Source organism: Triticum urartu, chromosome 4A (assembly GCF_056163025.1).
Source record: "Triticum urartu cultivar PI428250 chromosome 4A, HENAU_Tu73, whole genome shotgun sequence".
NCBI classification, from domain to species: Eukaryota; Viridiplantae; Streptophyta; class Magnoliopsida; order Poales; family Poaceae; genus Triticum; species Triticum urartu.
Genome location: NC_141876.1, coordinates 577,632,365 through 577,684,518, shown reverse-complemented (window position 1 = coordinate 577,684,518; position 52,154 = coordinate 577,632,365). Strand labels below are relative to the sequence as shown.

Below are 52,154 nucleotides of genomic sequence, written 5' to 3'. Positions count from 1 at the left end.
CCGGCTGGTGGGACTAGTGGATGCGTGAGGATGAAAAGTCATCTCGATGGTCGCGATGGCGTCGAGGTTTCTGCAGCGACGATGACAACGGTGAGCGATGTCGGGGACGAGTCAACGGTTGTGTTAGTCAGCTCTTCTTTGGTGTGTCTGCGGGATTGCTTCAGTTTGTTGGTTGTTGCAAAGTCGGAGCTATGGTCGTGGGTCTCGGAGGTGACGATGATGAGCAACAGGTGGTATGTTCGGTGGTCTTTCGTGGCACCAACCTTGCATAGTCATTCTTTGTAACTCTCCGTTGGAGTCGGAGCTGTCTTGTCCTTGTCACTGGTGGCTGAGTTCTGGTGCGGATCTTCATGACGCTGCACGGCCTCTACGTTGTGGGTTACTTGGGTCAATGATCTCCGCGGGAAAGTTGGAGTCGCTTGCTCGATATTAGGGATGGTGAAGACACATGCACGGGGAGAAGTGGTGATGATGACACAGTGTACTATCTTGACATGGCCCTCTTGGAAGAGGTGTGTGTGGGCTAACTTATGTGTGCCACTCAACATATTGTGACAGTTTCTCTAATTAAGTGAAGAATTCTCTTCTGCGTAACTAATACTCCCTCCATCTCAAAATAAGTGTCGCTGATTTACTTCGCTGTAAGGAAAAAAGAAACACAAACAACATTTCGTACTAAATCTGCGAAACAAAAAAGAAACAGAAAAAAGGAAAAAAGAAAAAGAAACACAAAAACAGAAAAGAAAACCAAAAAAGGTAAAGGAAACAACAAAAAGAAAGAAAACCAATTTAGGAACCTTCTAGAAGGTTTATAAAACATGCGAGGATCCTTTTAGAGGGTTTGCAAAACTGGGTACTATAGTCACATGCGAGGACCTTTTTAACGAGGCCAGCTTGTGTTACTCTTTTCTTTCCTTGTGTGTTTCGCCAACAGTTTGCCGCAATGAGTGTCAAATAGGATTCACTGTGAAGTCATTCGTTTTTTTGTCTAACAGTCCACCTCCTGGTCCTCTTCCTTGATTGTGTGTTTCTATTTTTTTGGTAAACATGAGCCCCCCCAAAAGAGGGCCCCCCTTAATATTTACTATCTACTATATCTATTATTTATAACTTATTAGCCTATTTTATATCCATGGTGCTAAAAGCGCAAGACCTAACCCTCATGAATGAGGATAGGACAGATCCATCCCTCTGTCGTGTTGGAGATGAGGTGGATGAGGAAAAGGAAGAGTTTTTGACCCATCACACCGCTGTTGACGTGGGTTGAGGAAGTCATCCCAATCCGTTCCAACGGTCGGTGCGCACAGACCCCTACCCTCACGCGTCAACGATATGTGTTTTGCGACCGATAGTGCCATCGAAGACGGCATATTTTTCCGAGGGACGTGCAAGAGATGTTAAGGCATGAGAAAACGAGTCTGCCCACATCCGGTCCCTTTTGGGGGAGGTACGACCATACTCATACATTTGATTATGTATTGCTCGCCACTTGATTATTTAGCAAATCAACATCTAATAAAATTTACCCAAAAAAAACATCTGACAAAATTATAATTGCTAGAATGTAGTAACTTTTTGTGAGTTTGATGTAAGAGAAGTCGGTAATAAACTCCCAATAGCCATCATTTGGATTCCAGTACCTTGATAAGTGCCATAAGTGACACAAACACATGACAATTCTGAAATTTTTTTATGGCAAGTTTAGTGACGCGAAGATCACAACTTTAGTTGTCAAGCATAGCAACTTTCCTTTCAAATGACAATTTTCAGTTTTTCTGGTTTATTTTCTTTTTTCAGATGATGACTTTAATACTCCCTCCGTCCTTAGATATAAGTCTTTGTAGAGATTTCACTAGGTGAACTACATACGGAGCAAAATGGATAAATCTACACTTAAAATGTATCTATATATATCCGTATGTGGTTCATAATAAAATCTCTACAAAGACTTATATTTAGGAACGGATGGAGTAATTATAGAAAACGTCAGGCCGAATCGCTTCGCGCCACATGTGGTTTAGCATTTGGGTACTATTCAGCATCCGTGGCATCAAACCAAATCAATCATAATTAGCAGAGCATAATGAGAGGAGCACATGTACGGCATTTACCTGATTTTTTTATTCAAGTTCAGTCACTTTCCCCTGTGTCCTCCTGCTTCCGTGGCCTTCGTCCTCCTCCTCTCTACGGCGTCACCTCCGACGCTGGCCCAACCGCCGTTCCCCGCCACCCGTGACCGGTGTCGCCGCCGCTCATCCCTCTAAACCACCAGCCCCCTTTCCGGCGAGCGGCTGCTCTGTCTTCCATTAATCGACTGAACAATTTTTTTTTCAATCGACTAAGGCGTTGCTCAGTACAGTACTCCGTTTACTGGGAATCAGTCTGCTAGAGACGGTGCTGGCCATGGTCGCGCCGCAGGCCGAGCTCCTCGCCCCCAATCGCCGCCGAATTCCCGTCGGTAAGAAGCCATTGAGCGACCCCGACGGGCTGGGCGTGCGTGCTCCCGGAGGCGTCACCTGGTAGCGCGGCCTTTGGGGGTTCCGGATCCATGGCGGGCGGCGACAGCTTTGGCTGCTGCGGCGGCCTTGTCGAGGTTTTCTGCGGCCTTGCTCAGGTTTTCCTGGCTCCTCGGGGGCGTCCGTCTGCTGGAATCCTCGCCAGGAGGCCCGGCGATCCGTTCTTGAGTTCTTCTCAGGCTGGGTGGGCGGTGTCGCCGCGGGATGTGGAGGTCCGCTGCGACATGGAACGCTCTTCCGGAGCGGCGAGGATGCTGCGTTTTGATTATCGGGAGGAGAACCTGCCCCCCGCGGCCAGGAACTCGCCGGCGGCGGCGGGCGATCTGTGCTCGAGTTCTTCTATGGTTGGGTTGACATCGTGGGATATGGAGATCATGGCCGAGACGGAGTACTCTCTCCCAGTGGCACGGCAGCTGCGTTCTGCTGGTCAGGATGAGGGCTTGTTGTCCCCAATGGTCAGGAATTCGCCGGCGGAGGCGCCACCGCAGCCGAAGGGCATGGCCGGTGGCGTTGAAGACGACGACGACGACGATGACTGCGTGATTCTGGACAGTGATCCTTTCAGCGCGGTCGCCGTGAATGATGAGAAGGACGGCGGCTCGGATGAGGAGCTGCAGATAGTCGCGGAGAAAGGCAAGGTATTGGCTTCCTTGCATTTTGATCTCTGGAATTGCAATTTGACTTTGTGGATTTACAGTAGAAGCAGTACCTCCTTGTTATATTTCAGGGCATTTTTTTTGTAGAGATGTGAGACAGTCGACTTGCAAAGTGATTTGGAGAGCACACCGTAATCTGAATTTGGTGATAAGCATAACTGATTTTATTGCAAGTTGTTAAAGATACATTATTCAATTTGTAACACAATTCTTCCATGCTTGTCTGCTCGTATTGTCTGTGAATATATGTGGTTTTTTAGTTGAAATTAAATTTGAGAAGGACATTTCAGAGTTTAGGAGCTTCTATGTGGAACCTATGCCACTTCTGTTTACCTGCAGAATCATATTTTCATTATTGGTTATATATGCTTCTGCAGGTAGCATGCAGGGACTTCCCACACTCGCGCCATTTATGTTCTAATATGCCCTTCGGCGCTACCTCTCACGAGAAACATTGTGCCATGGTAAGTTATGAACATTTCCACTCCCTGGTGCTGCTGACAATGTGATACATAATGGTTATATTAAGCAGAGCAGACAGTAGATTTGTTTTAAAAGGCATTTTATCTCCATTTTCCAAATGCAGTGCTACTGTTTTGTGTGTGACGCCCCAGCTCCATGCAGTCATTGGGGTAAGGGTCTCTCGGTTGGCGATCATTGTCACGCCACGGATAAGGAAACCAAGTGGAAAATGCTGAGGGAGGCATTCAGGTGCAGAAATCTACCAGCGTCTCATCCAGAAACAGAAACTGCTGTGCACCCAGCAATGGTGTCGCTCGGCCGCCTTTTTCTTAGCAATCAGATTTCTCTTCAGGATGTTGTGACCCAAAACCGAAACACACATACTTCAGTTAGAGCCTCACTGAGTGTAGCACCGATTGTCAATGCGCCAAGAGAGGGAAGTGGTACAGGCAGTGCTCGCACTGCTCAAGTTACCCGCCTAGGAGAGCCAACTGTCAGTGCACCAAGGGCACACCCTGTGGCAGGAGCTGGAAGAGGTACAAGCAGCACTCACACTGCTCAAATTTCTGCCCCAAGAGCATTCTCTGCAACAGGAGTTGGAAGAAGTGGTACAAGCAGTGCCCACAGTGCTCAAGTTACCCGCCTAGTAGAGCCAACTGTCAATGCACCAAGGCCACACCCTGAAGTGGGAGCTGGAAGAGGTACAAGCAGCACTCACACTGCTCAAATTACTCACCCAGTAGAGCCAACTGTCGGTGCAGCAAGAGCATACTCTGCAGCAAGAACTGGAAGAGGTACTAGCAATGCTCAGTCTGCTCAAATTACTCGCACCGTGGAGCAAACTGTCAGTGCACCAAGAGTATACCCTGCGGCAGGAGCTTCAAGCAATGCTCACTCTGCTCAAATTACGTACCCTGCCACTGCAGGTGGCTACCTCCCGGAGCCCGATGCGCCGGAGGGGGCCACGGTGTACGTCGGGAACCTACCCTACCACATTGACAATGAGAGACTCAAGCTAAGCTTCCAAGGTGCTGGGGTCGTCCTGTTCTCAAAGGTGAGCTTTTTAGCTCTTCATTGTCTGTCCACACAACTATACGTGAAAAAATGCCTCAAATTACTGTTGGGATGCAGCTTGTAGGTTATGTTTTTCTTTCTTTCTGTTCTAAAATGCATGAAATGTGCAGGTCATTTATGACAGAGAAACAGGCCAGAGCCGTGGATTTGGGTTTGTCACCATGAGTACTGTTCAGGAGGCTGAGAAGGCTGTGAGGATCTATCATGGCTCTGTGAGTATATTGTGCAACTTGATGGGGCTAGTCTTTTAATTCAAGCCAGCTTAATCATCCTTTTCTCATTCTGTTAGTCTCGTATACTAGCTCATTCATTCGTAGGTGCTATGCAGCATGTACATGAGAGTGTTCTTTAATCTAAGTTATTTTTTTGAGCCTGTAGGAATGTGTCATGCGTTGTTTAGTTCATATTGCTAAAGACTAGAAACATTTTGCATTGGGCTTCGCTGATTAACCTTTCGTGTGGACATTACAGGGGATGTATGGCAGGCCTCTGACTGTAAAAATCACAGCTCCTAGAGGAGGCGCCCGGGTGGATGCCCCTCGCCGTCAATCCGGTTCCCCACTCAGAATATTCGTATGCAATCTGCCGAGTCAAGTGGACAACTCTCGGCTGGAGGAGCTGTTCAGCAAGCATGGCAAAGTGGTTGATGCAAGAGTTGTCTATGAGCGCCGAGAAGGGGCCTCGTGTTCGAGGGGATTTGGCTTCGTCACAATGGCGACCGACGAGGAATCGTACAAGGCGATACGCGCCCTCAACAAGCAGGTCAGTGTGACGGTTGGTTGGTTTGAGTGTCAACTTGAGTTTTGGTTCGGGAATCTGGTTCTCACTTTGCATTTCTGCAGATTCTGGAGGGAAATGCCCTGGGAGTGAAGGTTGCAAGGGAGCGGGCAGACCCAGTCTGCCTCCCTCTTAGCAACCGGATTCCTCCTCAGAATGCTGTCAGTCCAAACCAACACGCACATACTTCGGTTGGAGCCTCGCTGAATGTAGCGCCAACTGTCAGTGCCCCAAGAGCATACCGTATAACAGGAGCTAGAAGTAGTACAAGCAATGCTTCCACTGCGCAAGTTACTCACCGACTAGACCCAACTGTAAATGCACCAAGGCCGGGAGAATATGGGATGCTCCCTCCCCCTAGTAGCTAGTTGATTGGCCTTTGCTCTTTTACCTAATTGTTCCTCTATGGGCCCCAATGCCTATGCACTATACTCCTCAGAAGCCAGTATATAGAATATTTGTCCTCAGTTTCTTGTTGCTCTCACAGAAATGTGAATGGAGTACAAGGATATACATGGACCTCGAGCCTGCCTAGATTATTGAGTTTGAGAACATGAACCCTACATTGTTCTCAAGTTTGAGCCTTGTTGAAGAAATGCGCTACTTGCGATGGAACATATTTGAGACATATTGTTGATTGTTGGCAGTGGGAACATTATAAAGAAGCATCCACACCAGTATGCTTGGTTAACTCATGCTTCACACTTTCACAGGATCAATGGCAATCTAAATAGCAGCAGTACTACCAATGGCCCTGCAAGGAAATGCCCTGGTAAGCTGTTTCATAATTCTGTTCATGTTCACATTGAGAATTTAGGAGTGTTGGTCAGGAAGCTTGGTATCTGAATCTCAAATCTGCGCCGATACAACAGTAGTCCTGTGCCCAACCAGTTCCATACCGATGCACATTCACCTTGAACCTTGAACTATCTATATCTATATCTCTTTGTGCAAAATAGGGCTGAATGTAGTCTAGGAAAGGAACATGTGCTGCACCATTTTCTAGTTTTACCATAATGAATGTTGCAATGTCAGAGATTCCCTCTAGTGAGATCCTGGTACACTCTAAGGCGCATAAGCCAAAATTTGAAAGCTTGATTTGTGGTAAAGTAAGGTTCTTAACTAATCTTGATTCGATATGTGCTCCTTGTGAGCTATTCTGAGAACAGTACGTGGTTATTTTACTGAGCAGTTTTAACATGGTCCCTCTTACCCTCTCTTTTCACATGAGAGGTAAGAGTATAAAATAGATCTTAGCCGTTGATCTCATCAATGAATGGCTTGATTGACTCTTACCTTCTTACCTCACATGTAAAAAAAGGAGGTAAGAGGGACCATGTTAAAATTTGCCTATTTTACTACAGAAGGTCAAACTGAACCTGCAGAAGGTCATGAAACTTAGATACTCTTACCTCGGCCTGGAACTTGCTTGGATGCAGAATAACTTAGGTGTATATGTTGAAGTGAATCAAGTGATAGGGGTAATTAACCTATCTAGTGTCACAATTTCATCTTAAGAAATGTCCATTACTTCATGCCCTGTTTAAGGCTTATCTAAAGAACAGCCTACGAACATAGCCAGTTTGAAACCTGCATGACATAGATGAAATAAAGTACCAAAACTAGTGTAAATTTGAAACTATCGTATGAATTAAGACTAGGATCATAAGAAGGCATTACGGCAAAGTTTCAGTGTAATGTTGCAACAGTGACTATATATTATTGAATTGATGAAGCATTTGTCCTTGCACACAAATACAAACATCACCTCCTGCAGTAGGTCAGTAATCATGCATAATACGTAGTTTCCTAGCTGGTGATCGCATCTTGGTATCCGATGCTTTTGTATTGCATGATATTTTCAGAAATAGAGCCTCGAGTCTTGTTCTAACTAGATAATTTTATATTGAAGCTGTCATGATGGCTGGATGTATGCCGAGGAAGATTTTGTTTAATGAGGTAAAAAGCTGGAACCATTTTAAAGAAAAGCATGATGGCTGTTGTGTATGAGCACTACTTGTTGGAAAGAAGAATATACTGCTCACCCTATACACCAAGTCGTTTGTAGATACTATATGTTTCATCGTATTATCACCCTAATAACAAGTACATGTTCTCTATTCTGTTAATCTAGAAAGTCCGATCAGGTGTTGCCTTATACTGCAAACAACTCTATTTGTATCAAAATTCTACGAATATTTCATACCATTTGAATAAAAGAATAGCGAACCAACCTGTGGTTGGATGGTTAGAAGGACAGTGGTATCCTCAGCCCACCAGGGCTCATGTCCTGGTGCTCACATTATTCTTGAATTTATTTAAGGATTTCCGGCGATGTGTTTTCAGTGGGTGGAGACGTCCCGTGGTGACTTCGTAAATCTCAAGATGATATGCTGGCTCATAGGGGTAGGGTGTGCATGTGCGTTTATAGGGATGAGTGTATGCGCGTATGTATGAGTGCTTGTGTTTGTGCTATGTTAAAAAAAAAGAATAGACGGGCGCAACATCGCGCATCATTGATGATCTAGTTTATTAAAATAACAAACTCTAGTCTTGAATTTACAAACAAACCCTCATATCCACTTGTGATAAAATTCTATAATAGAAACCCTAGAAGCTCCTCTCTTTTCTTGCGAGAAATCCTAGATGCTCCTCTATGCATATATAAACTACGTATGTGCAAAAATGCCATGTCCAGTACAATATTTTCCAATCAAAGTAAGTTCCATTTACTGTCTATTTGAGAAATAAATTCTTAAATATATCCTGTCACCTTCTAATAAAATCACGATCATTTATGGAGATGCTTCAAATACCATCTTTGCTTTATGTATTATGAATATGGGGTCAGGCGTGACCACGAGCGCAGTCAGCCACCAAGGAGGGATTGTTTGTTAGGAATCTTGAAGTGTATTACCTTGAACTTAAAGTTAAAATGGCATTGCATAGGTAAATTTTTTCGAAAGGTTCCAAATTTCCTCCATCTCCCATCGGGGTTCAAACTGGCTTCCATGTGATGTTGGGTTAGATACTGCCATCCTTGCCACGTTTTCCCTCTCTTGTTATTTTTTGCAAGAAAATGCAAAAGCCCTGCGTCTAGAACTCTAGATACATTGATAGAAAGAAATGTTTGTACAAGCTCTAAGAAGGGAAACACCCCGTAACTACAAATTACAATTTGATGCCTCCCGATGCTAGAAATTGCCACCAGCGGAAGCAACACCACCATACCCCTCACGCCCATCATCATCCATTCCCTGGCATGTGGCATGCAACTTAAATGTGTCAAGTAGGAGCGCTAAGATAGTTGTGCATTGTGAAAGATGATCGTGTTTCGATGCTTCCAAGCTCTTGATTCTTTCATCATAGACCACCTTCATCTCCCTGACCTCCGCCCTCCTCTCCTCGCCTCCCTCCTCTCCTTCATTTCTTTGATCTCCAATGTGGCCCTTTCAACGGCCATGTCCTTTCTTATTGCTATATGATGTTGCCCAATGATTCCTTGTAGTCATTATATCCTCCCTTCTTCAACTTCTTCTTGCCTTTCTTCCTCCATTGAGCCTATTGGTAGTATCCAAGTTGGAAGTGGGGTTCTTTTTCACTCCTTGATACTTGATGCATCATCGTCGGTGGTCAACTTGTAAAGCATTTCCAACCGAGCTATGCAGTTTCTTCGTATTTGGGATTTTGTTGATGAGGCAGTTCTTCCATTTCTCCACATTGCGAAGGTCCACCCAACAATGGTGTAAACCGAATACATTGCCTTTCTTTGCTTTACCCTTGTACAATTCTTGAGCAAAGTTGAGCTACATACCACAACTGTGAAAATAAGTTAGCCACCAATGCATATAAGAGATGAAGAAAAAATTGATCAATGCAAATAAAGAATCACCTTATTATAGGCATTTGTACCACTTGGATTGAGACTCTCAACAAATATCAAGCATGCCGACCACTTTTAACACGCCACGAGACTTGTGATCGATGGATGACACCCTTATTGTTGGCCTTGAAGTACTCATAGATACACTCTAAATAAATTGAAATTTGTTGCTCAACATCGATGACCAGATCAAGACCAATTTTCTTCCATGCGTCACACACAACAACCTGTTTTCTTTTTGTAGTGTAATTTGCTCCCCTCCCCGCCGTCCGTGGATTTGGTTCAACCAAAGCCCTCATCTTCCATGTCAAGAAACATGCTCTTCTTTTGATGCATTTTCTTGAGTTGGAAAATCTTGTGATGAAAATTACAATTTCAAACAAATGAAATAACACATGGAATCAATGAAAAATAGAAAACTATTTTTTACCTCTCGGTCATTTTACCAAACAAGTTGGGGGGGGGTGGTGGTGGTAATGGGATATGTTTGCCGTTGAATGCCAAAGGAGCACATCTAGTGTGGTGGTAAGTTGCACATACGCACCATCCACCAAACCTCGATGTAGTCTAGAGGGCTCAACCCCCACCCCCCCAAATGTCCAATATCAAAGTATAGTCCATCTAAGACCTCCCAGATGATTCATCGCTTCATGTTGCGCCCTGAGAATAGAAGCGGTAACTCAAGTGCAACCTTTGTAAGGCACTATCGTCAAGCTAACGATCCTCCTAGAACAAGCGGATGATCTGTTTCTAGCCACCATCTTGGATGCGGCAAACACCAATTGAAGGTCTAGAACTCTCCCAATTGTGAAGAGGTCCGTGCACATCTTCTACAGCCATCGGGCCCCATGGCTAATCATCGCATTCCTAGGATTCAGAAAAAACAAGTCCCCAAGGGTAGGAGCCTACACACCCTAGTTGGCATGCCAGTGGTAGTCCTGTGCAGCTACTCTACCCACTCACAGGAAACCTCTTAGGATTTTGGCTCTGCTTTCTCCAACCATTTTTCTAGAATACGCACAAGCATGCGTATCATATATGCTTTCGTCAACCATAATCAAGGCTATATATCACCTTCTCCTGCTTCCGGTAGGAGTCGTTCTGGTGAAAGAACGCCACCATTGTATATTGCAGCTGTTCCATGCCCAATTTTGTTTTGAGCGAAGTAAACAAAAATATGTATTGCAGGTAAAAATTTTGTTTTGAGAAATTGTATTGCAGCTGTTGGTACTGGACCCAATGATAAGCGGGCTGGGCAATAATTTCCCACCGACCCGGCCCACGCCTCTTTTACGAAACGGCCAGGGTTGCAAGTCAAATTTCAAAAACAAAAAAAAGCGAACCGCCCATACGCACAGCAGAGCATCATAGGGATAGGGGGTGCCCTCAATCGACGCCGAATTCACCGGCGGTAGAAGCGAGCGCGACCGATCGAGCCAAGATCTGCTGCATTTCTACGCGCGGTCCCATAAAGTCCGTTTCTTGGCAGCGGCAGCCTCTGGGGTCCGGGATTGGTACGTCCATGGCGGGATACTGTGGCCTCCTTCAGGGCTTCCTGGTTTCTCGGAGGCCTCCGTCTGGTCCAGCCAAGGGTGCTGGGGGCGGAAGGGACGGGCCTGCGGCGCCGGACGTTGTGGACATCAGCTCCGACGAGGAGGAGGAGGACGACGGATCTTCCCCCGTGGCCAGGAAGCTGCGTTTTGACGATGCTGCTGATGACGGGGTCTGCGATCTCGTGGCGAGGAAGGGCGAGTCCGGCGGTGCCGACGGTGTCGGCGAGGACGACGGTGACTGCGTGGTTCTGGACAGCGACCCTGATGGGGCCGTCGCCGTTGCGGATGAGGACGGTGCTGCGGGAAACGATGGCAGCTCGGATGAGTTGCAGATAGTTGCAGAGAAAGGCCAGGTAATTTGATCCATAACGCTGCATTCATTCTGTGTGTGCCATAGAATAGAACAGAAGCACTTTGCGAAAATTGGAGACTACGGGCCTGTTCGGCAGCCCTCTGCTCCTCGCTTCTCAACTCCCTACTCCACGTAGATGCGAAGCGCGCGGAGCGTCACTTGGGCCGCTCCGAGAAAATGGCCTGCTGGCCGCTCCGCTCCACCTCGAGGAAAGCAGGACGCTAACGCGTTCGGTGCCACACTCGCCGCTCCAGGAGCTGTGCTGCGGAGCCGAGGGCTGCCGAACAGGCTCCACGTACGGAGATGATATGTTTTTGCACTGTGCCACAGACTACGTAACGTATCGGGCCTAACTGTGGATTGGACATCTACGCGCGTGCATGACTTAACTTCAGAATCGAGTTGCAAACGTCGTATAGACTTTAGAGATGATATATTAATTTTAATATTCCGTGTTCATTTAATGACCCTCAAAAAAATATGCGGGGAACTAAATCAGGGATCAAAATAAAAGCCATCAGGCCTTGCAGATTTCCGGATATATAGACCCAAAAAGAATGACAGGTAAACAAGGGATTAGTCACATAAGGGGTTTTCTCTAATCAAGAAGCTTTTGGGTAAAAGCTGTACTAGGCCTAATACTATTTTTCTTCTTGAGAAAATTGGCTATTTGCCACTTTACTAAAAAAGGCTTTCGCCCCGCTTTATAAATAAAGCAAACCGTCCAAAGCACACATACAATGTCTAGTACAGAACACACACCCAAAAAAGACACATAGATCCAAAGGTACTGCTGAGGGCACAGCTCAACAAGCCCAGATAAAACACATAAAAAAGGCCGAAGCCAAGGCGAGCGCTCGCCAAGCATCTAATCAGGCTCTGGAGGGGGTGGAGGAGGCGGCGGCGACAGGCGGACGGCCATCGATCGAATGTCGACGATGAAGGCGGAGATGGCGTCCCGGTCCCGAGGGCGGCTACGCGGCCGCCAGAGCTGCAAGAAACCAGACAGTTTGAAGAGAGCGTCAGAAGCCCGTCGAAGCGGAGTGTGCTGAATCACGAGCTTATTGCGAATCGTCCAGATGGTCCACGCGAGAGCTCCAATCTCCATCCACCTAATGTGGCGAGTGGGCAGGAGGGAGTTTTGAAGTTCGTCGAAGAGGTCTGGGAAGTTGGTGTGGCACTAGTTACCACTTGGAGCTTCGCAAAATTGACACTCTCAACATTGGATTTGTAGAAAATAGAAAAGAAAAAGGAAAGCAATGGAAAATAGAAAGCTGACATGTTAATCAAAGTGCACACGAGCTGGATGACATTTTTACGAAGCTATTGTTAAGAGTGGCAATTTTGCGAAGCCCCGTATTGAAAGTGGCAAATAGCCAATTTTCACCACTTCTCATCTAAGCCCTCTAAAAAAAAACTCCTTCACACATTTTCCCAAGACTAGGGGGTGACAGCCCCCCGCCCCCAAAAGCACGCATATAGCTCCGACACTGCTAGTACAGTTTACCTGCAGTGTCATTCATTTGTTGTTTCCATTGACATGTAGTTACTGAGGAAGGCAAGCTATTTTGTTTCTCTAAATTTTGATCCTGCAAATACCGTACGAGCAGTGGTGTGCATATCCAAGGTTTTGGTTACCGGTCGAAATTGCAAGATTTTCCATGGTTACCGCGTATTTCTGTAACCCTTGGTAAATACCCATACCGAACAACAAATACTAATTTTTTAATTTTTTGAATTTAAACGCTCAATTTATAGTAAAGTACGTGAGACCTAATTAATGCCATGAGAGTTGGTTCTGACGTGTTGGTAGCATCCTAATTCCTGTTTAGGGAGGTATCTGGTTTGATTGTTCGTTTATTCACTTATTTGAATTCAGAATTCAATAATAAAATTCGTTCAAAATATTCTCGGTATTTCTCGGTAACCGTGGTAACCATGTTTACCAGTCCCCCTAGGTAAAATTACCTCATTTGGTAACCAAAACCTTGTGCATACCTATTCCTGATTTATTGGACATGTATGTGTGTTTGTCTTCAAAATCGAGTTGCAAAGGTGATTCGGAGAGCACGTGGATTTCTTTACAGAAAACAGGAGACAAAAATTTAAGAGTCTATCGTGTGTTCAGTCACTCCTGCAGAACACAACTTATGATTGCAAATAATGTGAAAGATGCATTATTCAACTTGTAACATGGTTTCTGCCCTTCCATACTTGGCCCACCTGAGCTGAGTACCTGACTATTGTGCAATTATCTACTTTAGCCTATTATTTCTTATTTCTTTGTATTTGTCTTAGAGCAGGCCACTAAGTTTTTCACTGCAAAATATAACTTGGTTGGGCATTCGTGGTCACTACCGATACCATTATATTTTTTCGATATTTGGGCTTGTTTCTTCTAATACAAAATAACGCCCATTTAGATGCGCATTTCAGAAAAGGAAAAAAATTGTTACATAGACGCCCATTATATATTTCTTTTATGCAGAACCTGTAGTACTACTGTTTAACTGCGCTATCATTCCTTCATTATCGGCTATGTTTTTGCTCTGCAGTTTGCATGCCGCGACTTCCCTCACTCGCGCCATTTATGTTCTACTATGCCCTTCGGCGCTACCTCTCACGAGAAGCACCGTGCCATGGTGAGTTACAAGCATTTTCACTCCCTGATCCTGTTGGCAATGCTGTACAATGCGAATTCATTGTTGTTTTCGAAATGCAGTGCTACTGTTTTGTATGCGACGCCCCAGCTCCGTGTGCTTATTGGGGCACAGGTCTCTTGGCTGATGATCATTGTCATGCTACGGATAAGGAAACAAAATGGAGAGCGATGAGGCTTGCATTCAAGTGCAAAGGGCTTCCGGCATCTCATCCAGAAAAGGAAAACCTTGTATACCCTACAGTGGTGCACCCAACAGTGACGTCAGTTTTCAGCCGCCTTTCACTTGCCAACCGGAGTCCTCTCCGGAATGTTGTGAACCAAAACCAAGAAAATCATACTTCGGTTAGAGCCCGACTGATTGTAGAGCCAACTGCCTGTGCACCAAGGCCACACCCTGCAACAAGACCTGCAAGTGGTACAAGCAATGTTGACACCGCTCAAGTAACTAGCCCTTTAGAACCAATGGTCAGTGCACCAATGCCACACCCTGCGATAAGAGCTGTAAGAGTTACAAGCAATGCTCGCACTGCTCAAATCACTCAACCTGTACATCCAACTGTCCGTGAACCAAGAGCAAACCTTGCGACGAGAGCTGCAAGACATACAAGCAATGGCTACACTTCTCAAATTACTCACCCTGTAGAGCAAACTGACAGTGCACCAAGAGAAAACACTGCAACAAGAGCTGCAAGAGATGTTCGCAATGCTCACGCTGCGGAAATAAGATACCAACCAGAGCCAGACTGGCATGAAGAGGATGGGGAGTACATGACAGAGGAGGAATACGCGCGAGATGGCACAAAGGTGTATGTTGGGAACCTACCTTACAACATTAGCAACAGGGCCCTCGCGTTGAGCTTCGAGCATGCTGGCGCCGTTCTGTCCTCGAAAGTGAGCCTTATAGCTTTTAATTTTCCCTATCCGCTCATCGATATGTGAAGGCCTCAAATCCCTAAACAGCATGAATGGATTTATGCACAGTAGAAGCTGCTGAGTCAGTTGGCTAGTTTGTAATGATCTTGTACAATATGTTTAGGTTGCAGTCGTATTTAGGTCTTGCCACTCAGATTGATCACTACTCATTATATTGTTAGCTGATCTGTTTGATTGGTACTTCTTTTTTTTAGAGAACTTCATAAGCATTCGATACACTCAGACGTTTTATAGGTGTTAGGATATGTATGTTTTCTCTATCGTTCTCTGTTGTAAAATGCAGCTAATATATCTACTGTTGGGATTTGCAGGTCATTTATAACAGAGAAACAGGCCAGAGCCGTGGATTTGGGTTTGTCACCATGAGTACTGTTCAAGAGGCTGACAGGGCTGTGAGGATCTACCATGGCTATGTGAGTATATGTTCTAATTTGGTGGGCCTGGTTTCCTTATATTTTCCGAATTTTAGTTCAAGCGAATATGTTGATAGTGGATTTTTGGAGCTCGTGCACCACTACGTCCATTTAAAATTTAAAAAGGAACTCTTAGAATTATTTAGAAGTTAGTCAAAAATAAAAATGTCTAGTGTCAAAAAACGTCTTATATTTTGATATGGAGGGAGTAGTACCTATTACGTAGTATGTATAACTAACATGCAAAAATAGCGGAGAAATGGTTGTGTGGACTGCACAAATGGAGTGAGGAACAGGGGCCAAAATGACAAACGAATATGCATCTAATTTGTTTCACAAAAATTCAACACCTTACACGAAATATTGCAACCCCACATAAAAATAGTAACACATATTTATGTACTACAGTACTAACAAAAAAACATCTTATATTTTGAGACATAGGGAGTATTTCCTAATCTACTGAAACATTTTAACTTTTGGTGCCAGGGCTCACTTGACCAAAAGGAGTTATGGGGAACCTATTCTCCTATCTTAGCTATAGCTTATGTGCTCACAGTTGAGCTAGTAATTTACATGCTTGCAATACCCATTGAATGTGCTGGTATTGGTTTATCATTCTCACACCTTAATCTGACACCAGCTTAGTCACTAGCCTCTTCATTCTATAATAACTTTGTTTCATTCATTACTATGAAATGCACATGAGATTGTTCTTAAATCTAGTTCATTTCGTGCAGTTGTCATGGTTAATTCATATGAGATGTAAGCTTGTGGTAAAGAATGTAGAATTCTCATGCTTTTCTGATTGCCCTTCGATGTGGACAGGAAGTGTACGGCAGACGTCTGATTGTGCGCAAGGCAGCTCCTAGAGGCGCCACCCCCCAGCGACAAGAGCCATACCAGCACGAAGTGGATGAGGAGTATATGTATGAGGACAACGACGAGCTGCTCGCGGAAGCCAAGGTGTATGTCGGGAACCTACACTACGACATTGACAGCCTGTATCTTGCCGAACTCTTCGAGTATGCGGGTACCGTTGAAGACTCCAAGGTGAGCTTTTTAGCTCTCATTATCCAATATCCATGTTTGACTCGTTAATAATCTACACACATCTCAAAAATTACAAATTTTTCAGTGGATGCTTGTTCTGTGTGGAGGGGAAAGCTCAATCGGATACATATCTTATTATTTGGATATATGCCATGTTACTTATTAATCTGTTATGGGAGTAAAGTTGTTTCTTTGCACTATTTGTTCGTCAGTTTTTGAGAGTGTTGAGAGGCAGTTAGAAGATCACACGCAAGAACTTCTCATCGGTGCTAAACCATAGGCTGCACTGTTTATTTTATAAAATCACACAATCATATACATAATCTGACCTCCCCCTATAGGATCGGTATAACTGGGCTCCTCTCTGACAACGAAAATTATATACATGACACTCTGACCGACAAAGTGATGCGAGCACAGCCAGCAACCGTGGTTTACAAAACGAAGATGCTCACTGGTCAGACCAGGTGATGCCTTCCATGCCGACGTTCTGGTCGAGCCCCAATGCGTTCCACACCGCCGGGGACGCGTCGACGATGTTGTTGGCACAGGGTGGCTCATAGTTGTGGTCCTCGTCGCAGCCATACACGGAATCGCATTCGTCCACCACCTTGGCATACACGGAGTTGCCATTGGCAGTGATCTTGATACGGTGCCCGCAACGGGCCATGTTCTTGAACCAGCCGGTGGAGAGCGCGACGACCATCTCCTCATCGCTATGGTAGGCGTTGTCACACTCCGATGGGCCGCCACCGTCCTTGCCCTTCTCGAAGCTGTTGAGCGTCAAGACGGCCTTGGTGGTTGCAGTGACCGGGGACGAGCAGTGGTACTGCGGGTATCTCTTGCCGTCTTCACAACAGTCCGGGTCGTTGCTCTTCTCACAGTTCCCCGACTTTCCTGGAAGATAGCCACTTGCACGGCAGACACCGAGACTCGGGCGGAGTGAGGACGCGACGTGGGAGGTGGAGAGCGCCACCAGCAGGAAGATTGCCATGGTGGCTAGAGCTCTTGCTGTAGCCATCTTAGCTACTGAACACACTTGAACTGTAGCCCTCTTTTTCTTGGTTGCTGCTACACTGGTTTGTTTTTGCGTGGTTAGAGAGCTGCAGGGTCGACTTTATATAGTGATCTACTCCTACTTCAGTTGTGAACACCAATTAGTTGCATGCTCTTCACGGCAAATCGTTCATAAGTTCAGACATGGAAGTCCGTAACGTACCAAATGGTTCGATAAATTGGACGGACATATTCTGTCTCTCAGCGTGATCCATCGGAAAGACCGATGATAAAATACTGCAGAATAGGTTCAAGGAACTGAATGAATTGATAGCAACACTTTGGCACCCTTTTCCCACTCTAGCATCTTAAAATTTAGCGCCTACAGTTTTTCTTTTCCTTTTTTCTCCCATCTTTTGCTTCTGCATGCAAACTCCTTTTGAACTACGTATGCACCACACATTAATTGAGAACTTGACATGTCTAATGCATATGATAAAACAATACTTCAAATTCAAGTTTTTGAATTAAATATTTAAACCCGAAACACACCATTATAGTCCAAATGAAGTAATAATCCAAATAAACGTGGTAAAAGTGCATGAATCAACTGCCGTCAAGTGCCCACAAGTGCTCAACAAGATCATCTTAGAGTTGGTGATGATGTTAGTTTCAACTTTGTGTGTGTGCAGGTCATTTGCAACAGGAACACAGGCCAGAGTCGTGGGTTTGGGTTTGTCACCATGAGTTCTGTTGCGGAGGCTGAGAGGGCTCTAGAGATGTTCCATCGCTATGTAAGTATACTCTATATTTTGATGGGTCTAGTTTCTTAATATTTTCTGAATTTAATTAAGAATTAAATAGGACCTGCTAGTAACCAATCTGCTTGCAGCATGCATGCAAATAAACTACTCCCAGCTTGCATTTGCACACACACCTTTCAACTTTTCCAGCAATACATTCCAACAATAATGTGGTACTGGTTTTCTCATTTTAAGTTCTTGTGGGTGATTATGACCGTGCTCTCAGTTGCTGATCTAAGGAAACCTCAATCTGAAGCAAACTTAATCATCGGCCATTTTATTCTCCGAAGTTAATTTTCCACCTTATTCATCGGCATGCCATGAGATGAGAGTGTTCTTGATCCTTTCTATTAAACATGCAACATGTCACGATAGGTGACCGGCGCATCTCATGGGATATAGTTGAGATAGTTAGGTTGTTGGAGTCTTATGATTATCTCATGTAACCTCTTATCTCTATCTCCTTTCTTGATCTCTAAGGATGTAATCCAAACCGCATGTATGCGCTGTTATGGGAGGTGCGCCCCATCTATATAACACGAAGCCGTCGGCCTGAGAGGGCAAGACGTTCCGCTAGTTCGCACATGGTATCAGAGCCCCATCTCTTCCCATCTACCGAGATCCCATCTACCGAGCCTAGCCATGTCTTCCTCCTCCTCCTCCTCCGGTGCTTCCCAGACCACCCTCAATGGGCAGGTCACCGAGAAGCTAACGTGCACGAATTACGTGCTCTGGCGCACGCAGGTCACTCCTCATCTGCGCGGCGCCGGCGTCTTCGGCTACGTCGACGGCAGCACACCGGAGCCGGCCAGGCTTCATGTCACCAAGGACAAGGATGGCAAAGAAAGCATTGAGCCCAACCCTCTCCACCCAATCTGGATCCGGGAGGATCAACAGGTGTTGGGCTACCTGCTCAGCACCCTCTCCAAGGAGGTACTGATCGCGGGGACCACGGTCACCACGGCGCACGCGCTCTGGACAGCGGTGGCAGCTCTAGCGGACACGGTGGTGGCGGCAACAGCGGCAGCGGCAACAGCCGCTCTGGTGCATCTCGCGGTCGTCGTGGCGGCGGTCCACCTCGGGCCCGACCGGAGCTGCCTCGCTGCCAAATTTGCGGTAAGCCAGGGCACACCGCGAAGGATTGCTGGTACCGTTATGATGAAGACGATGAAGACTCCCAAGATGAAGAAAAAGTGGCTGCCGCGGCTGATGGATCCTACGGCATTGACACAAATTAGTACGTCGACAGCGGCGCCACCAATCACATCACCAACGAGCTTGAGAAGGTCACAATGAAAGACAAGTACCGTGGCAAAGATCACATCCACACGGCAAGTGGAGAAGGTATGCAGATTTGTCACATTGGTCATTCTACGTTTCGTACCCCTCACCGTCCAATTCATCTCAAGAAAATTTTGCATGTCCCTAGTGCTGCCAAAAGTCTCCTCTCTGTTCATAGAATTGCCCTTGATAATCATGTTTTCCTCGAATTTCATCCTTATTTCTTTTTGATCAAGGACCAGGCCACGAAGAAGGTTCTCTATCGAGGTAGATGTGTTCGAGGGCTCTACCCGTTGATTCCGGAGTTTAGGAGACTCAATAAACAAGCCAATAGTGTTGTCAAAGTTTCGTCAACACGATGGCACGATCGATTAGGGCATGTTGCTTTTTCTTTAGTTGAAAAATTGCTTAGGAAAAATAAACTCCCATTTGTTGGTGAGCGAAATGTGGAAACCATTTGTGGTTCTTGTCAATATGCTAAAAGTCATCAATTACCGTATCCAGTATCTACTAGTGTTTCTACCAAACCACTTCAATTGATCTTTTTCGATGTGTGGGGTCCTGCTCCCACTTCTGTTGGTAGACATGAGTATTATGTAAGCTTTATAGATGACTATAGCAAGTTTGTGTGGATTTATCTTCTCAAAAAGAGATCTGATGTCTTTCAAGTTTTTCAAAATTTTCAAGCCTTGGTTGAACGAAAATTTGATAGAAAAATTATTGCAGTCCAATCGGACTGGGGGGGGGGGGGGAGTATGAAAAACTCAACTCCTTCTTCCAAACACTTAGCATATCACACCACGTCTCATGTCCTCATGCCCATCAACAGAATGGCTCCGCTGAACGGAAGCACAGACACATAGTTGAGGTCGGGCTAGCTCTCCTGGCAGGAGCCTCCATGCCCCTCAAATTTTGGGATGAGGCATTTCTTACTGCTGTTCACATCATTGATATGCTTCCAAGTCGAGTCATCAATAATCAAACTCCAGTCGAAAGACTTCTTCACATCAAACCAGACTATAAATCTCTTCGCGTGTTTGGGTGCGCTTGTTGGCCCAATCTTCGTCCATACAACAAAAGAAAACTCATGCTTCGCTCAAACCAATGTGCTTTTCTAGGATATAGCCCTCAACACAAAGGCGTCAAGTGTTTAGATATTTCCACTGGCCGTGTCTATATATCCCGTGACGTCGTTTTTGACGAAACACAATTTCCTTTCGCCACCCTTCACCCAAATGCCGGTGCTCGCCTCCGAGAAGAAATTCTCCTCTTAGCTACTCATCTTACCATCTTTGATAAGGGGGTCCGAATTCTGATGATCAAATGTTGACTAATCCTGCTACTAATGGTGTGCATGAGTTTTCTGATGATGTTCCAGGAGATAACAGCGAAAATAATGAAGAAATCAGTGAAAAAAACGCGCCGGCAGGTCCATATCGCATGTGTCCGCATCTAGGAGGCAAATCTTCCTCGGGATCGGCTCCATAGCAGCAGTTCAGTCGATCTCCCTCGGTATCGGCGCTGGCAGACGCGCCAGACACGCAGGCGACAGCGTCAGCCGACCGTGCGGCTGTCTCCAGTCCAACGCACGCCGTGCGTCACGCTTCAACTGGCGGCGGCCCCAATGCCTCTCCGCGCCAACCCCCATCCGACACGTGGCAGCACACGGTTCGCCAGGACGGCGCGCGCTTCCGTGACCAACCGGTCACGTACAAGCGGCGCGACCAGGTTCGCCGGCCTGACACTGGGTCTGGATCTGCTGCGGGCCCAGGCGCGGACTCCTGTGCACCCACGCGCGCGCCGAAGATTGGCGTCCGCCCCGAGGCTGATCCGCCATCATCCACTAATGATGAGGCCTCGGGATCTTCTGCGCCTACAGAACATGCTGCACCTGATCAAACTGCCACAGAAGATCCGGCGGGAGCAGATTCTGCTACAGGAGCTCCTGTTTCAGGATTTTCTATGGCCGAGAATCCTGATGTTGCACCGTCACAACGTACACGACTACAACATGGGGTAATACATCCTGTTAATTATAAACACATAACCAAATACGGTATGGTTTGTTCTACAGGTGAACCAGGTGAACCCCAGACGCTCCAGGAAGCACTTGGTGATGAAAGATGGAAAAATGCTATGAATGAAGAATACATGGCACTCAAGAGAAATAAAACTTGGCATTTGGTTCCCCCACAGCAAGGTAAAAATTTAATTGACTGCAAGTGGGTATTCAGAATAAAGAGGAAATCTGATGGAACTATTGATCGCTACAAAGCTAGGCTAGTTGCAAAGGGTTTTAAACAACGGTATGGCATAGATTACGAGGACACATTTAGTCCAGTCGTTAAAGCTGTCACTATCCATCTCGTTTTGTCTATTGCTGTTTCCAGGGGATGGAATCTCAGGCAACTTGATGTTCAGAACGCGTTTCTTCATGGTGTTCTGGAAGAGGAGGTATATATGAAACAACCTCCTGGGTTTATAAGTAAAAGTGCACCCTCTCATGTCTGCAAGTTGGACAAAGCACTTTATGGTTTGAAACAGGCACCAAGAGCATGGTACTCCCGTCTCTGTCACAAAATGCAAACACTTGGTTTTGTCCCTTCAAAGTCTGACACCTCTCTGTTCATCTACAACAAGTTCAATACATGCATGTTTGTCTTGATATATGTTGATGATATTATTGTGACAAGCTCATCTGATGAAGCTATCACAGGGTTGTTAAAAGATTTGAGTGCAGACTTTGCCTTGAAGGATCTTGGAGACTTGCATTATTTTCTTGGGATTGAAGTAAAGAGGCACAAGGATGGACTTCATCTCTCTCAAGAAAAGTATGCGGTTGACTTGGTAAGAAAAGCTGGTCTACAGGGTTGTAAACCTACACCTACTCCACTGTCCAGTTCAGAAAAGTTATCTCTCACAAGGAACTCTCTTGAATCAAGAGGATAGCACAAAATACAGAAGCTTGGTAGGAGCTCTTCAATATCTTACTCTTACTAGGCCTGATATTTCTTTTGCTGTCAACAAAGTATGTCAGTTCCTTCATGCACCCACAACTGTTCATTTGACTGCTGCCAAACGGATAGTTAGATATGTCAAAAACACCTTAAGCATGGGTCTTAATTTTAGCAAGTCATCCTCTACACTTGTCAGTGCATTCTCTGATTCTGATTGGGCAGGCTGTCTTGATGATAGACACTCTACTGGTGGCTTTGCTATTTTCCTTGGACCCAACTTAATTTCATGGTGTGCTCGCAAGCAAGCTACAGTCTCCAGATCTAGTACAGAGGCAGAATATAAAGCATTGGCAAATGCCACAGCTGAAATCATATGGGTTCAGTCCATGCTCAAGGAACTTGGTATAAAAATTAAACAAGCTCCATGTTTGTGGTGTGATAACCTTGGTGCCACCTATCTCTCAGCTAATCCAGTGTTTCATGCCAGGACTAAACACATTGAGATAAATTTTCACTTTGTTAGAGAGAGGGTGGCCCATAAGCAACTTGACATTCGTTTTGTGCACTCCAGTGATCAAATTGCAGATGGATTCACAAAGGCACTGCCGGTCAAGAGTTTTGAAAACTTCAAGTATAATCTCAACTTAATGGAGTTGTGATTAAGGGAGGGTGTTAAACATGCAACATGTCACGATAGGTGACCGGCGCATCTCATAGGATATAGTTGAGATAGTTAGGTTGTTGGAGTCTTATGATTATCTCATGTAACCTCTTATCTCTATCCTCTTTCTTGATCTCCAAGGATGTAATCCAAACCGCATCTATGCGCTGTTATGGGAGGTGCGCCCTGTCTATATAACACGAAGCCGTCAACCTGAGAGGGCAAGACGTTCCGCTAGTTCGCACACTTTCAAGTAGTCGTTGACTTGTTTTATTGACCTTTCTAGTTTCTAGTTTGTTTATATTTTCTGAATGAATTTAGTTGAAAGTTAAATAGGACCTGATAGTAACCAATCTACTTGCAGTATGCATGAAAATGAGCTTCTTCCGGTTTGCATTTGCACACACACCTTGCAAATTTTCAAGTAATACATTCCTTAAGTAATGTGGTACTGGTTTTCTCATTCTAAGTTCGTGTGGGTGTACGTGACCGTGCTCGCAGTTCCTGAGCTGAGGAAAACCTTAACCTGAAGCAAACTTAATCGTCGGCCATTTCATACTCCTAACTTAATTTACAGCCTTATTCAATCATCGGAATGCTATGAGAAGAGAGTGTTCTTGATTCTTTGAAGTAATTGTTGTTGACCTTTAAATGCCAGTGTCATGTGTAATCCACATGCTCGATGATCTAATTAAGCTGGTGCTAAAGAACATGGAAATTGCATCTTGTCTGACTAACCTTTCATGTGGACAGGAAGTGTATGGCAGGCGTCTGACCGTGCATAAGGCCGCTCATAGAACTAGAGGTGCAAGGGTGGAAACTCCACGTCGATCTGTGAACGACAATGCAACTCCTGGATCAAGAGGCTTACGAATGGACACCCCTCGCCGTCGATCAGTGAACAATGCAACTCCTAGATCAAGAGGCTTCCGAATGGACACCCCTCGCCGTCATTCCGCAAACAAGGCGGAGACACCAAGATCATCAAGGGTGGAAACTCCTCGGCGCCGATCTTGTCATCGGTTCGGAATCTTCGTGTGCAATCTGCCGTGGCAGGTGGACGACTCTTGGTTGGAGGAGCTGTTCAGTGAGCACGGCGATGTGTTCGATGCAAGAGTCGTGTACGAGCGCAGAGGAGGGACCTGGCGTTCGCGGGGTTTTGGTTTTGTCACGATGGCGACAGAGGAGGAAACTTATGACGCTGTTTATGCTCTGAACAAACAGGTTAGTGTTCAAGTGTCGACTGCCAGTTTGAGTCGCCATTCAGTTCAGAGATCTGGTTTTCATTTTGAATTTTGTGCAGATTCTTGAGGGACGTACCCTGCTAGTGGAGGTTATCCTATAGGGCATGCATTGTGCAATCCTAGAGGAACAACATAATGTTTCTTTGGAAACTTCATGGATTTTGCAAGAAATATAGGGAGAAGTTCCTGAAATTTCCGTGATGTTGGACCTAATGTTGGTACAGAACGATATTTTCTTTCACGAGTTTGGACCTAGTTTTTCATGAGGCTGGAATTTCCGGAAGTGAGAAGAAAATTTTTCCTCGCATTAAGAATCTTGCAAGAGAAACAGAAATTTTTCCATGACGTTGGACTTAATGTTTATTGAAAATTCCTTTACAACGGCCGTTCCACAAAAAAAGGGAGAATGAGCCTTCCCACAAGAAATTTATAGGAATTTTAATTCCGCATGTTCAGTTTACTGTATATTTTTTCTCCATTTTTCCTGTGATGCTGGTTCTCTTATCTTTTTTTTCGGGATTAGTTCTCTTATCTTTGCCATGATTTTCCCTCTTTGCACCTTTTTTAAAGATAAATTTGCCTATTTTGCTATTCCCTCTGTCTGAAAATATAGTGCATGTTAGATAATTTTTGTTGAAATTAATTTTTGCAGGTTTTTACCGGGTAAACTTGGTCCCTCGTAGTAGTATTTCTCGGCCCGGGTTTTAGCCCGTCTATGCCTAGGTCTGTAAGGGTTTGTTCATGCATGTTACATGTTGCTAGGCATATATTAGAGCAACTCAAACGCGCCGACCCATTTCGTTCGCGCGTGTCTGTTTAGATAGAAAAGTGTATCTTTGGATAGAAACGTACATAAAAGTTGACCCAACGCGTCGATCCAAACGGACGTTCGTCCGCTTTTTGTCTGCCTGCCGACACATTCCCGACCCAAATTTGTGTCTCATTTGCGTTGGTGTGGACACAAAACGGACGCGCTCGACGCCCGCCTATTCCTCCCCCTGGCCCGCCAGTCGACGGCACAACCACCCCCATTTTCCCGTCTTTCCCAAAAGAAACTCCCTACCGCTCGCTATGGACGACGTGCGGATCCTCGACGCCGCCGCCGGCCTCACATCTGTCGCCTCTGCCAAAGGCAAGCCTCGCGCCACCCACAAGATGGCAGCGCTGCCCAAGTAGAAGTCGTTGATGGCCGAGCAGCGGGCCGTGCAATCGGCCAAGAGGAAGGATCGAAGGCACACGAAGGACTGCAAGCCTGAAGCCGCGTCCGCCACCGCCATGGTCGCCGCTGCACAACAAGAGGAAAACAATGTTAGAGTCACCACGGCAACGAGTCAGGCCCTGCTCTTCCTAGGGTTAAACCTGTTGGGGAACGTAGTAATTTCAAAAAAATTCCTACGCACACGCAAGATCATGGTGATGCATAGCAACGGGAGGGAAGAGTGTTGTCCATGTACCCTCGTAGACCGAAAGCGGAAGCGTTAGCACAATGCGGTTAATATAGTCGTACGTCTTCACGATCCGACCGATCCAAGTACCGAACGCACGACACCTCCGAGTTTAGCACACGTTCAGCTCGATGACGTCCCGCGAGCTTCACGGGAGAGTTCCGTCAGCACGACGGCGTGGTGATGGTGATGATGTTGCTACCGACGCAGGGCTTCGCCTAAGCACCGCTACGATATGACCGAGGTGAAATATGGTGGAGGGGGGCACCGCACACGGCTGGAGAGATCAACTGATCAACTTGTGTGTCTATAGGGTGCCCCCCTGCCCCCGTATATAAAGGAGCAAGGGAGGGAGGCGGCCGGCCTAGGAGGAGGGCGCGCCAAGGGGGGGAGTCCTACTCCCACCGGGAGTAGGACTCCTCCTTTCCTTATTGGAGTAGGAGAGAAGGAAAGAGGGGGAGAGGAACAAGAAAAAGTGGGCTGCACCCCTTGTCCAATTCGGATCAGAGGGGGGGGGGCGCCTCCTTCCTTTTGGCCTCTCTCATCTATTCCCGTATGGCCCAATAAGGCCCATATACTCCCCCCCGAATTCCCGTGACTCTCCGGTACTCCGAAAAATACCCGAATCACTCGGAACCTTTCTGATGTCCGAATATAATCGTCCAATATATCGATTTTTACGTCTCGACCATTTCGAGACTCCTCGTCATGTCCCCGATCTTATCCGGGACTCCGAACTCCTTCGGTACATCAAAACTCATAAACTCATAATATAACTGCCATCGAAACCTTAAGCGTGCGGACCCTACGGGTTCGAGAACAATGTAGACATGACCAAGACACGTCTCTGGTCAATAACCAATAGCGGAACCTGGATGCTCATATTGGCTCCCACATATTCTACGAAGATCTTTATCGGTCAGACCGCATAACAACATATGTTGTTCCCTTTGTCATCGGTATATGTTACTTGCCCGAGATTCGATCGTCGGTATCTCAATACCTAGTTCAATCTCGTTACCGGCAAGTCTCTTTACTCGTTCTGTAATACATCATCCCGCAACTAACTCATTAGTTGCAATGCTTGCAAGGCTTAAGTGATGTGCATTACCGAGAGGGCCCAGAGATACCTCTCCGACAATCGGAGTGACAAATCCTAATCTCGAAATACGCCAACCCAACAAGTACCTTCGGAGACACCTGCAGAGCACCTTTATAATCACCCAGTTACGTTGTGACGTTTGGTAGCACACAAAGTGTTCCTCGGTAAACGGGAGTTGCATAATCTCATAGTCATAGGAACATGTATAAGTCATGAAGAAAGCAATAGCAACAAACTAAACGATCAAGTGCTATGCTAATGGAATGGGTCAAGTCAATCACATCATTCTCCTAATGATGTGATCATGGTGGCCATGTGATCATGATGTGATCATTCCCCTAATGATGTGATCCCGTTAATCAAATGACAACTCATGTCTATGGTTAGGAAACATAACCATCTTTGATCAACGAGCTAGTCAAGTAGAGGCATACTAGTGACACTCTGTTTGTCTATGTATTCACACATGTATTATGTTTCCAGTTAATACAATTCTAGTATGAATAATAAACATTTATCATGATATAAGGAAATAAATAATAACTTTATTATTGCCTCTAGGGCATATTTCCTTCAAAACCCAGGCCAGCACGGGCTCGTCGGTACCGCTATGGCCGCGGCCAGCAAGGGCTCATCGGCCTTTCCTTGTGTGGCACTTCCAGAGTCGCCGCGCACGTCCGCCATGCCTCTGATTCCCGGATTTCATCCCTATCCGCAAGCCTCCCGTTTTCTTCGGGGAATGCTCACCGTAGGTAAGCATGGTGGCGTCGTCCACGCTCGCGCCCATGGCCATCGACCTCAATGCCACACTTGTGACGGGTGGATCATCCTTCGGGGGCCAGAGGAAATGCCCGCTGGCATGACCACGACCGAGATGGTGTGATTGAACTCCCCCCCCCTTTTGGAGTGCTGGGATGTGTGTTGGCCGCTGGCAAGTGTGCCAACGTGAACTGTGTGGTGGTTTTTTGGACGCTGGCATGTATGGCTGTCATGACGTCAGCATGAACTCTGAGTGATGGCATGGTCATTAGCATGGTCTATGATCGCGGACCTTTTTAAAATTATGTACGGGCATGACATGGGTGTATGTGTTGGGCGCACGGCAGACGCAAACAGGGGCGGACAACAAGCGGGGTGGCGAATGCCGACCCAAATAGACAAAAAACAAACAAATGGCGCGTTCATTTAGTGGGCGCGTTGGAGTTGTTCTTAGTGATTTTACTTACTACGGACAATATGGAAAGAGCTACCGTGCATCGAAGCCTGCCATATATATGCGGGATTATTACTCAGTTCCATGTGTCAATAGATCATGATTTGGATGGCTGATGATTGTTACAAAAAGAGTAGTACCGGTTATAAGGATTCAAATGTGGACACGAAAATAACAACGACGTACGGATCGAAAGCAAATCTTATTAGGCGCCCGTACGTGCAGCAGTACGCGTCCGTTAATGGGCTGGGCAAGTGAACTCGGACGGGCACGTCTTGCCGCAGTGGTTGAGGAGGAGGCTGATGTCCACGGGCACGTCGAGGTGGATGCCGAGGACGTTGGCCCTGACGGCGGTGCAGAGGCAGACGGCGGCGTCAAGGTCGACCAACCCGTGGAGCAGCGGGCAGCACTCGTCGCGCGCCGGCACGCCGACCTTGAGGCCGAGCAGGCCGCCGAGAACGTTGGCGCACACCCTCAGCTTTAGCGCGTCGATGGAGCACTGCCCGCCGTGGCCGTGCGCTCCTCCTCCATGGTATGGCGGCGGAACGACAACGGGCGGCGTCGGCACGACGACTGGCGGCTGGCAGTAGGGTCCGCAGCCGTGCGTGGCGACGGCGGAGAGGAGGAGGCTCAGGGTGACGAAGATGGCAGCTCTGGATGCCATCGTGAGCGTGTGCTTGAGGATAGACAGTGCTTTGGGTTTGGGTTTGTGATGCATGAGAGCTTGAGAGAGTGTTGTATTTATAGCCGGGGGATCTGGATGCGTGCATGCATGGGATGGAACTGTTTGGCGTAGTCGCTTAGGCATGTGTGCATGATCATACGTGGCCATGTGCGATTTGATCGGCTTGGAGACTGCTAGGTTGTCCTCTGGGTGTATCATTTGTTTGATACGGCGGGATTTTAGCATGATCAGGGACTGATGGTTTTGGAATATTATTCCTGAAGATACGCCAACAAGTTGAGCAATACCCTTGCATGTTCATCCATGTTAACCATAGTTTTAAGGTAACTAAAAGAACGCCCGTATGTTACAACGGGGCCATATTAACTTTAAAAGTTTAATATCAGTTATGTTAATATTACATTTAATATTCTCATACATATCAAGTGATATTGGTGACATTTTTTACTATCAAATTCTTACACACACTCTCTCTCCCTTCCTCTTCCTCACTTTCTCTCCTCCCCTCTCTCTCTAACACACACACACATATCCATCTTATTGGGTACGGGATCATAATTCATCTATTTCACACGCACACGCGCTAGTGCATAACAATATGGATAGTGTGTATTATATTTGCCACCACAACTTATATTTCCCCGAGCTGCGTCGCTACAGAGCCGAGCTCCCGCCCGACCACCTCGCCGGCATTGAGGGGAATGGATAAGGGTGACGCCCTGCCTCCCCTGCCCCCCATGGCCTCACTCCTCGACGCCCCCTCCCAGATCCACTTCTCCTCCTCGCTCGCTCGATCCCGTCGATCTGGACGAAGTCAGACACCACGACCACCATGACCGACCCCGTCCACACAGCCACTGCTCTCCCTGCAGGCTAGGAGCTTGTCAAGGAGCTCCGAACTCCTCCGCTACTTCGTCTGTGCCAACGAGATCAAGTCCAGCACCCCCGCATCGACGTCGCTGCCGTCTTCCTCAACCTTCGGCCACCGTAACATTGCCGTTCGATCCGCGCCGCCCTGAGCTCCCCTGTCTTCCCCTAGGACGCCATTGACACCGCCGTGATCTCCTCTTGCCTTTCCCCTGTTTTCCCTCTCGCTTGCTCTCGTTAGGTATTTTGCCGTGGTCGAGAACCGCCGTCCGCCTTGGCCATTGTAGGGGTAGCCACCGAGCTCCTCGGATTGACCCCGTGGCACATGCCCGCTCCTATGCGCGCCCATGCCCGAGCCTGCTGCTCTTCTTTCGCGCCCGCGGGGCCACTCCCTCTTCATGCCCACGCCCGTGCCACACCGCGTCGATCGCACCCGCCACTGCCGTCGCGCTCGCCGCAGCCACCGCACCACTGTGACCCGCGGGATGCACACCCTGGCCACGCGCCACACTCTCGCTAGCTGCGCTCGCCCCGTCTGCTGCTGCCTATTCCTTTGCTCGCCCCGCAGCCGCGCCCCTGCCTCGCGCCCCCTCCTGTCACGGCCATCTTCTGCCGGCCGCCCCCTCAGCCACGCCGGCCGCTCGCCTCGCTTGCTGCGTGCTGCTTCCTGCTACTATGCGCTGCTATACCGCTGGTATGCTGCCGCACCATGTCCTCGACACCGTCGTGGACAAACATGGCGGAGGGATTGTCAATGGAGTACGAGGAGGAGGTGGCGGAGAAGGTGTGGAGAGGCAGGAGGTCTGGGGTGGCGTCAGCTGGCTGTGGTGGAGGTGTTTATGCGAGAAGGAGCCGGAGCGGAGGAGAGGTCACAGTTGGAAAGAATCGCAAAAAAATTCATAACCTGGAGATCTCATTCCAAAAAAACGCTAATATCGATGGAGGGGTGATTTCCTTCTATAGGTGGAAAACATAGGAAATATGATGGGGATCGTAACAGAAATTTAAAATTTTCTACGCATCACCAAGATCAATCTATGGAGTAATCTAGCAACGAGGGGAAGGAGAGTGCATCTACATACCCTTGTAGATCGCTAAGCGGAAGCGTTGCAAGAACGTGGATGAAGGAGTCGTACTCGCAGCGATTCAGATCGCGGTTGATTCTGATCTAGTGCCGAACGGACGGCGCCTCCGCGTTCAACACACATACAGCCCGGGGACGTCCCCTCCTTCTTGATCCAGCAAGGGGAGAGGAAAAGTTGAGGGAGAACTCCAGCAGCACGATGGCATGGTGGCAATGGAGCTTGTGGTTCTCCAGCAGGGCTTCGCCAAGCACTATGAAGGAGGAGGAGGTGTAGGAGGAGGGAGGGCTGCGCCAGGGAAGAGGTCACGGCTGCCCTCCCACCCCTTCACTATATATAGGGGCAAGGGGAGAGGGGGAGGCGCCCTAGGGTTTCCCCTAGGGGGCGGCAGCTAGGCAGATTGGATCTTCCTAGGGAAAATCCTAGGGAGACTTGCCCCCCAAGCCAAGCAGGTGGAGGCTTGCCTCCCAAGCCAGTTGGAGGCGCCCCAACCCCCCAAGTAACGTGGTAAAGGGTGTGGGAGGCGCACCACCCCTTAGTGGGCTGGTTTGCCCCTTCCCCTTTGGCCCATGAGGCCCTCCCACGCTTGTCGGGGCTCCCGAAACACCTTTCGGTCACGCTGGCCATAGCCTGATACCCCCGGAACACTTCCGGACTCCAATACCCTTCGTCCAATATACCGATCTCCACCTCCGGACCATTCCAGAGCTCCTCGTCATGTCCCGGATCTCATCCGGGACTCCGAACAACCTTCGGTAACCACATACTATTTCCCATAACAACTCTAGCGTCACCGAACCTTAAGTGTGTAGATCCTACGGGTTCGGGAACCATGCAGACATGACCGAGACAACTCTCCGGCCAATAACCAACAGCGGGATCTGGATACCCATGTTGGCTCCCACATGTTCCACGATGATCTCATCGGATGAACCACGATGTCGAGGATTCAATCAATCCCGTATACAATTCCCTTTGTCCAGCGATATTGTACTTGCCCGAGATTCGATCGTCGGTATCCCGATACCTTGTTCAATCTCGTTACCGGCAAGTCTCTTTACTCGTTCCGTAACACATCATCCCATGATCAACTCCTTGGTCACATTGTGCACATTATGATGATGTCCTACCGAGTGGGCCCAGAGATACCTCTCCGTTTACACGGAGTGACAAATCCCAGTCTCGATTCGTGCCAACCCAACAGACACTTTCGAAGATACCTGTAGTGAACCTTTATAGCCACCCAGTTACGTTGTGATGTTTGGCACACCCAAAGCACTCCTACGGTATCCGAGAGTTGCACAATTTCATGGTCTAAGGAAATGATACTTGACATTAGAAAAGTTTTAGCATACGAACTACACGATCTTTGTGCTAGGCTTAGGATTGGGTCTTGTCCATCACATCATTCTCCTAATGATGTGATCCCGTTATCAACGACATCCAATGGCCATGGTCAGGAAACCGTAACCATCTATTGATCAACGAGCTAGTCAACTAGAGGCTTACTAGGGACATGGTGTTGTCTATGTATCCACACATGTATCTGAGTTTCCTATCAATACAATCCTAGCATGGATAATAAACGATTATCATGAACAAGGAAATATAATAATAATCAATTTATTATTGCCTCTAGGCCATATTTCCAACAGTCTATTTACCAACTGTTCCATTAGGAGTAGAGATCAACCCACAATACATATCTCGCAATACCAAAATACCGAGGGTTTCCTGCAAGAGCGATAGTTTTAATTTAATCAACCTGCAGTACATATCAAATGCTTTTCAAAAATATTCATATCTTTTAAACTCTAACTTCAAATTTAACATGTTATATATGAAATTTGATTAAAAAATATGCAGAATTTGAATATGATGTTATTATCTGTTAACTATTTAAAAAATCTGAATATAATGACAACAAAGGACGTGGATCTATTGAGGTCTTGAGTCATGGTTATTGGGTCAGGGGAGTGTATTATTTTTTCTCTCCCATTGCAACGTACACTCTGTTGCTAGATGAAAGTTTGTTTCAAGAAACCAAAGTATAGTCGTGGTTTGTGAAAGTTTGATTCGGACAGTGTAGATCGGTAGTTCAAGTTGTCCGAGAATATTTCAGATGTGAACAAACAACTTTGTGTGTGTACCACTGTACTTGCATATATGACCTTATGACCCATTGGGTGTTCACGAGAAACAAGAGATCATATTAGACAGACGTGATTAAGTCGATGGAATCATGCATGTCCATGGTCGGGAAGACAATTATTCAGAATATTCATATCTTTTAAACTCTAACTTCAAATTTAACATGTTATATATGAAATTTGATTAAAAAATATGCAGAATTTGAATATGATGTTATTATCTGTTAACTATTTAAAAAATCTGAATATAATGACAACAAAGGACGTGGATCTATTGAGGTCTTGAGTCATGGTTATTGGGTCAGGGGAGTGTAATTATTTTTTCTCTCCCGTTGCAACGTACACTCTGTTGCTAGATGAAAGTTTGTTTCAAGAAACCAAAGTACAGTCGTGGTTTGTGAAAGTTTGATTCGGACAGCGTAGATCGGTAGTTCAAGTTGTCCGAGAATATTTCAGATGTGAACAAACAACTTTGTGTGTGTACCACTGTACTTGCATATATGACCTTATGACCCATTGGGTGTTCACGAGAAACAAGAGATCATATTAGACAGACGTGATTAAGTCGATGGAATCATGCATGTCCATGGTCGGGAAGACAATTATTCAGAATATTCATATCTTTTAAACTCTAACTTCAAATTTAACATGTTATATATGAAATTTGATTAAAAAATATGCAGAATTTGAATATGATGTTATTATCTGTTAACTATTTAAAAAATCTGAATATAATGACAACAAAGGACGTGGATCTATTGAGGTCTTGAGTCATGGTTATTGGGTCAGGGGAGTGTATTATTTTTTCTCTCCCGTTGCAACGTACACTCTGTTGCTAGATGAAAGTTTGTTTCAAGAAACCAAAGTACAGTCGTGGTTTGTGAAAGTTTGATTCGGACAGCGTAGATCGGTAGTTCAAGTTGTCCGAGAATATTTCAGATGTGAACAAACAACTTTGTGTGTTACCACTGTACTTGCATATATGACCTTATGACCCATTGGGTGTTCACGAGAAACAAGAGATCATATTAGACAGACGTAATTAAGTCGATGGAATCATGCATGTCCATGGTCGGGAAGACAATTATTCAGCTCCCCCCCCCCCCCCCCCCCCCCCCCCAGCAAAAAAGGTAGGGCCTATATAGGTAAAACCGGCTGAAACCCCCACTTTTGCCAATATAGTTTTCTTGATAATTCGCTTTGACATGTTAATTAGTACTCCCTCCATCTTAAAATAAGTATCTCAACCTAGACTACATCTATATAGGTAGCCAGCATGCTGGGATTCCGAAACCTGTTAAGGTTGGGTTTTAGAGGAAAAAATAGACCGACACACTGAGCACTTGAGACCTAGCTAGGACACACACAAATTAAGCCGTCTAGCTTATTCTATGAAAAAGTTTCCCTAGAAAGAAAAACTCAGCCAAAGTTCTCACTATCATATCAAAATGACAGTCATTAGCACCTGATTAATTTCTACCATTTGATAATTAACCAGATGACTATCAAAGAATGTACCTGCAGAGTCCCCATCATATTGATGGTGCTATCAAAGATAACATCGTTCTAGCCGGTTCAGTATTGGTCTCACATGGAGGTAGCATAAACTTCGATGTCGGCTTACATTCCGGTATGGTGGCTATGTGTGTCCATATTATTATGGCCTCCACTATAAATCTGATGTCAGATTTTTTTATCATGATAAATCAAACATTTTTCATCATAAATTATGTTCTCTGGCAAGTTTAGTTGGCGAGCATGGCAAATCCGCTTCAGTTCGTTTTTTTCAAAAATTACTGCGCTTGCAAGTTAAATTTGCCATCATCACGCAATATAAGTTGCCATGAAAAATGTCAGATTTATCATGTCTAACGTCTGATTTTTAGGTGTTTCTGATTATTATTTCCTTGTCCACTGCGCCCCGCGCGCATCGCTAACGAAGTCCAAGCGCTCACACCTTATTCCTCAACTTGCTTACATAATCTTGTCCTTTTTAATCTAAAATATGCTGTGTAGCATCACAAAGGTTGGCTTAACATGGATGAACATGCAAGAGCATTGCTCAACTTGTTGCCGTATCTTCAGGAATAATATTCCAAAGCCATCAGTCCGTGATCATGCTAAAATCCCGCCGTATCAAACAAATGATACACCCAAAAGACAACCTAGCAGTCTCGAAGCCGATCGAATCGCACATGCCCACGTATGACGATCGATCATGCATACATACCTGGATCCGGCTTGCCTGCTCCCTCTCCATGCTCCTATCCGTGCACCCACTTCATCCTACGGCTGTCTTTTTTTTTTCTAATCTAATTATTTTCCTCCCCCCTCTGATTTTAAGGGAATGGGGCCGGACCTTATTTTATTCCAATCAAATCATGCCACGTATGCGGGAGTACGGATGGGCGCACGCCGAGGAGCAGGCAAGTCTCGTCCTACATACCTAAGCTATTACGCCGAACAGCTTGATCCCATGCACCACGCATCCATGCATATCACCCGGCTATAAATACAACACTCTCTCCAAGCTCTCATGCATCCCAAACCCAAAGCACTAGCTACATATCCTACTCAAGCACACGCTCACGATGGCATCCAGAGCTGCCATCTTCGTCACCCTGAGCCTCCTCCTCTCCGCCGTCGCCACGCACGGCTGCGGACCCTACTGCCAGCCGCCAGTCGTCGTGCCGACGCCGCCCGTTGTCGTTCCGCCGCCATACCATGGAGGAGGAGCGCACGGCCACGGCGGGCAGTGCTCCATCGACGCGCTAAAGCTGAGGGTGTGCGCCAACGTTCTCGGCGGCCTGCTCGGCCTCAAGGTCGGCGTGCCGGCGCGCGACGAGTGCTGCCCGCTGCTCCACGGGTTGGTCGACCTTGACGCCGCCGTCTGCCTCTGCACCGCCGTCAGGGCCAACGTCCTCGGCATCCACCTCGACGTGCCCGTGGACATCAGCCTCCTCCTCAACCACTGCGGCAAGACGTGCCCGTCCGAGTTCACTTGCCCAGCCCATTAACGGACGCGTACTGTTGCAACTGCACGGGCGCCGCTCAATAAGATTTGCTTTTGGTCCGTACGTCGTTGTTATTTTCGTGTCCGCATTTGAATCGTTGTAACCAGCACTACTCTTTTTGTTTTTTGGCGAACAACCATGTGCTCTTCGTATTGATATATATCATCAGTGAGCAATAAATATTGCTCTAGTTAATTGCCCTTTTGTTTTCTTTCTGAAACACAAGTACTGATCTAGACGCGCTCGCGCACATACACATTGTAGCTTCTTCATTTTTGAAAACTAGATGACGCCTTACCCCGCAAAAAAAGAACTAGATGACGCCTCACAAATGCGGGAGCCATGCCAAAACAAATGTGTAAATAGGTGTTTAAATATATGTAAAATGATGAAAAACAATTGTACTAATAGTTATCTGTTTACATCAATTTGCCGCAAACACAGTGAGGCCACGCGCAGGCGTGGCTGGCTGAGGAAATCTCCTATACCACTAATCTCCAGTTATCCCTTTGGAAGTTGGAATTTGGGGGGGGGGGGGGGGGGGGGGGTGGGTTGATATTTTCACAAGTTAGAAATTTTGCAAGCGGAGACAAAATATTTTCCATGAGATCGGGCCTGATGTTCTTTTTTCTCCGAAATTCCTCCGGCCGATGCAGGCCTTCTGTCTCGCCCATCTCTGGTTGTGACAACCCATCTCCTCCCATGCCCATAGTGGACCTCATGCCATATTCTTCTCCCCCTTCACTGGATCCATGCTAACTTGTTCCTTTTCCTTTCACAGATTTATCTTTTGTAATCAACTAACCATAGATTTATCGTTTGCATGTCGGATGTTATTGTTAAATGGTAATGAGATGGTGGAAAAAAATTGTGAACTTCATATGGTGCTTTTTTGCGGGGTAACTTCATAAGGTATTTTAGGTTGTAGTCTTGAATTATAGTCACACATTGCTATATAATCATTCAATCATAGTCACATATTATACATATTTTAATTTGATGCATATAAAACAAAGCACTATCCAATTTCATAATTTGCCATCCAACATGCTTTGGTCTTGAAATTTAACTGAGATTTCATGAGCCAATTCAATTAGTTAGCATCCAAACAAGCGAATTCATATTCATGTCCATTACAGTTTCCTTGCTGAATTGGAAATGAGACCAATTCCATATGAAGGCCTTCCATTCAATCATCCAAACGCAGCATTAGAATGACCGTTCCAATAAAAAACCTAAATGATAAGTACCACATGCCAGGTGCGTGGCACCGGCCCTGGCGTTTTTTATGGCAGTTCTAGCCACGCAAGGATGGCAAATTGCAGTGACACACGACAAGTTTCTGTTAAGAAATAACTTGAATCACGAAGTTCTCATGCTTGCTAACTAGGCAAATTTGAGAATTTTGACCTGTGAACAAAAACATTTCACAAAATAAACTGCGTTGCAAAAAAATTCACCCAGCTGACCGTTTTGAGTGGCGCCCGACACGAAGGCGCCACACCCTACGGTGCAGCGCCTAGCTCGCAGGCGTTGCAAGTCTGTCCAGCATGGCACCCCGGGCCCCACTCCTGGTTGTGCAGCGCCTAGCTGAAAGGAGCTGCACAGTGTAGTGCAGCGCCTAGCTGAAAGGAGCTGCACAGTGTAGTGCAGCGCCTAGCTGAAAGGAGCTGCACTATCTTATATTAAAACCGTTATAACTTTTAATCTGTGTATCCGATGAAAACGTGCCTTATATCAATGTTGTGCATTTTTCTGTGTTCTACGCAATGGTGGCATTTTTATCTATGTTACGATCAATTTGCTTGATGAAAACTCTGTGGAAAAAGTGCACCATAATATAACTGTCAGAATCTGTTAAAACTTACAAACTTGGCATGATGATATCCATTGACCTATAGCTCTTATGCATTTGCATCCTACATGAGTTTTGCACTGCATAATGTGTACATTCACGCCATGCCTATCCTTGCCATGTTAATCATCTTTAACATGTTCATTTCTTGCATGTAAGTGACTGACATGATATAAATGAACTTCTGTTACAGAAAGTTGCATTTTGTAAGATCCATAGTAATTAATCCTGGCATCATATGAATATGATCTAACTATGAAAGTTGGAAAATCTTATGTCTACTTTATCTCCATGTAATTTTCATACCCACTAAATATTTGCATCACTATGTTTTTGAGACACTAAAGTACCTAAGGCAATATTCTACCAGATTAACACTTATGAATTTCACCAAGTCCCTCGATGTCAAGGGAACTTCGCATTTTGTAAAATGCATAGTAAATCAACCGTGCTTCATATGGAATAACTTTATATATGAATTTGAGCATCTCCATGTCTACTTTCAGTATACCACACGTGTTTCCACAAAACATGATCATATCTTGAGTTTTACCAAACCCCTTGGCATGAACTTGATATGTTTTCCATTTAGAATTTTGTGCAGATCGGTTTAGTTTTCCTGCTAGCTAAACTTTGTTTTTCATTATTCTAGTAAGATAAACCTTCTGACTTCCAGCTAGTAGCACCAACAACTAGTTTTCCTGCCAACTCTGTTTTGTCATCCTGGTTAGCACTAGGGTGTCCTAAGCTATCAAGTTCAAACCGACTCACTCTGTACCGACCTTATACCCTATATATATAGCAGTACGCAATACAAGCAACTACAACTTTTTTCAGTAGCCTAAAAGCTGAGGTCAAATCAAAGAACATGTGCTCTTGCTACTGACAACAAACATTATAAGTGTTAAATTTTAAGAGTATATAAGTATATATCTTTACAAAATGCAAAGTTCTATTGACATCCAGTGACTTGGTGAAATTAACGTGTTAATCTAGTAGAATATTGCCTTAGGTACTTTAGTGTCCCAACAACATAGTGATGCAAATATTTAGTGGGTACGAAAATGACATGGACATTGATGAGGCACGGACTAGCGAGACGCTAATTTGTGCGTGTAGATGGCCCGATCTTTCACGGCGATGCTTGATCAACAGTCCGTCTCCTTGTTGAAGGAAATATGCCCTAGAGGCAATAATAATGTTATTATTTTATTTCCTTATATCATGATAAATGTTTATTATTTATGCTAAGATTGTATTATCCGGAAACATAATACTTGTGTGAATACATAGACAAACTAAACGTCACTAGTATGCCTCTACTTGACTAGCTCGTTAATCAAAGATGGTTATGTTTCCTAACCATAGACATGTGTTGTCATTTGATTAACGGGATCACATTATTAGGAGAATGATGTGATTGACATGACCCATTCCATTAGCTTAGCACCCGATCGTTTAGTATGTTGTTATTGCTTTCTTCATGACTTATACATGTTCCTATAACTATGAGATTATGCAACTCCCATTTGCCGGAGGAACACTTTGTGTGCTACCAAACGTCACAACGTAACTGGGTGATTATAAAGGAGCTCTACAGGTGTCTCCAAAGGAAAATGTTGAGTTGGCGTATTTCGAGATTAGGATTTGTCACTCTGATTGTCGGAGAGGTATCTCTGAGCCCTCTCGGTAATGCACATCACATAAGCCTTGCAAGCATTGCAACTAATGAGTTAGTTGCGAGATGATGTATTACGAAATGAGTAAAGAGACTTGCCAGTAACGAGATTGAACTAGGTATTGAGATACCGACGATCGAATCTCGGGCAAGTAACATACCGATGACAAAGGGAACAACGTATGTTGTTATGCGGTCTGACCGATAAAGATCTTTGTAGAATATGTGGGAGCCAATATGAGCATCCAGGTTCCGCTATTGGTTATTGACCGGAGACATGTCTTGATCATGTCTACATTGTTCTCGAACCCGTAGGGTCCGCACGCTTAAGCTTTCGATGACAGTTATATTATGAGTTTATGAGTTTTGATGTACCGAAGTTAGTTTGGAGTCCCGGATGTGATCACGGACATGACGAGGAGTCTCGAAATGGTCGAGACATAAAGATTGATATATTGGACGGCTATATTCGGACACCGGAAGTGTTCCGGCTGATTTCGGAGAAAACCGGAGTGCCGGAGGGTTACCGGAACCCCCCCGGGAGAAGTAATGGGCCTCATGGGCCCTAGTGGAGAGAGAGAGAGGCGGCCAGGGTGGGCCGCGCGCCCCCTCCCCCTCTGGTCCGAATTGGACTAGGAGAGGGGGGCGGCGCCCCCTTTCCTTCTCCCTCTCCCCCTTCCTTTCCCCCTCCTAGTAGGAGTAGGAAAGAGGGGAGTCCTACTCCTACTAGGAGGAGGACTCCTCCTCCTTGGCGCGCCCTAGGGCCGGCCGGCCTCCTCCCCTTGCTCCTTTATATACGGGGGCAGGGGGCACCCCTAGACACACAAGTTGATCCACGTGATCGTTTTCTTAGCCGTGTGCGGTGCCCCCTTCCACCATACTCCTCGATAATATTGTAGCGGTGCTTAGGCGAAGCCCTGCGACGGTAGAACATCAAGATCGTCACCACGCCGTCGTGCTGACGGAACTCTTCCCCGACACTCTACTGGATCGGAGTTCGGGGATCGTCATCGAGCTGAACGTGTGCTAAAACTCGGAGGTGCCGTAGTTTCGGTACTTGATCGGTCGGGCCGTGAAGACGTACGACTACATCAACCGCGTTGTCATAACGCTTCCGCTGTCGGTCTACAAGGGTACATGGATCACACTCTCCCCTCTCGTTGCTATGCATCACCATGATCTTGCGTGTGCGTAGGAAAATTTTGAAATTACTACGTTCCCAACAGTGGCATCCGAGCCTAGGTTTTATGCGTTGATGTTATATGCACGAGAAGAACACAAGTGAGTTGTGGGCGATATAAGTCATACTGCTTACCAGCATGTCATACTTTGGTTCGGCGGTATTGTTGGACGAAGCGGCCCGGACCGACATTACGCGTACGCTTACGCGAGACCGGTTCTCCCGACGTGCTTTGCACAAAGGTGGCTAGCGGGTGTCTGTTTCTCCAACTTTAGTTGAACCAAGTGTGGCTACGCCCGGTCCTTGCGAAGGTTAAAACAGCACCAACTTGACAAACTATCATTGTGGTTTTGATGCGTAGGTAAGAACGGTTCTTGCTAAGACCGTAGCAGCCACGTAAAATTTGCAACAACAAAGTAGAGGACGTCTAACTTGTTTTTGTAGGGCATGTTGTGATGTGATATCGTCAAGACATGATGCTAAATTTTATTGTATGAGATGATCATGTTTTGTAACTAAGTTATCGGCAACTGGCAGGAGCCATATGGTTGTCCCTTTATTGTATGCAATGCAATTGCGCTGTAATGCTTTACTTTATCACTAAGCGGTAGCAATAGTCGTGAAAGCATAAGATTGGCGAGACGACAACGATGCTACGATGATGATCAAGGTGTCGCGCCGGTGACAATGGTGATCATGACGGTGCTTCCAAGATGGAGATCACAAGCACAAGATGATGATGGCCATATCATATCACTTATATTGATTGCACGTGATGTTTATCTTTTATACATCTTATCTTGCTTTGTTTGACGGTAGCATTTTAAGATGATCTCTCACTAATTATCAAGTAGTGTTCTCCCTGAGTATGCACCGTTGCGAAAGTTCTTCGTGCTGAGACACCACGTGATGATCGGGTGTGATAGGCTCTACATTCAAATACAACGGGTGCAAAACAGTTGCACACGCAGAATCCTCAGGTTATACTTGACAAGCCAAGCATATACAAATATGGCCTCAGAACACGGAGACCGAAAGGTCAAGCGTGAACCATATAGTAGATATGATCAACATAGTGATGTTCACCAATGAAACTACTCCATCTCACGTGATGATCGGACATGGTTTAGTTGATTTGGATCACGTAATCACTTAGAGGATTAGAGGGATGTCTATCTAAGTGGGAGTTCTTTAGTAATATGATTAATTGAACTTAAATTTATCATGAACTTAGTACCTGATAGTATCTTGCTTGTTTATGTTTGATTGTAGATAGATGGCCCGTGCTGTTGTTCCGTTGAATTTTAATGCGTTCCTTGAGAAAGCAAAGTTGAAAGATGATGGTAGCAATTACACGGACTGGGTCCGTAACTTGAGGATTATCCTCATTGCTGCACAGAAGAATTATGTCCTGGAAGCACCGCTGGGTGCCAGGCCTGCTGCTGGAGCAACACCGGATGTTATGAACGTCTGGCAGAGCAAAGCTGATGACTACTCGATAGTTCAGTGTGCCATGCTTTACGGCTTAGAATCGGGACTTCAACGACGTTTTGAATGTCATGGAGCATATGAGATGTTCCGGGAGTTGAAGTTAATATTTCAAGCAAATGCCCGGATTGAGAGATATGAAGTCTCCAATAAGTTCTATAGCTGCAAGATGGAGGAGAACAGTTCTGTCAGTGAGCATATACTCAAAATGTCTGGGTATAATAATCACTTGATTCAATTGGGAGTTAATCTTCCAGATGATTGCGTTATTGACAGAATTCTCCAATCACTGCCACCTAGCTACAAGAGCTTCGTGATGAACTATAATATGCAAGGGATGAATAAGACTATTCCCGAGCTCTTCGCAATGCTGAAAGCTGCGGAGGTAGAAATCAAGAAGGAGCATCAAGTGTTGATGGTCAACAAGACCACTAGTTTCAAAAAAAGGGCAAAGGGAAGAAGAAGGGGAACTTCAAAAAGAACAGCAAGCAAGTTGCTGCTCAAGAGAAGAAACCCAAATCTGGACCTAAGCCTGAAACTGAGTGCTTCTACTGCAAGCAGACTGGTCACTGGAAGCGGAACTGCCCAAGTATTTGGTGGATAAGAAGGATGGCAAGGTGAACAAAGGTATATGCGATATACATGTTATTGATGTGTACCTTACTAATGCTCGCAGTAGCACCTGGGTATTTGATACTGGTTCTGTTGCTAATATTTGCAACTCGAAACAGGGACTACGGATTAAGCGAAGATTGGCTAAGGACGAGGTGACGATGCGCGTGGGAAATGGTTCCAAAGTCGATGTGATCGCGGTCGGCACGCTACCTCTACATCTACCTTCGGGATTAGTATTAGACCTAAATAATTGTTATTTGGTGCCAGCGTTGAGCATGAACATTATATCTGGATCTTGTTTGATGCGAGACGTTTATTCATTTAAATCAGAGAATAATGGTTGTTCTATTTATATGAGTAATATCTTTTATGGTCATGCACCCATGAAGAATGGTCTATTCTTATTAAATCTCGATAGTAGTGACACACATATTCATAATGTTGAAGCCAAAAGATGCAGAGTTGATAATGATAGTGCAACTTATTTGTGGCACTGCCGTTTAGGTCATATCGGTATAAAGCGCATGAAGAAACTCCATATTGATGGACTTTTGGAACCACTTGATTATGAATCACATGGTACTTGCGAACCGTGCCTTATGGGTAAGATGACAAAAACACCATTCTTCGGTACTATGGAGAGAGCAACAGATTTGTTGGAAATCATACATACAGATGTATGTGGTCCGATGAATGTCAAAGCTCGTGGCGGATATCGTTATTTTCGCACTTACACAGATGACTTAAGCAGATATGGGTATATCTACTTAATGAAACATAAGTCTAAAACATTTGAAAAGTTCAAAGAATTTCAAAGTGAAGTTGAAAATCATCGTAACAAGAAAATAAAATTCCTACGATCTGATCGTGGAGGAGAATATTTGAGTTACGAGTTTGGTGTACATCTGAAACAATGCGGAATAGTTTCGCAACTCACGCCACCCGGAACACCACAGCGTAATGGTGTGTCCGAACGTCGTAATCGTACTTTACTTGATATGGTGCGATCTATGATGTCTCTTACTGATTTACCGCTATCATTTTGGGGTTATGCTCTAGAGACAGCCGCATTCACGTTAAATAGGGCACCATCAAAATCCGTTGAGACGACGCCTTATGAACTATGGTTTGGCAAGAAACCAAAGTTGTCATTTCTGAAAGTTTGGGGCTGCGATGCTTATGTGAAAAAGCTTTAACCTGATAAGCTCGAATCCAAATCGGAGAAATGTGTCTTCATAGGATATCCAAAGGAAACTATTGGATACACCTTCTATCATAGATCCGAAGACAAGACTTTTGTTGCTAAATTCGGAAACTTTCTAGAGAAGGAGTTTCTCTCGAAAGAAGTGAGTGGGAGGAAAGTAGAACTTGATGAGGTAACTGTACATGCTCCTGTTGGAAATATGCCCTAGAGGCAATAATAAATTAGTTATTATTATATTTCCTTGTTCATGATAATCGTTTATTATCCATGCTATAATTGTATTGATAGGAAACTCAGATACATGTGTGGATACATAGACAACACCATGTCCCTAGTAAGCCTCTAGTTGACTAGCTCGTTGATCAATGGATGGTTACGGTTTCCTGACCATGGACATTAGATGTCGTTGATAACGGGATCACATCATTAGGAGAATGATGTGATGGACAAGACCCAATCCTAAGCATAGCACTAGATCGTGTAGTTCGTATGCTAAAGCTTTTCTAATGTCAAGTATCATTTCCTTAGACCATGAGATTGTGCAACTCCCGGATACCGTAGGAGTGCTTTGGGTGTGCCAAACGTCACAACATAACTGGGTGGCTATAAAGGTACACTACGGGTATCTCCGAAAGTGTCTGTTGGGTTGGCACGAATCGAGACTGGGATTTGTCACTCCGTGTGACGGAGAGGTATCTCTGGGCCCACTCGGTAGGACATCATCATAATGTGCACAATGTGATCAAGGAGTTGATCACGGGATGATGTGTTACGGAACGAGTAAAGAGACTTGCCGGTAACGAGATTGAACAAGGTATCGGGATACCGACGATCGAATCTCGGGCAAGTGTCGTACCGATAGACAAAGGGAATTGTATACGGGATTGATTAAGTCCTTGACATCGTGGTTCATCCGATGAGATCATCGTGGAACATGTAGGAGCCAACATGGGTATCTAGATCCCGCTGTTGGTTATTGACCGGAGAACGTCTCGGTCATGTCTGCATGTCTCCCGAACCTGTAGGGTCTACACACTTAAGGTTCGATGACGCTAGGGTTATAAAGGAAGTTTGTATGTGGTTACCGAATGTTGTTCGGAGTCCCGGATGAGATCCCGGACGTCACGAGGAGTTCCGGAATGGTCCGGAGGTAAAGATTTATATATGGGAAGTCCTGTTTCGGCCATCGGGACAAGTTTCGGGGTTATCGGTATTGTACCGGGACCACCGGAAGGGTCCCGGGGGCCCACCGGGTGGGGCCACCTGCCCCGGGGGCCACATGGGCTATAGGGGGTGCGCCTTGGCCTACATGGGCCAAGGGCACCAGCCCCAAGGGGCCCATGCGCCTAGGGTTTCACAAAAGGGAAGAGTCCCAATAGTGGAAGGCACCTCCTAGGTGCCTTGGGGGGAGGGAAACCTTCCTGGCCGCCGCCCCCCTTAGGAGATTGGATCTCCTAGGGCCGGCGCCCCCCCTTGGCCCTCCTATATATAGTGGGGAAGGAGGGCTTTTCATCCATGCCTTTGGTTGCCTCCTTCTCCCTCTCCAACACCTCTTCCTCCTCTTCTGCGGTGCTTGGCGAAGCCCTGCAGGATTGCCACGCTCCTCCATCACCACCACGCCGTTGTGCTGCTGCTGGATGGAGTCTTCCTCAACCTCTCCCTCTCTCCTTGCTGGATCAAGGCATGGGATACGTCGTCGGGCTGTACGTGTGTTGAACGCGGAGGTGCCGTCCGTTCGGCACTAGGATCTCCGGTGATTTGGATCACGACGAGTACGACTCCATCAACCCCGTTCACTTGAACGCTTCCGCTTAGTGATCTACAAGGGTATGTAGATGCACTCTCCTTCCCCTCGTTGCTGGTCTCTCCATAGATAGATCTTGGTGACACGTAGGAAAATTTTGAATTTCTGCTACATTCCCCAACAGTGGCATCATGAGCTAGGTCTATTGCGTAGTTACTATGCACGAGTAGAACACAAAGTAGTTGTGGGCGTTGATTTTGTTCAATATGATTGCCATTACTAGTCTTATCTTGATTCGGCGGCATCGTGGGATGAAGCGGCCCGGACCGACCTTACACGTACTCTTACGTGAGACAGGTTCCACCGACTGACATGCACTGGTTGCATAAGGTGGCTAGCGGGTGTCTGTCTCTCCTACTTTAGTCGGATCGGATTCGATGAAAAGGGTCCTTATGAAGGGTAAATAGCAATTGGCATATCACGTTGTGGTTTTGCGTAGGTAAGAAACGTTATTGCTAGAAACCCATAGCAGCCACGTAAAACATGCAAACAACAATTAGAGGACGTCTAACTTGTTTTTGCAGGGTATGCTATGTGATGTGATATGGCCAAAAGGATGTGATGAATGATATATGTGATGTATGAGATTGATCATGTTCTTGTAATAGATGATCATGGAGCCCCAAGATGGAGATCAAAGGAGCTATATGATATTGGCCATATCATGTCACTATTATTTGATTGCATGTGATGTTTATCATGTTTATACATCTTATTTGCTTAGAACGATGGTAGTAAATAAGATGATCCCTCATTACAATTTCAAGAATGTGTTCTCCCCTAACTGTGCACCGTTGCTAAAGTTCGTCGTTTTGAAGCACCACGTGATGATCGGGTGTGATAGATCCTTACGTTCACATACAACGGGTGTAAGACAGTTTTACACATGCAAAACACTTAGGGTTAACTTGACGAGCCTAGCATGTGCATAGACATGGCCTCGGAACACAGAAGACCGAAAGGTCGAGCATGAGTCGTATGGTAGATACGATCAACATGAAGATGTTCACCGATGATGACTAGTCCGTCTCACGTGATGATCGGACACGGCCTAGTTGACTCGGATCATGTAATCACTTAGATAATTGGAGGGATGTCTATCTGAGTGGGAGTTCATAAGATGAACTTAATTATCCTGAACGTAGTCAAAAGATCTTCACAAATTATGTCGTAGCTCGCGCTTCAGTTCTACTGTTTAGATATGTTCCTAGAGAAAATTTAGTTGAAAGTTGATAGTAGCAATTATGCGGACTAGGTCCGTAAACTGAGGATTGTCCTCATTGCTTCATAGAAGGCTTATGTCCTTAATGCACCGCTCAGTGTGCTGAACCTCGAACGTCGTCTGTGGATGTTGCGAACATCTGACATACACGTTTTGATAACTACGTGATAGTTCAGTTAAACGGTTTAGAGTTGAGGCACCGAAGACGTTTTTGAAATGTCGCGAAACATATGAGATGTTTTGAGGGCTGAAATTGGGATTTCAGGCTCGTGTCCACGTCAAGAGGTATAAGACCTCCGACGATTTTCTAAGCATACAAACTAAGGAGAAAAGCTCAATTGTTGAGCTTGTGCTCAGATTGTCTGAGTACAACAATCATTTGAATCGAGTGGGAGTTGATCTTCTAGATGAGATAGTGATGGTTCTCCGAAGTCATTACCACCAAGCTGCTAGAGCTTCGTGATGAACTATAATATATCAGGGACATATATGATGATCCTTGAGATATTCGCGATGTTTGACACCACAAAAGTAGAAATCAAGAAGGAGCTTCAATTGTTGATGGTTGGTGAAACCACTAGTTTCAAGAAGGGCAAGGGCAAGAAGGGATACTTCATGAAACAGCAATTCAGCTGCTGCTCTAGTGAAGAAACCCAAGGTTGAACCCAAACCCGAGACTAAGTGCTTCTGTAATAAAGGGAACAACCACTGGAGCAGAATTACCCTAGATACTTGGTAGATGAGAAGGCTGGCAAGGTCGATAGAAGTATATTGGATATACATTGTGTTGATGTGTACTTTACTAGTACTCCTAGTAGCACCAGGGTATTAGATACCGGTTCGGTTGCTAAGTGTTAGTAACTCGAAACAAAAGCTACGGAATAAACGGAGACTAGCTAAAGGTGAGCTGATGATATGTGTTGGAAGTGTTTCCAATGTTGATATGATCAAGCATCGCACGCTCCCTCTACCATCGAGATTGGTGTTTGCGTTGAGCATAGACATGATTGGATTATGTCTATCGCAATACGGTTATTCATTTAAGGAGAATAATGGTTACTCTGTTAATTTGAATAATACCTTCAATGGGCTTACACCTAAAATGAATGGTTTATTGAATCTCGATCGTAGTGATACACATGTTCATGCCAAAAGATAGTAATGATAGTACCACCTACTTGTGGCACTGCCACTTAAGTCATATCGGTATAAAACGCATGAAGAAGCCCATGTTGATGGATCTTTGGGCTCACTCGTTTTTGAAAGGTTTGAGACATGCGAACCATGTCTATTGGTGTATATGCATGAAGAAACTCCATGCAGATGGATCGTTTGGACTCACTTGATTTTGAATCACTTGAGACATGCAAATCATACCACATGGGCAAGATGACTGAAAGCCTCGTTTTCAGTAAAATGGAACTAGAAAGCAACTTGTTGGAAGTAATACATTTTGATGTGTGCAGTCCAATGAGTGCTGAGGCGTGTAGTGGACATCGTTATGTTCTTACTTCACAGATGGTTTGAGTAGATGTTGAGTACATTTACTTGATGAATCACGAGTCTGAATTATTGAAAGGTTCAAGTAATTTCAGGGTGAAGTTGAAAGATCGTCGTGACAAGAGGATAAAATATCTATGATATGATCATAGAGATGAATATCTGAATTACGAGTTTGGCACAGAATTAAGACATTGTGGAAATTGTTTCACAACTGATACAGCCTGGAATACCATAGTGTGATGGTGTGTCCGAACATCATGACTGCACCCTATTGGATATGATGCATACCATGATGTCTCTTATCGAATTACCACGATAGTTTATGGGTTAGGCATTAAAGACAACCACATTCACTTTAAATAGGGCACCACGTAATTCCGATGAGATGACACTGTATGAACTATGGTTTAGAGAAACCTAAGCTGTCATTTCTTAAAGGTTTGGGGCTGCGACGCTTATGTGAAAAAGTTTCAGGCTGATAAGCTCGAACCCAAAGCGGATAAATGCATCTTCATAGGACAACCCAAAACAGTTGGGTATACCTCCTGTCTCAGATTCGAAAGCAATAAGGGATTGTTTCTAGAATCGGGTCCTTTCTCGACGAAAAGTTTCTCTCGAAAGAATTGAGTGGGAGGATGGTGGAGACTTGATGAGGTTATTAAACCGTCTCTTCAACTAGTGTGTGGCAGGGCACAGGAAGTTGTTCCTGTGGCACCTACACCAATTGAAGTGGAAGCTTGTGATAGTGATCATGAAACTTCAGATCAAGTCACTACCAAACCTCGTGGGATGACAAGGATGCGTACTACTTCAGAGTGGTACGTAATCCTGTCTTGGAAGTCATGTTGCTATACAACAATGAACCTACGAGCTATGGAGAAGCGATGGTGGGCCTGGATTCCGATAAATGGCTTGAGGCCATATAATCCGAGAGAGGATCCATGTATGAAAACAAAGTGTAGACTTTGGAAGAACTACTTGATGGTCGTGAGGCTGTTGAGTACAGATGGATTTAAAAGGAAGACGGACAATGATGGTAAATGTCACCATTAAGAAAGCTCGACTTGTCGTTAAGATGTTTTCCGACAAGTTCAAGGAGTTGACTACGATGAGACTTTCTCACTCGTAGCGATGCTAAGAGTCTGTTGGAATTATATTAGCGATTACTGCGTTATTTATGAAATCTTGCAGATAAGATGTCAAAACATTGTTTCCTCGACGATTTTTCTTGAGGAAAGGTTGTATGTGATACAACCGGAAGGTTTTGTCAATCTTGAAAGATGCTAATAAGTATGCAAAGCTCCAGCTATCCTTCTGAGGACTGGAGTAAGCATCTCGGAGTTGGAATGTATGCTTTGATGATGATCAAAGATTTTGGGTTTATACAAAGTTTATGAGAAACTTGTATTTCCAAAGAAGTGAGTGGGAGCACTATAGAATTTCTGATAAGTATATGTTGACATATTGTTGATCAGAAATAACGTAGAATTTCTGGAAAGCATATAGGGTTATTTGGAAAGGTGTTTTTCAATGGAAAGCCTGGATTAAGCTACTTGAACATTGAGCATCAAGATCTATAAGGATAGATCAAAACGCTTAATAGTACTTTCAAATGAGCACATACCTTGACATGATCTTGAAGTTGTTCAAGATGGATCAGTCAAAGAAGGGGTTCTTGCCTGAGTTGTAAGGTATGAAGTTAAGACTTAAAGCTCGACCACGGCAGAATAGAGAGAAAGGACGAAGGTCGTCCCCTATGCTTAAGACATAGGCTCTACAGTATGCTATGCTGTGTGCCGCACCTGAAGTGTGCCTTGCCATGAGTCAGTCAAGGGGTACAAGAGTGATCCAAGAACGGATCACAGGACAGTGGTCAAAGTTATCCTTAGTAGCTAGTGGACTAAGGAATTTTCTCGATTATGGAGGTGGTAAAAGAGTTCGTCGTAAAGGGTTACGCCGATGCAAACTTTGACACTAATCCAAATTATTCTGAGTAGTAAACTGGATTCGTATAATAGAACAGTTATTTGGAATAGCTCCAAATAGAACGTGGTAGCTACATCTAGGAGATGACATAGAGATTTGTAAAGCACACACGGATCTGAAAGGTTCAGACCCGTTGACTAAAACCTCTCTCACAAGCAACATGATCAAACCCAGAACTCTTTGGGTGTTAGTCACATGGCGATGTGACCTGTGAGTGTTAATCACATGGCGATGTGAACTAGATTATTGACTCTAGTGCAAGTGGGAGACTGTTGGAAATATGCCCTAGAGGCAATAATAAATTAGTTATTATTATATTTCCTTGTTCATGATAATCGTTTATTATCCATGCTAGAATTGTATTGATAGGAAACTCAGATACATGTGTGGATACATAGACAACACCATGTCCCTAGTAAGCCTCTAGTTGACTAGCTCGTTGATCAATAGATGGTTACGGTTTCCTAACCATGGATATTGGATGTCGTTGATAACGGGATCACATCATTAGGAGAATGATGTGATGGACAAGACCCAATCCTAAGCCTAGCACAAGATCATGTAGTTCGTATGCTAAAGCTTTTCTAATGTCAAGTATCATTTCCTTAGACCATGAGATTGTGAAACTCCCGGATACCGTAGGAGTGCTTTGGGTGTGCCAAACGTCACAACGTAACTGGGTGGCTATAAAGGTACACTACGGGTATCTCCGAAAGTGTCTGTTGGGTTGGCACGAATCGAGACTGGGATTTGTCACTCCGTGTAAACGGAGAGGTATCTCTGGGCCCACTCGGTAGGACATCATCATAATGTGCACAATGTGATCAAGGAGTTGATCACAGGATGATGTGTTACGGAACGAGTAAAAGAGACTTGCCGGTAACGAGATTGAACAAGGTATCGGGATACCGACGATCGAATCTCGGGCAAGTATCGTACCGATAGACAAAGGGAATTGTATACGGGATTGATTAAGTCCTTGACATCGTGGTTCATCCGATGAGATCATCGTGGAACATGTGGGAGCCAACATGGGTATCCAGATCCCGCTGTTGGTTATTGACCGGAGATCGTCTCGGTCATGTCTGCATGTCTCCCGAACCCGTAGGGTCTACACACTTAAGGTTCGATGACTCTAGGGTTATAAAGGAAGTTTGTATGTGGTAACCGAATGTTGTTCGGAGTCCCGGATGAGATCTCGAACGTCACGAGGAGTTCCGGAATGGTCCGGAGGTAAAGATTTATATATGGGAAGTCCTGTTTTGGTCACCGGAAGAGTTTCGGGGTTTATCGGTAACGTACCGGGACCACCGGGAGGGTCCCGGGGTCCACCAAGTGGGGCCACCAGCCCCGGGGGGGCCACATGGGCTGTAGGGAGTGTTCCTTGGCCTACATGGGCCAAGGGAACCAGCCCCACTAAGGCCCATGCGCCTAAGAGATGGAGAGGGGGCAAACCCTAATGGGATATGGGCCTTAGGGCCCATATTGGTGCGCCTCCCTCTCCCATCCCCTCTTGGCCGCCCCCTTTGCTCCCCATCTAGGGCTGCCACCCCCACTAGGGGTGGGAACCCTAGAGGGGGCGCAGCCCCTCCCCTTCCCTATATATATGAGGCATAGGGCTGCCCATAATACACGCGATTCAATCTCTCGTTGGTGCAGCCCTATATCTCTCTCTCTCCCTCCTCTTCTGTGGTGCTTGGCGAAGCCCTGCAGGATTGCCACGCTCCTCCATCACCACCACGCTGTTGTGCTGCTGCTGGATGGAGTCTTCCTCAACCTCTCCCT

General features: G+C 45.6%; 4 protein-coding genes and 1 pseudogene across 4 annotated transcripts; 3 read left to right on the top strand and 2 right to left on the bottom strand.

Annotated features, from left to right (window-relative positions):
• The first annotated feature begins 2,114 nt into the window (after window positions 1-2,114).
• LOC125552922 (uncharacterized) lies at window positions 2,115-7,739 on the top strand. Its single transcript, XM_048716647.2, has 7 exons — window positions 2,115-3,154; window positions 3,550-3,636; window positions 3,759-4,688; window positions 4,819-4,920; window positions 5,180-5,470; window positions 5,551-6,257; window positions 7,398-7,739. The coding sequence occupies exons 1-6, from the start codon at window positions 2,549-2,551 to the stop codon at window positions 5,851-5,853; spliced, it is 2,319 nt and encodes a 772-aa protein (XP_048572604.2). The 5' UTR covers window positions 2,115-2,548; the 3' UTR covers window positions 5,854-6,257; window positions 7,398-7,739.
• Window positions 7,740-10,851: 3,112 nt separating this feature from the next.
• On the top strand, window positions 10,852-24,377 carry LOC125554901 (uncharacterized). Its single transcript, XM_087520969.1, has 8 exons — window positions 10,852-11,274; window positions 13,829-13,915; window positions 13,996-14,826; window positions 15,180-15,281; window positions 16,110-16,334; window positions 18,023-18,124; window positions 23,786-24,256; window positions 24,336-24,377. Exons 1-8 carry the CDS (start codon window positions 10,891-10,893, stop codon window positions 24,375-24,377), a joined length of 2,244 nt encoding a protein of 747 aa, XP_087377095.1. The 5' UTR covers window positions 10,852-10,890.
• On the bottom strand, window positions 16,786-17,355 carry LOC125554289 (putative ripening-related protein 5 pseudogene; annotated as a pseudogene).
• A 3,744-nt stretch (window positions 24,378-28,121) lies between the features above and the next one.
• LOC125554288 (cortical cell-delineating protein) lies at window positions 28,122-28,749 on the bottom strand. The gene has a single exon (XM_048717864.2). It carries the CDS (start codon window positions 28,698-28,700, stop codon window positions 28,275-28,277), a length of 426 nt encoding a protein of 141 aa, XP_048573821.1. The 5' UTR covers window positions 28,701-28,749; the 3' UTR covers window positions 28,122-28,274.
• Window positions 28,750-35,347: 6,598 nt separating this feature from the next.
• Window positions 35,348-36,029, top strand: LOC125554287 (cortical cell-delineating protein). Its single transcript, XM_048717863.2, has one exon. It carries the CDS (start codon window positions 35,412-35,414, stop codon window positions 35,835-35,837), a length of 426 nt encoding a protein of 141 aa, XP_048573820.2. The 5' UTR covers window positions 35,348-35,411; the 3' UTR covers window positions 35,838-36,029.
• The last annotated feature ends 16,125 nt before the right edge of the window (window positions 36,030-52,154 follow it).

What these genes read in the sequence shown, in the direction of transcription:
- LOC125552922 (XM_048716647.2), top strand. Translation starts at nt 2,549, where the DNA reads ATGGCGGGCGGCGACAGCTTTGGCTGCTGCGGCGGCCTTGTCGAGGTT. An exon ending in GGGTCGTCCTGTTCTCAAAG is followed by an intron (nt 4,689 to 4,818) that starts GTGAGCTTTTTA and finishes TGAAATGTGCAG; the next exon opens with GTCATTTATGACAGAGAAAC. An exon ending in TACGCGCCCTCAACAAGCAG is followed by an intron (nt 5,471 to 5,550) that starts GTCAGTGTGACG and finishes GCATTTCTGCAG; the next exon opens with ATTCTGGAGGGAAATGCCCT.
- LOC125554901 (XM_087520969.1), top strand. Translation starts at nt 10,891, where the DNA reads ATGGCGGGATACTGTGGCCTCCTTCAGGGCTTCCTGGTTTCTCGGAGG. An exon ending in GCGCCGTTCTGTCCTCGAAA is followed by an intron (nt 14,827 to 15,179) that starts GTGAGCCTTATA and finishes TGGGATTTGCAG; the next exon opens with GTCATTTATAACAGAGAAAC. An exon ending in TTTATGCTCTGAACAAACAG is followed by an intron (nt 24,257 to 24,335) that starts GTTAGTGTTCAA and finishes AATTTTGTGCAG; the next exon opens with ATTCTTGAGGGACGTACCCT.
- LOC125554288 (XM_048717864.2), bottom strand. Translation starts at nt 28,700, where the DNA reads ATGGCATCCAGAGCTGCCATCTTCGTCACCCTGAGCCTCCTCCTCTCC.
- LOC125554287 (XM_048717863.2), top strand. Translation starts at nt 35,412, where the DNA reads ATGGCATCCAGAGCTGCCATCTTCGTCACCCTGAGCCTCCTCCTCTCC.